Source organism: Gorilla gorilla, chromosome 5 (assembly GCF_029281585.2).
Source record: "Gorilla gorilla gorilla isolate KB3781 chromosome 5, NHGRI_mGorGor1-v2.1_pri, whole genome shotgun sequence".
Classification (NCBI taxonomy): Eukaryota; Metazoa; Chordata; class Mammalia; order Primates; family Hominidae; genus Gorilla; species Gorilla gorilla.
This window is the reverse complement of record NC_073229.2, coordinates 39,182,314-39,254,402: the sequence shown is the minus strand read 5'-3', so window position 1 is coordinate 39,254,402 and position 72,089 is coordinate 39,182,314. Positions and strand designations below refer to the sequence as shown.

General features: G+C 41.8%; 1 long non-coding RNA gene across 1 annotated transcript; it reads left to right on the top strand.

Annotated features, from left to right (window-relative positions):
* The first annotated feature begins 37,359 nt into the window (after positions 1-37,359).
* LOC109027255 (uncharacterized) lies at positions 37,360-63,258 on the top strand. Its single transcript, XR_002006376.3, has 4 exons — positions 37,360-37,716; positions 46,735-46,804; positions 58,996-59,086; positions 62,784-63,258. It is a non-coding gene; the product is annotated as an uncharacterized lncRNA (long non-coding RNA).
* The last annotated feature ends 8,831 nt before the right edge of the window (positions 63,259-72,089 follow it).

Below are 72,089 nucleotides of genomic sequence, written 5' to 3'. Positions count from 1 at the left end.
CAGAACTGATATTTATGGTTTCTTTAAATAAACATAAAAAGTAATCCTCCCAGTTTAAAAACTTGAGAAAGTTACTTTTGTCTTATCTGAGTTCCTTTCTCAGGAAACCAACCATCAGGACTCCCAGATAGTATCAAGGAGCTGAAACTCACCAGATCATTGCATCTTGACAATGGGACACCAGACTCCTCATGAGTCATGATGGATGAACTGACCACCTTCTTCCTGTTGACCAACTTCTCTTCCTAACCCCTCCCTAATTCCTGTCTTCCCTCACATGATTACATTTCTTCCCTGCTATATAAACTCCTAATTTTAGTCAGTCAGGAAGATGAACTTGAGACTGATCTCCCATCTCCTCTTCTGCAGCACCTGATTAAAGCCCTCCTCCCTGGCAATACTCATTGTCTTGCTGATTGGCTTTCTGTGCAGCAGCAGTAGGACCTAGACTGAGCCTCTGATGTTTCAGTAACACTACCTCTCGAGTTCTATTATACAGTGGCATGGTTTGTAAAACAATTAACATAATGAATATAAAATAGAAAGTTGAGAAAAACACAAAAGCACATTTTGATTTTAAATTTAAGAATATCTAATAGGTAAATTCTTATCTATCTTCTGATACTATTTAGGGCAAAAATTTTTTTTAAAAAGTCAACATTTCACTGATCTAAATTCCTTTGAGCTCTCTACAATGGTACTTGTGGTTTTGTAACACAAATTGTCACAACTACTTAAGCTCTTTGGAAGAAAACAATTTTAATTTCAATGTCATGGATAAATACAGATTTTATGTGGTTTTGTTCAACCTAGACTCAGGCTCAGAACCTTTGCTCCTTGGAAATACACTTGGAACTCTCCTGGAAAATGTTACCTTTCTCTTTTCTCTATAATATTGATATATCTGTCACATTCTAGCAGGGCCCATGATTAATCTTAATGTGCAGGTGTTCCTAACTGAGGCTGGATGTTTGAATTTGCTTCATTCTATGCAGTCTGTTTTAATTTTGATAAATTGCCATCAGGAATAATAACTCCTCAGGGTAGATCATTAGGAAGCTACAAAATCGATTATGTTTAGCTACAGAATATGTAAAACTATTCACCACCACTGAAACAATCATAGATGCCTTTTATGTTGCATGTACAAAGAATGCTTAGGTTCATTACAACTGGGTTTCAGAATAAATCAAAATAGAGTTGGAAATGCTTTTTTATAAATAAGTTAGCTTTCAGACTTGCCCTTTCTTTTCCTTAATAAATTTTTCTAATTCTGCCATGAAAATCAGTGACCATAGTTAGTAATCATGGAAAGTAAGAATAATATGCTTTCCATATAGACTGGGGAATATATTTCAGTATACATTTGCAATAATGAATTGGCAGACTCATGAGCCCCTGAAGCATAATAAAAGACCCAAGCTTACCTACTATCCCCCACCCAAGACTATTGCCTTAGTTGAGGCCCTGCTGGCTTCACTTTGCAGCTAATGTACCAGCCTCCTAACTGCATCCAGCTTCCTCACCTCTTGTGTAGTTCACATTGCTACTACCAGAGCAATCTTCAACACAAATATCATAATCATGACCCTGATTAGAATCCTTCCATAGCTCAAGAGCATCTTCTCTATAGGATGCAAACCCCTGTTTGTAATATTCAGGGAAAACATTTTTAATGGCCTTCCATGGCTATACTAGTTATGTTAAGTCAAGAGATGGTGAGGTAATAGACAACCTCCAATTCTCACTGGCAAAAGGCAATCACAATTTGTTTTCCACTCATTCAAAGTCTGCCATGTAAGGGGTATAGCTCATTGGTGGAGACTTTAGTTGAAACATCAGCCATCTTAACACAAATCATCCTCCATGACTGCTGCGGCAATAGAGAATCATGTCCTGGCATGTGAAGGCTTTGATCTAAAAATGGCACATTGCCTCAAGTCACAGTGCATCGGTCAGAATCTTTCCCATGGTCTTCCCCAGCTGCAATAGGGCAAGGAAATATATCTTCAATCTAGGGTGGGGAGGAGAATTGGAAATACTGGTCAGCACAATGTCTACCATGATGGCCTTCTATATAACATGTAAACTCCTCAGCATAGCATTCAATGAAAGTCCTTCATGACTAGTTCCTTGCCCACCTTACTAGCCTCCCTGTCTCCAGTTTCTTCTTGATCCACTCACAACAATTTGCTCTTCCCACACCAGCTCATACCTTTGCACCTGACCCTCATTATGCCTGGAACACTTTTGCTCCCCTTTTCCATCTGGCTATCTTGTATTCATACTTTAAGATTTATCTTAAATGCCACCTCTTCTAGGAAGCCTTGCTTGTGGCATCACTCCTTCAGGAGACCCTTTTCTGTGTATCCCAGTGCATCGTGGGCTCATTTCCGTATAGCTGCTGTCACATCTTATTGTCACTAAATGTCCATTTCCTCCATTAAACTGTGAAGTCATTGAGGGCAAAATTTCTGTCTTGTCTCTCTACTGCCCTACTTCAGTGGATTCTGATGTTTTTTGGCCTCTGCTTACCTTTGAAAATCTGACGAAAACTCTATATTCTAAACTATAAAGTCTAGACAAATTATTCTAAATTTTGCTAATAATTTCAAGAAGTTCTGAGACGCTCGATCGAAATCCATCTGTGGACCTTGGGAATCCAGGGACCTTTGGTTAAGAACCACTGTACTAGCTCCTGGATACATCAAAATAATTTTCATCTACCAAGTGCTTAATGTGTGGCAGATGCTGTTTTGATCACTTCACATGATTTACCCCATTTATTCCTTATAATCATCATATAAAGTAGATACTGTAATTATCCCCAGTTTACAGATGAGGAAACTGAGGAACAGCATTTAAGTAACTTGCACGAGGCTATTCCTGAGCTTGCTCTCTTAACCACAACACTACATTGCTTCCCAGTCTCACTATGATAATATACACAGTACTCTACCTAAAAGACACCGCATAAATGTCTGTGGAATGAACTATAGAATGATTGCAAGCAGTAATGCTATGTACCAGGAACTATGAATAGGGTTAAAATCATTCAGAAAATACAGAGGCTCAGCAATCAAGTTGAAACTGATTTTGCAAAAATTATAACCGAGGACATTAAGACAGAGAAATCTGACATGGCTGACTCCATTTTGTCTCTAGCCTCACAGGCTGGCTGTCTTTGCTCATTCCTGGGCATGGGCCAAGCTAACTTTGAGAGAAATTTATAGTTTAAATAATAGCCCTTCCCCAAAACCAAGCTGCTCTTGTAAAACTACTGAAAGGCCACCAATTTAGGATGAGAGGGGCTTGAATTCTAAATAATTACCAGCCATTATTCTAGAGCTCATAAGATTTGCAACTTCCCCAATTACTCTTGAAGATAACATCACTATTGTAGAACCTAAGATGGGCCTCTTGAGATGTCTTTTCAGGTTTTTACATTTCTTTGTTTCCTTTTTTTTTTTGAGGCAGAGTCTTGCCCTTGTCACCCAGGCGGGAGTGCAGTGGTGCGATCTCGGCTCACTGCAACCTCCGCCTCCCAGGTTCAAGTGATTCTCCTGCCTCAGCCTCCAGAGTAGCTGGGATTACAGGCGCCTGCCACCATGACCTGCTAATTTTTGTATTTTGAGTAGAGACGGGGTTCGCCATGTTGGCCAGGCTGATCTCGAACTCCTGACCTCAAGTGATCTGTCCGTCTCAGCCTCCCAAAGTGCTGGGATTACAGGCGTGAGCCACTGTGCCCGGGAGGTTTTTGCATTTCTTTTTTTTTTTTTTGAGACGAAGTCTTGCTCTGTCGCCCAGGCTGGAGTGCAGTGGCGCGATCTCGACTCACTGCAAGCTCCGCCTTCTGGGTTCACACCATTCTCCTGCCTCAGCCTCCTGAGTAGCTGGGACTACAGTAGGCGCCCACCACCATGCCCGGCTAATTTTTTTGTATTTATAGTAGAGACAGGGTTTCACCGTGTTAACCAGGATGGTCTCGATCTCCTGACCTTGTGATCTGCCCGCCTCGGCCTCCCAAAGTGCTGGGATTACAGGTGTGAGCCACCGTGCCCGACTGGTTTTTGTATTTCTGACAACCAGATGGCCCCAACTGGATCTGCCAACCAGTCCTGTGGCCCCTCCCCGCCCACTCAGGAACTGACTCAGCATAAGAGAACAGCTTTGACTCCCTATGATTTCATCCCTGAGCCAATCAATCAGCACTCCTGACTCACTGGCCCCTTACCCATCAAATTTTCCTTAAAAACTCCAATGCTGGAATTCTCAGGGAGACTGATCTGAATAATAATAAAACTCTGGTCTCCCATACAGCCGGCTCTGTGTGAATTAAGCCCTTTCTCTATTGCAATTCCTCTGTCTTGATGAATCGACTCTGTCTAGGCAGTGGGCAACGAGAACCAGTTGGGTGGTTACATAATGGTTTGTAAATGCTGTGAGCTTTCTCAGTGGAGTAGATAACACAAGGTATGCACTACTCCAACCTTCAGGTAGCTTTAAGGTTAAGGGGTGAAAAGGTAAAGAACTTTCATTGAATACTTACTACATGCCTGATAATTGAGTTTGGTACCTTCTCAACAGACCGCAACATAAAATAGTGCCAGTAGACCTTGTTATATAATTGAATTTTGAGCTCAATATTGACCCTGAATATCGAATGGGAAAAAATGGGAAGGACTGATTGGGAAAAAGAAAAATGTAATATTCTCCAAGACAGGCATTATTTAAACCACAGTTGGTAAAAATGTAACTGCTGTCTCTATGGACATCAACCATAGAATGGAAGTTTTACTGTTAGAATGGAGAAGGGTTAAGCAGTTAGGGGTGGGCGTTTCTTTTTATAAAGATAGGCCTTTCAAGTCTTTGGTGATAAGAAAGAGTTCTACAATTACAGTCCAATGGGAATAGGAGGAGCTTCACTCAAGTGTGCACATGCACACTTCTCCTTTGGTTTCAGAAAAGTGGGAAAGGAAGGCAGGAAAGAGAGAGAAAGAGATCACTATGTGCCAGTAATCACACTAAATTATTCTGAATAGAGTCTCTCAGGCTATCTAGCCTAGAGTTCCTGCTATGGTCGACAGTTCAAAGGTCAAATGCCTGGCACTTGGTTGGTGGAGGGGCCTGGCGGGAAGACTTTTCCTCCCTTAAGAAACTTACCGTTGGCTGGGCGCGGTGGCTCACACCTGTAATTCCAGCACTTTGGGAGGCTGAGGCAGGTGGATCACGAGGTCAGGAGTTCGAGACCAGCCTGGCCAACGTGGTGAAACCCTGTCTCTGCTAAAAATATAAAAATTAGCTGGGCATGGTGGTGCATGCCTGTAGTCCCAGCTACTGGGGAGGCTGAGGCAGAAGAATTGCTTGAACCCAGGGGGCAGAGGTTGCATGAGCCAAGATTTCGCCACTGTACTCCAGCCTGGGCAACAAAGTGAGACTCTATCTCAAAAAAAAAGAAATGTGTGGTCATACGTTTGTTGGCTGCATAAATGTCTTCTTTTTAGAAGTGTCTGTTCATATCCTTTGCCCATTTTTTGATGGGGTTGTTTTTTTCTTGTGAATTTGTTTGAGATACCATCTTACACCAGTTAGAATGGCAATTATTAAAAAGTCAGGAAACAGGCTGGGCGCAGTGGTTCACGCCGGTAATCCCAGCACTTTGGGAGGCCGAGGTGGGCAGATCACGAGGTCAGGAGATCAAGACCATCCTGGCCAACATGGTGAAACCCCGTCTCTATTAAAATACAAAAAATTAGCTGGGTGTGGTGGCATGCACCAGTAATCCCAGCTACTCGGGAGGCTGAGGCAGGGGATTTGATTGAACCTAGGAGGTGGAGGTTGCAGTGAGCTGAGATCACGCCACTGCACTCCAGCCTGGCGACAGAGCAAGACTCTACCTCAAAAAAAAAAAAAAAAAAAAAAAAAAAGAAAGGAAACAATAGATGCTGGTGAGGCTGTGGAGAAATAGGAATGCTTTTACACTGTTGGTGGGAGTGTAAATTAGTTCAACCATTAGGGAAAACAGTATGGCAATTCCTCAAGGATCTAGAACCAGAAATACCGTTTGACCCAGCATTCCCATTACTGGGTATATATTCAAAGGATTATAAATCATTCTACTATAAATACACATGCGGACATATGTTTACTGCAACACTATTTACAACAGCAAAGACTTGGAAACAACCCAAATGCTCATCAACGATAGGCTGGATAAAGAAAATATGGCACATATGTACCATGGAATACTATGCAGCTATAAAAATGAATGAGTTCATGTCCTTTTCAGGGACATGGATGAAGCTGGAAACCATCATTCTCAGCAAACTAACACAGGAACAGAAAACCAAACACCGCATGTTCTCACTTATCAGTGGGAACTGAACAATGAGAACACGTTGACACAGGGAGGGGAATATCACACACCAGGGCCTGTCGGGGGGTGGGGAACAAGGGGAGGGAGAGCATTAGGATAAATACCTAATACATGTGGGGCTTAAAACCTAGATGATGGGTTGATAGGTGCAGCAAACCATCATGGCACATGTATACCTATGTAACAAACCTGCACGTTCTGCACATGTATCCCGGAACTTAAAGTGAAATAAAATAAAACAGAAACATACGGTCTACTTAGAGAGACAAGACGGAATGTTATTGAAACCCCCATCGCAAAATTATAACTGAGACAGTGAAAGAGATCTGACGTATTCAACTCCATCTTGCCTTTAACCTCCAAGCTGTCCTTGTTCATTCCTGGGTGTAGGCGGAACCAACTTTGGGAGGAACTTAGTTTGTAGTTTATAGTTTAAAACAAAGACAATAATAGTCCTTTCCCAAAACAAACCCCCTTCCTGCCTGGGGGCTAGACTGCCTTTGTAGGACTAACAAATTAGCCAAAAGATTAGAAATTATGGTTTAGGAGTCATGCAGCTGGAGGCTACAAGATTCTGACCCTCCCCAAATTGCTCCTGGATATAACATCACTGTGGTAAAACCTAAGAACAGTGCTTGGGATATTTTGCAGACCTTGAGCTTGATGGATCAGCTGGCACCACTGAGATGGATAAATTGGCTCATCTGATCTTGTGGCCCCCACCCAGGAACTGACTCAGGGCAAGGTGACAGCTTCTCTGACCTAACCAATCAGCACTGCCAACTCACTGCCTCCCTCCCACCCCTGCCCCACCAAATTATACCTAAAAACCCTGATCCCCGAATGCACAAATGCTCAGGGAGACTAATTTGAGTAATAATAAAACTCCAGTCTCCCACGAAGTTGGTTCTGTGTGAATAACTCTTTCTTTATTGCAATTCCTCTGTCTTGATAAATTGGCTCTGTCTAGGTAGTGGGCAAGGAGAACCTGTCAGGCAGTTACATTACGGCATACTACATTAGCAATTCTAAGATTGTCCGCGAGCAATTTCAGTCATACTTAGGAAGACCTAAAAACAAGGAAAATAGATTTGGTGTCATTCATCCTACATGGTTTCTTTCTTTCTTTCTTTCTTTTTTTTTTGGTGATGGAGTCTCACTCTGTCACCCAGACTGGAGTGCAGTGGCACGATCTCCACTCACTGCAACCTCCGCTTCCCGGGTTCAAGGGATTCTCCTGCCTTAGCCTCCTGAGTAGCTGGAATTACAGGCGTGCACCACCACATTCAGCTAATTTTTGTATTTTTAGCAGAGACAAGATTTCACCATGTTGGCCAGGCTGGTCTTAAACTCCTGACCTCAGGTGATCCACCCACTTCAGCTTCTCAAAGTGTTGGGATTACAGGCATGAGCCACCATGCCCAGCCCTCCATGGTTTCTAAGGATAATCATATTGTATTCTGCAAATCCTGACTCAGGAAATACATCTCCAGATAAGCTTTTCTAGCCTGTGCAAAGAGGTGGCCCAGGTCTGCACAGGGCCAGTGTATAATCCTAAAGCTCTTGAAGATATGAATCTGCATGCCTGTTTGGAGGTGGGTGGAGGAAAGGGTATCCAAATCAACTTCAAGGATCAAGGGTAGGTGACATTGGTCATTGTCCGAGTTTCTGTTCTCACTGCTCAAGTTTGTGTCCTCAACAGTCAAAGTACTTGCAAATGTATCTCACGAATTGCTGTGACATTTTTCCTGTCAGTCTTTTTCATTGCCCTCACATTTATCTACGTCACTGGCTCTAGATATGTTGGTTTTTCAGTGTCAATATATTTGGATTAAGGAGGATGATTTAAAGAACAAATTAATATGGGATTTTTAAAGAAAAATATTTGGAACTAAATTTGGGGGAACATTTCTGGTTTCATTGTTTATAACATAGAAAAAATGTCTTATATTAGCAAGTAATTTAACAATATTTGGTTGAAAATGTTTTTAAAATGTTCTAATATTAGCTTGAATATTCTGTATAACTATGCTGTCTTTTTTTTTTTTTTTTTTTAGATGGAGTTTCACTCTGTCGCCCAGGCTGGAGTGCAGTGGCGTGATCTCAGCTCACTGTAACCTCTGCCTCCCGGGTTCAAGTGATCCTCTTGCCTCAGCCTCCTGAGTAGCTGGGATTACAGGTGCGTGCCTCCAAGCCCAGCTAATTTTTGTATTTTTAGTAGAGACGGGGTTTCACCATGTTGGTCAGGCTGGTCTCGAACTCCTCACCTCGTGATCTGCCCGCCTCGGCCTCCCAAAGTGCTGGGATTACAGGCATGAGCCATTGCACCCAGCCTACACTGTCTTAAATTATAATCTATTTGGAACTCTTACTTTGAAATACAGTCATTTTCTCTCGCAAATCATCTGAAGGGGACTAAATCAAGCCAGCTTTCCACTGAGTTACAGTCTCAGACTCTAATTTTACAGTCTGCATCTCAAGTTGTGTTGTAATTCATTAAAATTCTTTTTGCCCCTTTTCAGTTGGATGCATTTCAGCATTCTAAATTTTAGTCTCTTCCGGGTTCAGAAAAAATGTAGACAGTTAATAGAGTATATTTGTTTCTCATTTGTTTGTTAATTTGATTTTGTAATGATCTCTTTGTCCCTTCATTTCTGTAACCCATGGTGGCGCCTATCATAACCAGTCAACATGCAAATTTTCCTAGAGGCTGGCCCATCCAGTCCCATAGCAAAAGAATTCTGATCCTGCAAAATGATTTGCATTTGGATGAAGGATTCCCACCACATGTATGAATTTGCACCTGGATGCAAATCCAGGAAGAGTGGGCTTAGGGGTGGGCCCTGGGGAGAGGGAGTTGGAGTCTTTGGGGTGAAGGAAGGAGGTGTTACACTATGTGAAGACTGCAACTTTGTGCTCAGAACAGGAGTGAGAGTGAAGCATTGATTTTTGCCCTTCTGGAAGGTCTGCATAGGTGCGTAGCCATTAGATGTCAGCAGGTCAACTGCATATTGTCAGGGCAGTCGAATTTATGTCAGTAGTCTGGCCTTTGGCTTTCACAGATCTCTCTGGGTGGCCTGACTAGGAGAGGTTATCAGGTCCCCTGCCTGCTTGGTGGGGGTCAGTATTTAACTTCTTTAAACTCTGCTTGGGAATGTGTATCTTTCCTGCTTGTGGACCACATCGTTTTTGTTACTAGGCACCTGGGGAAGCCTTGAAGTATTCCTACTAGGGATGTGTATCCTTGGAGTTGCCCATGTGATGTTTATCTTTGCTTTCCTGGTGTTTGCTATCTGGAGAGGATTATCCAGGGAGTAGTTTGGCTTAGGTGTGAGGCTGATCCTCTCATTTCTTCTCACCCAGTGAAAACATTACAAACCAAATATAATCCCATGGGGAAGAGTAGACTCCAATGAGAAAATACAAGCAGTCAAGGACCAACAGTTGAGGATTAGTGGAAATGAGATACAGTATATTTTTCCCCCCAATTTTTTTAGAGAAGAAAGGACTGTAATTTAGACTGTAACTTACCATAGAATTTTACATTGTGTTTTAAGATGTGAACTGGAGACTCTTTTAGGAACTATTGCTTGCCCAAATTCAAAAGGGGAAAGAAAGCTAGAAATAACTTTGAATATATATCCAATTATAAGAATATGATTTTGCAGGTCTAGATAGAGAAAACATGATTTTAAAATTATAGATGATAGCACAATATGTGTTAATAATCTCATATAGAAATTAAATTAGATTGCTTATCATATTTTTTGCATTTTACTTAATGTAGTTTTACTAAATAGGGATTTTCAAGTGTAGTTCACTATTGCTAATGCAGTGATTATACTAAGGGTTACTCACTTAAAATAAAAATTTTGAGCTGATTAGGAATTTTATCCAATTACATTGGTCCATTAAAAAATACAATATCCATAGGTTGGCTAAACAGCAGATGCCTAAGTGCTGAAATTATTGCTAGAAATTTAAAAGCTATCTCCCTAGATTTCTCATTTGTCCTTTGGAACATGGTGTATCAAAGGATCTTATTCTGCAAGTTTTTGTAAGATTTTAACAGCTCTCCCTTTAAATCCTTTCTAAAAGAGTCATTTTCTCTTTCAAAGGGTGACTGATTTGGGCTTTGAATCCCTGTGAACCCTCTGGGTTACATTAAGGGGTCCTGGAATCTACATATCAAGTATTATCAAAGACAGAATAACGTATTGCAATATGTGTACTGCTCTTTTTCATGTGTAAGTAGCTTTGTAATGATGAATAAATACAAAATGTGCGGCTTTTGTGGTAACTTTTGGTGTTCTCAATCAACAGAGATGAAAACAAAACTACTATTTTTGGGTAAAAAACAGGCTCTCCTACTTGAAAAGCTTGGAAACTCCTAGAAACTATGAGTAGAAAGTGCCACCAATATGACAAGCTTCTGTTTCAACTACAGTGCCTTGTGTGCCTCTGAACTCCAAGTGGTCAAAGGAGTCATTCAGTTCTAAGAGTGAATCATGCTTATGTAACATACTGGTAGCAAAAGTGTACAGCATTAGGGTTTGTGAAAAAAGGGAGCACATTCAAGTCATCTACTAATATGGAGTCTTAGAGTTTTTGCATTTTTTTCTGTTTTGCTCTCAAATTACCACATTGGAGCTAAGCAGATGACAGCTGACTATAGAGGTCTATAAACTCACTTTCGTCTTGTGTTGAGCCAGCCAGGACCCACTGAATCATGATTAAGGAGAGAACTCAATGAAATGCCCCCAACTCCACCCCATTTCCCAAGCTGAGCTGCATTTCTCCCACTTGAGATCATTGCTGGGTCAGAAAAACAGGAGCAAGGGGAAGAGAGGCCAGCTAGTGGCAGACGTACCACAAAGTACCAAGGCAAAGTTACTAAGAGAAGGAGTCTTAGTTTGCAAAGGTTAGAATCACTAAGTAGCAGACAGCATACAATAGATACGAAAAGTCTGCCCCCATCACTCTGATACAAACAAGACCTAGAGTCTCACATTCAAATACAAGGGGTAGAGGAGGCATTTCTAATCATAGCCCCAAAGATGTCGACAACCAGGAAAATGTCTACTTGCATTCTGAGTAGGGAAATAAACCCATTCATTTTATATGCTCCATAGGAGTTTTTATTGTTTATAAATAATTACAGCTCTCTTTCATGTTGCAGCATTCTGGGTGGAAGAAGAGAAGGGAATTGGGCCTGTTAACCTTCGCATGTAACCAAGGAGCCGTTTATGACTGGCCAGGTGCAAATGCCATATCTAATCTTTCCCTGTGTCTGCTGTGCAGCAGCTGCAGCAGTTGGAGGGAGTTGGGGAGTTATTAAATATCAAGGAAATGTTTGTGCCAGGACTGTCCTACTTCTGGGTGGTAAGAGAAATGTACAAACTGTTTTCCATTTAGAAAGAGTGACAAATGTTAACAGGGAAAAAGTTATTCTTAGTGAGATCCCAACAATGGGGTTGAGGGCAAAGTGACCCATCTGAGTCCAGAGGAAAATTTGGGCCCCTTTACCAGTCTGTTGCCCCTATAGTTGCAAAAGCTTTTAAGTGTATTTTCTTTACTCCCTCTGGATCTCTGATTATGAGCAGGGCACTCAGATACTCAAAGCCAAAGTATATTCCCCTGAGAAACAAAAAACTTTCTTTAATTCCTATTAATGCCCAAGGACATTTGAAAGGTTAATAATATAATTTGTGTAAAGTAAAATGAGATCTTGAAGAGAAGGTATAATATAAAAGGGAGGTTTGTATGAGTTATTCTAATGATATGGCGTACTACAATTAACACTGGCTGTGAGAATATGAGTGTGAGCCTCAGCTCTAGGACTTTTTTTTTTTTTTTTTTTCTGAGACAGAGTCTCCCTCTGTCACTGTCACCCAGGCTGGAGCACAGTGGCACAATCTCGCCTCACTGCAAACTCCACCTCCCAGGTTCAGGCGATTCTTCTGCCTCAGCCTCCTGAGTATCTGGCACTACAGGCGTGCGCCACCACGCCTGGCTAATTTTTGTATTTTTAGTACAGATGGCTTTTCGCCATGTTGGCCAGGCTGGCCTTGAACTCCTGACATCAGGTGATCCACCCACCTCGGCCTCTCAAAGTGCTGGGATTATAGGCATGAGCCTATGGATATATTATGTAGTGGTGAACACTAGGCTTTTAGTGTATCTGTCATCTGAATAGTGTGCACTGTACCTAGTAGGTAGTAGTTCATCCCTCACCCCCACCCCGCCATATATTTTGATAAGACTGTAGATGGCATCTGCAACAGGTGGTAATTGCATTAGCTAAATGTGACAGAAACCTAGTGACAGAGGCTTCATCAAATAGGAGTTGTTGTTGTCACATCTCCAGGAGTTACATGACTGGAGGTGCACAACACAGGGCTGACGCTACAGCCCCACAGTGGCATCGTGCCCTGGACTACTTGTTTTTCCCTCTCCATCATTCTTTGAATTTGGTTTTCATTCTCATGGGTCTGGCCTCTTCAATAAACTGATCTGGAAGCCTACCCAGTGACTCTGCTTTCATCTCATTGGCCAGAACTGTATCACATGACCACCACTAGCTGCAAGGGATGCTGGGAGTTAAAGCACCTAAATTGGATCCATTGCTACAATCCAACTAAGTCAGGGATGTGTAAGGAAGAAAGTGAAAATGGATATCAGATATGCAATTAGCAGTGTCTGTAACAGGGCTCTTAACAGATTCACAGATTACACAGGCTGGAGAGGACAACAAGTACTTGGAATGATAGACTCAGCACTCTAAATGATCTTAGGAGAGTGAAATAATAAAATGAATTTAACATGCAGAATTCAATAGGGTTAAATTAAAGTCTTATCCCAAGTCTAAAATGGTAACTGGACACACACAGAATGGGGGAAATGTTTCTCAACAGCACCCTATAAAAATACTTATTCATTTTAATTTGCCACAAGAGTAATATCAACAAAGTAATATTTAACATTTCTTGCCTGGCGTGGTGGCTCACGCCTGTAATCCCAGCACTCTGGGAGGCCAAGGAGTGTGGATCACTTGAGGTTAGGAGTTCAAGACCAGCCTGGCCAACATAGTGAAATCCCATCTTTACTAAAAATACAAAAATTAGCTGGGCGCAGTGGCGTTCGCCTGTAGTCCCAGTTACTTGGGAGGCTGAGGTGGGAGAATTGCTTGAACCCAGGAGGCGGAGGTTGCAGTGAGCCGAGATTGTGCCACTGCACTTTAGCCTGGGCAACACAGCGAGACTGTCTCAAAAAAAAATTTCCTGAATGTTTACTGTTAGTTATTTCATGTAATTCTCCCAGTAATTCTCTGAGGTAGATATATTATTATGATCCCCATTTTTTTAGAAAACTGAAAATTATAAGTAGCTTGATCAAAGTCCTCCATCTAGAAAGCGGTTTGAACCTAATGGCAGAGTCCTTGCTATTTACCTCTATATTATGTTGTTTCCCAAGGAAAGGTGATCTATTGTCTAAAAAAGCTAAGTAAATCTTGGACTGCACTAATAGTATTACGACATTAATGTCCAGAAAGATGGTAGTCTCTCTTTTCTGGTCAGAATATCTGTGCAACATTGCTCTTTACTCTGGGGCCCACACTCAGACAGGAACCACTGTCTTCTTCCTACATCCACACGTTCTTTGCCTTAGTCTCAGAGGATAAGAAGGACGCTCAAAGCCAACTCTCTCAGCCTGCTCTTGGCCCCATCTCATGTTTCCTCAGGAACTCCATCAACTGACCCTTCAAGCTCCCATATCTTCAACTTATCACATTCTGCCTATTCTTTTTTCCTCAGCAATTAAATTTTTTTTTTTTTTTTTTTTTTGAGACAGACTTCCGCTCTGTCGCCCAGGCTGGAGTGCAGTGGTGCGATCTCGGCTCACTGCAAGCTCCGCCTCCCAGGTTCACGCCATTCTTCTGCCTCAGCCTCCTGAGTAGCTGGGACTACAGGCGCCCGCCACTACGCCCGGCTAAGTTTTTGTATTTTTAGTAGAGACGGGGGTTTCACCTTGTTAGCCAGGATGGTCTCGATCTCCTGACCTCGTGATCCGCCCGCCTCAGCCTCCCAAAGTGCTGGGATTACAGGCGTGAGCCATCGCACCCAGCCAGCAATTAAATTTATTCAGAAAGTTTCCACCCCAATAAATAACCCCCACGAAACTTCATTTGTGGAAATGTGCACTTTGTAAACTACTGCTTCTAATGAGTCCTTGTTAATCACACTTCTTAAAAGAATATTTAACCTAGGCTGTCTCCACCTCCTTACTTCCCATCCACACCTTCAGCTTCCAGGACAGGTGGCCTTGGGCTCTCTCCTGCCTCTTTACTTACGTGATGCTGTAGCATGACTCAACCATTTTGAGCTTCAATTTCCTTCCTCAACTGCAAGACAAGAAAGTTGAAAGAATCAATTGTTTTCATTTACTTTTTTTTTCAAGGCACCTGAGGAACGGTTTATGTTATGTGAATTAATCAGGGAAAGCTTACATAGTATTTTTTTTTTGAGACAGAGACTTGCTCTGTCGCCCAAGCTGGAGTACAGTGGCGCAATCTCGCTCGCTGCAACCTCTGCCTCCCAGGTTCAAGCGATTCTCTTGCCTCAGCTTCCCGAGTAGCTGGGATATAGATGTGCGCCACCACGCCCGGCTAATTTTTGTATTTTTAGTAGAGATGGGGTTTCACTATGTTGGCCAGCTGTTCACGAACTCCTGACCTCCTGTATTTCCCAGCATCTGCAAAATACAAGCCCCTCCTCAGTGGCAGCTATCTTTAAAAGTCAAAGAAGTTTACAGATTGTATTATTGTATTTTAAGGGCTGCTCATTTATCTGACATGGATCTAGAAAGCATTCATAAATCTGTTAAGTCTAGTTTTCACAAATGTGCTCTCCTACTACTAAATCAAGATAACTTTTAATTCCCAATGACACTGCGAACCTAAACTCTGTATAGTTTTATTGGCTTTCTACTGGTTTTCTCATTACATTATCCTTAACACAAGAAGGCTGACTGCTTCTGCTTTTTGATACTTAGGAAACAATTTTGGTGGCTATAACAGTATTTAACTTATCATGGAAACAGTGGTGTGTTGAGTGATAAAATGAATGAAAAGTGGCTGGTTCCATTTTGAATTATCAGCATATTCAAGTCCAACAGAGCTTAAAGGAAAAAAAAATTATCAGCATAGTAAGCATTACTGACAGGAAGGATCCAAGGAAAGAAAATCCACTGTCAGTCTGCATCTACCCTGGGATTGTCATTCTCCAGCACTACATCCTCTGAGAACGGGAAAAAAATCTGACTCACTTTGGCAAAACACTTTAGAAGCAAATAATTTCACAAAGGCATGGAAAGCCTTAAGCATCTATTGCAAATGTAATATAATTATATTTCTAAACTTCATCATCTAGAAGATATGAAGAACACTGGTGGTGTTGGAAAGTTCTGATACTTGGTAATTTTAACTCTTAGGCCACTTCTGTATGCAGTCATTGAAGCAAGCAATATTCTTCAAGGAAAAATCCTCAAATTTCTTAAAGGTAGAAGCGAAACAGTAATTAACTTAGTATCATGTTATGGCACAAAGGATAATTTCTTCACCAGATACTTATTTGACTTTTTGCAGCTTTTGGCTCCTGACCATTTACAGAACATGATTAGAATAAAAAATCACTAAAGAGAGGAGAGGAATGGAATGAGAGGTGGGGTCCAGGAGCCGTGGGGATAGAGAATGAGTAGCACTATGCAACTACATCGTTTTAGATCAATAGAATTACTCCAAATGTTAGAGAATTCAATTACATTTGTGGGTGTATTTTTAAATAGCACTTCAAACTTTTAAAAGCACATCCACATGCATTACGCCTTTGTGTGCAGTACTCACAAAATGTTTACATTCCCAGCTTAAAACTATAAGATAGGAAAGGTAACTGCTTTGCCCAATGTCTACTAATTCCTAGCGCAAAGATCTCTTCCCCATGCCACATACACACACTTACTTAGTTTTATCTCTGATCTTCGTTAGTTTCTATTCCTGAAGTGAGGAGAGAGAGAGAGAGAGCGCAAGAATGGGAGAGAGAAAAAGAAAGACATGCAATTGAACTTGCTATTAAAATTAAACGGAATAGGCCAGATGCGGTGACTCACACCTGTAATCCCAGCACTTTGGGAGGCTGAGGAGGGTGAATCACTTGAGGTCAGGAGTTCGAGACCAGCCTGGCCAACATGGCGAAACCCTGTTTCTACTAAAAATACAAAAATTAGCTGGACGTGGTGGTGCGTGCTTGTAATCCCAGCTGCTTGGGAGGCTGAGGCAGGAGAATCGCTTGAACCTGGGAGGCAGAGGTTGCAGTGAGCCAAGATCATGCCACTGTACTCCAGCCTGGGCAACAGAGTGAGGCTCTGTCTCAAAAATAAAAATAAAAATAAATAAATAAAATAACATGGAATAAGAAGTTAGCAACACTTGGACTTGGAAAACACTTTGGAAGCACATCCAGATGCTAGAAAGAGCCCTATGTTAAGCAAATAAAAACCCTGCATCACTGTGTTTTTCCAAAAATAGACTGCATTTGATATCAACTTCGAAAAGCTTATAGTGTTTACATAATGTAGAAAAAAACCCAAGCTTCATACTTAGCTTTTTAATGTACACTTAGAGCCTACACTTTTTGTATTTTACCAAATATTCTTCAAAGGAGTTATAGCTTAGGATTAAACAGAATTTTTTTTTTTTTTTTTGGAAGAACAAGCTTAAAGTGTGCCATAGGTAAAAGAACCACTTTAGGGGAATATTCTATTAAACATGTTTTCATGGAGGGATCATATAGCATGCAATTATTTTGCAGTTACCTTTCAGCCCCTTGCTATGTAATTATTCATTTAGTTATATGTGCTTTACAAATTCGCAGCCCCAAAGAGCTAAAAAAAAAAAAATTACACAGAAAATGGTGATTATCCTTAGAGTTACATGGTTTCTCAAAGTATTTAATTTGCCATTTAATTTGTTAGGTCTGAATTCATATCATGACCTCATGGTAATCATGTGCTTACAGAGGGACTTCCATGGATGTTGGGGCCTCAAAATATTGTGGGAAAGCACTTAGGAACAGGTGCAACTCCAAAATGGTGAGTGCTATGTGTTCACACACTCCTGGCTTATACAGGGATAGCAGTAAATATTGTTGGATGCATGCATGTGTATTCACATGCACACATAAACATACACCTGCAGGTGCCTTAGGTCTCCTAAAGGCTGGTCCACTTCCCAAGGGTGAGGAAACCTTTTACCCAGTCAATCAAAGGCCACTCCACTTACAAAGCCACCCACATGTGTTAGATTTATTTGATGGTCAAGGGAAGAGAAACATAAACATCTCAACTTCCTTTTAAAATCAAGAACAACAAACTAAAAATATTGCCATTAAATACAAGAAGTAAAAGCACTCAGTTTGGGAGGGACAGCAGGAAGCACACAGAGGACTACCTCAGATCTTTAAACACCAGAGGACTCTGCCTTTAATCTGCCTTGAATGTACAGGTATTATAAAAGGATACGGATGGCTTCTAGAGCGGGGCAGAATAATCTGCTACTTGAGTCCAAATTGTGGTGTCTTGAAGCCAGCTCCTACTGGCGTATGAGAGCTAATTGTTAAATACCCAGCAATTTTGCAAACAGGTTGTTAAGCTGTTGCAATCTTGAAATCAGCCATGATGGGAGTGTTTACACCACAGATATTGGCAAACACTACAAGTCAGGTCTCCCTCCAACCCCCACCCCAGAGAGCCAATTTACCAGCACACCAACAAATTCAAATATTATTAAGGAACACTTTAATGAAAAAGCCCAATTTTCTGATAATTCTTATGGGACAGAGTCTCTCTACTCACCAACTCTTAGACTTTAAACCTTCCCCTGAGTGACTCCAAGTCTAATTTCTATTTTTTGCTTCTTTCTTTAGGCTCTTCCAATCCCCTTGGAGCCTATCACAACTAAACACTAATTTGAAAGATGCCCATATTTGAATATTAATGGTTAAGAGGGCAAGATTTGAATTTGAATCTAGATTAGACACGTCCGGGTTTGAATCCAGCAGCCTGCATTCACCAGATGTGTAATTTAAACAGCATGCACTCCACATGCTTTTTTTTTTTTTTTTTTTTCTGAAAAGGGCATCATAATACTACCTACTGGAGTTCTTGTGGGAATAATAGTAATATTTCCTTTACAGGGTTGTTGTAGGGATTAGATGAGTTATTACATGTAATGCACTTGGAACTCTGGCTACAGAAAGCTATATGAATGGTAACTACGTGATGTGATAGATATGTTAATTAGCTTGATTGTGGCAATCATTTTACAATGTATATGTATATAAAAACATCATGGACTGGGTGCGGTGGCTCATGCCTGTAATCCTAGCACTTTGGGAGGCTGAGGCCGGTGGATCACCTGAGATAAGGAGTTCAAGACCAGCCTAGCCAACATGGTGAAACCCCATCTCTACTAAAAATACAAAACTTAGCTGGGAGTGGTGGCGGGCACCCGTAATCCCAGCTACTTGGGAAGCTGAGGCAGGAGAATCGCTTGAACCCAGGAAGCAGAAGTTGCGGTGATCCAAGATCGCACCATTGCACTCTGGCCTGAACGACAAGAGTGAAACTGCATCTCAAAAAGCCAAAACAAAACAAAACATCATGTCATATACCTTAAATATACAACAGTTTTATTTGTCAATCGTATCTTAATAACTTTGGGAAAAAGGAGAAAGTCCTATCCATGTACTTATAATTGAATGTATTAATATGATTGGCAAGATTAAGATACCATGTGTACCTAGGACATTGTAGACACTCAGCAAATGGTAATTGTTTCTATTCCTCTTCTTGCAGTTCTGCTGTTATACAGAATTAATATTTGGGCTCAAACACATTTTCTGCAGGAGCTGGAAGGCTGATGTCTCCTGGGCCATAGCCCGGCCACTTGTCACACCTGATGCCATTTTTGGAAGTAGACCTTTAGCTCTGAAAATGAACAAGCCCAAAGTGGCTGGGCCAGGAGACCCACACTGCGGAAGGAGATAGGGCAAGGAGAGCAGCATGCTCTTCCCTTTCTTTGAACTTACAGAACTTATTGCCTGGAACTCTGGGTCTGTAATAACTGTTTCTGACTTTACTCTGTATTCTCTTTTACAGGGGATTGTATTTGAACCTTGGGTACCACGGTGATAACGTTATTCTCTTTTTGTGCTTTTGTGGCTGGGCTGGGATGGGTGGAAGTTAGAGGGCTTCTGCACCACCTCTCCTCAGCTGCTTCACTTCCCTCTCCCTGGGGTAGTCGTCTTGCTTTCCATAACACTCTGGCGGCAGAGAATCTGTGGGACCCATTCCATGGGCAAGCCAAGGCCAACAGCAAAAGCAAAGGGGAGATGTCTCCCTGGCTCGTGGCCCACTGACAGTGCCGATATGACATTCCAACTCCTTGGCCTTTGTGGACTGAGTCCTCTGGGGACTTTAGGCAAAGCCTCTTCCCCCAAAGCTTAATCTTATTAACAGAGGAGCTCTTAGCTCTGAAAAAGACAGTATGTCTCAGCAGGTGTACAGATTGACGTTAGGTTCTGCAAGTGAAAACATAGTCAAGAATAAAGCTATGTTACCTGTAAGGGTAAGAGGCTTGATTGTACGTTTTGGATACAGTGACCCTTAATACAGTACATGGTTTTAATCTGGTTCCTCTAAAATCTCTAAAATCATGCTGAAACTATGCCTATCGATAATAACCCTGTTGAATTGTGATGCTATGATTACAGAATTTATGCAGAAATAGCACTAGCCCTTTAAATATCCATGCACCATAAGAGGCAGGAACAACAGGATAAATCTCCATTCTCTAGAATCCCACGTTGGTTGTATATGGTGTTTTTGTGTGTTTGTTTGTTTTTTGTTCATAATCTCTTTAAAATGCCTTTTTAAAATATCAGTCCAAATAATGTCAATCTACTGTGATGATCAATTGAAAAGGAGAAAGAAGAAGGAGGAGAAACAAGAGGAAAATAATCATAGCTAACGGCCAGGGGAGGCGTGCATGTGTGAGGATCCATGCTATTAAGTGGTTTAAATGCGCCACTTCGTGTAGTGTACATAACTATCTAAGAAGCACACATTATCAGCCCGGTGTGACACAAGAGGAAGATGAGTCCCAGAGAAGGGGATCAACTTGTCCAAGGTCACACAGATAATCAGTGGTATAGGCAGGACTCAAACATAGGCCAACTGACCCAAGAGCTTTAGGCTTAACCATTGGGATTTTTATTTTTAAGCATTTTGGATTTGGGGATTGAAATAAATGAACACATGAAACAAACTGGCATAATTAAATATATTAGAACATATAAACCAATTTTCTTTTCTTTTTGCTTTTTGTTTTTTTGTTTTGTTTTAGAGACAAGGTCTTGCTCTGTCATCCAGGATGAAGTGCAGTAGGTGCCATCATGGCTCATTGCAGCCTGCAGCTTCAAACTCCTGGATCGAGAGATACAGCTTCAGCCTCCCAAGTAGCTGTGACTACAGGCACACGCCACCATACTTTGCTAATTAAAAAAAAATTTTAATATCTTTGTATATTTTTCTGTTCACTTTTTTTTTTTTTGAGACTGAGTGTCACTCTGTTGCCCAGGCTGCAGTGCAGTGGCGGAATCTCAGCTCATTGCCACCTCGGCCCCCCGGGTTTAAGTGATTCTCCTGCCTCAGCCTCCCAAGTAGCTGGGACTACAGGCGTACACCACCATGCCTGGCTAATTTTTGTATTTTTAGTAGAGACGGGGTCTCACCATGTTAGCCAGGCTACTCTTGAACTCCTGACCTCGGGTGATCCACTTGCCTTGGCCTCCCAAAGAGCTGGGATTACAGGCGTGAACCACTGCACCCAGCCTACTTTGGATATCTTTCTATACAGTCTCACTAGGTTGCCCAGGCTGGCCTCAAGTGATCCTCCTGCCTTGGCCACTCAAAAGTGCTAGAATTAGTCATGCTGTAGCATGACTCAACTATTTTGAGCTTCAGTTTCCTTCCTCAACTGCAAAACAAGAAAGTTGAAAGAATCAATTGCTTTTACCTAATTTTTTTTTCAAGGCACCTGAGGAAGGGTTTATGTCATGTGAATTAATCAGGGAAAGCCAACATAGTATTTTTTTTTTTTTTCTTCTTTTTGAGATGGAGACTCTCTCTGTCGCCCAGGCTGCAGTGCAGTGGCACGAACTCGGCTCACTGCAACCTCCACCTCCTGGGTTCAAGCGATTCTCCAGCCTCTGCCTCCCAAGTAGCTGGGATTATAGGCGTGAGCCACCATGCCTGGTTAATTTTCATATTTTTAGTAGTGACAGCGTTTCACCATGTTGGCCAGGCTGGTCATGAACTCCTGATCTCAAATGATCCACCCACCTTGGCCTCCCAAAGTGCTGGGATTACAGGTGTGAGCCACCATGCTGGGCCCATAGTATTTCTTTTTAAATGTGAAGTTGGGGAATCTGCTAGTAACTAAAAAGGTTACTTTTAAGAAGAAACATTCAATCTTAAGTTTAATGAAATTCATTACATACAGTTATCTATTCCCCTTCCCACCCCCTAATCTTGTCTAGGCTTTTCTTTAACTTGCTTCCTTATTGGGTAATAGTTGGAACAGAGACAATCAAAGTCACTTTGTGATTTCACTTTGGAAGTATTTTGATTTTCTAAGGCAAAGGTGAGGGTATTTAATATAATTAGTTTCCTGTGTAATCCTATTTATTGTATTGCATATGCATATAAAAGTATTATTGAAAAGTAATCCACAGACTTCTTAAGAGTGCTAGAGAGTGTATGGCAAAAAAAAAAAAAAAAAAAAAAGTCTTTAGGAAGAGAATGTTTTCCTTCCTCGGTACTGAAGAGGGGAGATTTTTAGCAAAGGAATTAAGAGCCACTCTCCTCACTGGACTCTCTCTCAAAGTGCAAAAGGAAAAGAAAATGTATACCTTTTTCTTCTGAATAAATATCTAAAATTAACGGAAATTTATTATGGATATAGAGTTTTGATTGACTTTCTTTCACAAAGCATGTTATCCATTTTTCCACCTCCCTGCTTTTTTAAAAAAATTATTTGCTATATAGTTTTTAGGTCAATGTTTATAGTTGAAAAATAACATTCTCTCCCTTATGGGGAAGCATGTGATTTCAAGATAATCTACAATGAAAGAAAAACTTTTATGTTCTCATGTTGGAGAGTTGGATGTCTCTAAACTTTTTTGTCTAACAGGAAGATGACTTTAGTAGAGACGGGTTTTCTCCATGTTTGTCAGGCTGGTTTCCAACTCCTGACCTCAGGTGATCTGCCTGCCTCGGCCTCCCAAAGTTCTGGGATTATAGGCATGAGCCACTGCGTCTGCAGGAAGGTGACTTTACATTGCCTCATTCCTGTAATGAATACTGTGGAGACCTGCCACTTGCCAGGCCGGCTGAAGGCACTGGGGCCAGTGAGATAAATGTCATACCCCATCTTCAAAGAACTCCCAAATTCACAGAGGAGGACACGAGGTGAACAAAACATTATGACACAGGCGGGCAGTGAGTGCTGTAAGACAAGAAGAAGCTGTGGGAGAGTGTACCTACTACATGTGGCTAGACTGTCCCCACATATGGGTCAATCACAGCTATATAGGTTTTCTCTATTAAAATTATTTTCTTTTTATTGATTAGTACAGAATTTTATTTTATTTTTTTTGAGATGGAGTTTTACTCTTGTCGCCCAGGCTGAAGCGCAATGGCATGATCTTGGCTCATGGCAACATTTACCTCCCTGGATCAAGTGATTCTCCTGCCTCAGCCTCCCAAGTAGCTGGGATTACAGGAGCCCACCACCACGCCTGGCTAATTTTTGTGTTTTTAGTAGAGAAGGGGTTTCGCCATGTTAGCCAGGCTGGTCTTGAACTCCTGACCTCAGGTGATCCATCCGTCTCGGCCTTCCAAAGTGCTGGGATTACAGGCGTGAGCCACTGTGCCAGATCATTGATTAGTAAAGAATTTTAACAGTAAAGATAAGAATAGATAAATTTAAGGGCTCATTTTCATTTCTTCATCCTCATGCTATAACATACAAGTGTATTTGAATTTCCAAGCACAAATTCACATGTGCAAAAAAATAACACATGACATTATTTCATCAGTGGTTCTTAATCTTGGGTATATGGTAGAATATGGCACCTGGGAGAGTTTTCAAAAAATACCAAAGCTTGAGCTACTTCTTGGTGAGCAAGGACCTTAGAAAACTCTCGAGCAAAAATGGGATGCCCTCGAGGAGGGTGAGACGCTGTCAGAGTCTCTCCTGCCCCAAGGACCCAGACTGATCACCAACGTTCATGGCACAAATTGGCTATAGGGGCTTCCCAGCTGAATACTCCCTATGAGCATTGGGAGATGGGCACCGAGCCTGCCATATGATGAAGCAGAAGTGGCCTCCCTAGAAAAGCTCCTCACCCCTCAGAAATGATTTCCTACCTTGAGAATTGATACTTGAAATTTCACAGTTAGATGGCCACACCTTTTCCAGAAGCTTTATTTTCTTCAAAAATAGAAGTGCCTCTAAGGAGTTACAGTAAAACTTACTGGTGATTTGTATCATTTGGGCTCATCTCCTCATAGCAGGTTTTGAAAGGGGTTAGCAAGGTAAGTTTATGAGACTATTGGATTCTACTATTGAGTGTAGGAAAAGGTGCAAGAAGAGAAGCCTGTATTTGGCACTTCTGAGCATGGGTCTGCAGCTCACCCTAAAAGTGGAGTTGGTCCCTTATTTGAATATCACTTAATACTCTTTGTAATGCTGTCATTATAGGGATGATGCTCTTTCTTCTAGTTTTAACCTCTCTGCTGTTTAGAAACTTTTTCATGTCAAAGTTCACATTGTTCATTCATATCAAAAGAACCAAATGAGATACAAACAGAAAAATACAATCCATATGGCAGAAGTGGGAAAAATCACGGAAATCCCTTACAAAGTGAGTAGCACAGGTCAGGGTGGCATTCCTCGTATGCTTTCATACAAGATGGTGTATATCATTCTTGCTTAGAAACATAAGCACCTGTCCTGAGAGAGGCTGGTCACGGATGGTTCTGTAGAGCACTTAGCACATTCTGAGTGCTCCGTAAATGTTGAGGCTATGAGGTAATCTTCTGAGGGTGTCTCCTCAGAGGAAGGTGCTATGCAAATACTGGTATTGTTATTCTTTTTAGCACAAATTTATAATTGACTTTCTGTTAAACATCGCAGCAAGTTAAATTAATTCAATATGATTACAGTCATTAAACAAATGCCTGGTAATGACTGCCTTCTTATTTTAGCAATTCCTCAAACCACTGGGGTAATACCATATAAGGCTTTTGCTCCATTGTCAGATTAATTGGGTTGTACAACCTGCGTTTCACGATAGAGCATGCACACTGCCTTACAGCAACTGGACCATGATTTAAGGCTAGTGCTGAACTAATTTACCTTCGAGTTTTCCTTCTTGCTCTTGCCATTCCTTTAGGTACAATTGACTAGTTCATTACAGCATACAAGTAGCTTAAGGCCATTTCTACCTGTTAAAAAAGAAGTGTGTTTTTCAAACCAAAATGTGGGCAGGAATTCTCCCGCAATCATTCTCACAACGCTGAAACCAGCCAAAGCGAGAGGGGCAGCGATGGCTTTAACTTATGCTCACATTGGGGTGATCACCCTAAGAATTACCTGCCATCTTAGCAAGCAGGACAGAAATAGTTAAGTCCTAAAGGCTATGAGTTAAAAACTCTGCTTGAGAGAAAAGCAATGTAAGATGTCCCTGCCAGGTGTGGATGGAGAAAAACTGCACTCCTTAAGCCTCTCTTTCCATTGAAGGTCATCTGTCTGGTGCCACCTTAGAAACTGGTCTGATTCTGCAGAGGACATTGAGTGATAACACCCCGCAAGTCAGCTGACTGCTGTGTCAGAGCTGCTGCTTTCTGCATTATCGCAACTGCCAGCTCCAGCTCCTGCAGTTTCCCAGTCGCAATGCAGCAAAGCAGAAGCAGACAACTAGGCACAAAGCAACAGAGTTTTAAAGTTTTCTTCTCCTGCTACTACTTAGCATGTCTTACATGAGGAGTATTTACCTTTGTTTAGCCAGGAGCAGAGATGCATCCTGAATGTACACGATGGCTTCTAACTTGGCAGCGTGAATTTTCAGCTGAGCAGGTACTGCTCGGAGACTTCTAACCAAACCGCCTCTGATGGAGCACGGCTGGTCTCCCACCATGTGTGTGAATAGTTTGGGGGCTTCTTATGCCACGCTGCTCTACCTGCAGGAATAAAGGCTAGGACAAAGGAGAGGATGCTTGCCATGGTTTGTCTGGCTGGGGCCTGTGCGAGCGACTCACCGCACTGATGCTGTGTGACTCCCCAGCTCACATTTAAGGCTGGTCACGGGGCTGGCGCAGATCCCCACTCCTCAGTTAGAGCACGGTTTAAAGGAGAAACCAGACTCCCTGACCTAAATCACTCCCAGTCCTCTCTGGATGCGGGACAGCTGTCGACTAGCAGTGACACAACCAGCCATCAAGTGGAGAATCGTTGCGACTGCAGTCTGTGTGCAGGTGGAGCCCGGGAGAATGACAGTCTAATTTCGGTCATCCAACGGCTTTTTCTTATTTTCCTAAATAATCGTGCTCGCTAAGTATACAGTTGTCTGGATTAGCCTGCCTGCCATGCAGTCCTCATCAACTCTGGCTGGAAATCAGGGTGCCAGGCAAGCCGCCTTTAGCCCTGGCTCCTTTCTGCGTGATGCTATGCAGCTAGGATGGGTCATGCTGACAACAAAGAAGGAAGCAGAAAGCATCACTTTCTCTTCTCTTGTGATGTTAGCGGAACATAACTCTTCTTCGCAGTGATGCCCTTGTGTGTGTGTGTGTGTGTGTGTGTGTGTGTGTGTGTGTGTATGTGTGTTTTAATTCATCTAATCGAAGAGCCTAACAAATATCATCATGGATGTGATTTTTAATGATTTGGAAAAAACAAAAAAAGACAGCCTGTGGAGACAGCGATTCGAAACAGCGGCACATTTAGGTTATTGCCAATTTGAAATACTTGGTTTGTGAAGCTGAGCCCTAAGGGACAAGCTCGGTAACTGAGGAAGAGATCGTAGATAAAGAAATAAAAATGACAAGCGTAATGGAGGCTCTGCGAAGGGACTGTCAGAGCATCAGTTCATGGATGGCAATTTCACCAGGCTGAGATTGAATAATTCATAGATTGAAATTACCCTGCTTTCACCTTTCTATTTAAGCCGGCATGATCTGAATCTCTAATAAATTTTCAAGATAAAGTAAAATGCCAATTTGAATCTGAAGAGCTTTTAAAACCAGATGCTGCATCCCTGAATCTTTCGGTATCTTTCACAATTATCCTATGAGAACAGCACTTCATCACGAAGCACCATTACCAGGGAAAATTACTGTGATTACAATAGCAACAATAGAATACCATCAAATGATCTCTAATTTACCTAATTTGCTAAGACTGACTGTGTGGTTTTGATATCCATTGTGTGTCACCATGCCCGGCACCCGTGAAGCTATCTCGCACTGGAACAAAAGTGGCATCGTGTGTGTGTGTGTATGTGTGTATGTGCACGCACACACTGCTACCTTAACTGTGAATGCCTAGCAAAGAACATTCTCCTAGGTTACAATATTTCTTTCCTTTGGTTCACATTTTTGCTTTTTCCAATGCCTCTACCCTAAATGTGTTTGGGGAAATGGAGAGCCTGTCATGGGTTGGGAGACTGTTTTTTTGATACAGAAGAGCATTGACTTGTTAATTTATATACCCTCTTTATTTTAATGTATACAAGCATGTGTTTACTAAAAGGGAGGGAGGATGCTGTTCTGGGAGAGTAATTTTAAAATGCAGCCGAGATGTAGCATATGTGTTTGTTTCTTCTTTGAAACCCCTGTCTGTCTCTTTCAGGTTAGAAATCCTTTCAGGGAAGTTTAGTCCTGGTGTGATGTGTCAAAAACCTCTCAGATTGCAAAGAAGCTCAGGAGATACAATCAGTAATAACTCTGTACAGCTTTTATTAAAAGCATGCATGTTCAATTCAGTGATTAAATGAAGCTTCGGTACAACTTCGGCTATGATTGTGTCTGGTCACTCTGGAGTAGAAGTCCGTACTAAAGAGAACTTTTTGGAACAGGCTGCACGGTTCATCTCAGGGTAATTGTGCCATCCTGAGAAGGTGGCATGGATCATCAATCCTCCCTGGAGAACAGACTGTAATCATTAATAGGCACAATGGCTTCTGGAATTTTACTTTCAATAGTATGAAGGTAGTATGTGGGTTTCTGCTAGTCAAGTGATGTAAGTGTGATTATCGAAGGTAGGGCTTCGGAGGTATGACCACCATCTGGGAGGAAGGTAGGTTTTGAAACACACCTTTCTAACGTTCTGGGGTTTTTGCTTGAGATTCTTAGCTCTGATATGTTCCTCAATCCATTATCACAGCTTTACCCCTTCCCTTATCCTGTGACCCAACAAATACCTTTGTCAGAGCAGGTAAGTTGTGTTTCTCATCATTTGTATAATTGAATATGTTTTTCATTGTGTGCTTTCAGCAAGAACATGCTTTTTTATGTTATCTTTTCTTTCTGCTTATTGTTACTTTCTGCTTGTTATTCTCACTACCCTTGAGATAACTCACAACTTTTTTCCTTTGTGTTTTTCTAAGTACAAATGAAAACGTGGTATTTTAAAAAGTGATTTAAATATAGTTTTTGTTCCCTTTATCTAACTAAATACACTCAAGGTTTTAATGCTTTTCAAAAAGAAGGGAAAAACAGTTTTACTTAGTGAATAATTTGTTTAAAAATAGTAAGCAATTCAGTATATATCAATTATGTTACTATATTGTTTTCTTTAGATAGCTCAGCTTTCTAATACTGAACCCATTGTTTTTATCTTTCAAGAAAGAGGCTTGACTTAGTGACAAAGGACTTTTCAAAAGCCCACACTGCCTATGTGCTGGCGTGTTATTATTATTATTATTATTAAAACATAGTCTGGATATTCTGCAAAGGGTTTTTAATTTCTAGCATTTTAAAGCTGTTTAGTAGTTGAAGTTTGAACAGAGTAATCATTGTTTGAGCAGATCGGTTTACATGTCTGATGTTTAAGTAATACAGGAATCCTAAGATCATCTAAGAATACTTTCAAATCAGACTTTTGTCACTTTCTTGGGTCTCATTAGAAACTAATTATATTCACTTGATAAAAATGGGTAATTTGAAGCTTATCATTTGATCATTCAGGTATTTATACTTTACAGTCTTGGAAAATGTCTTGTTTCTTTAGGATGCAAGTGCCAGACTATCAGTCTTTTATATAAAATATGAGCAACAGTTTACTATTGCATGTTATACTTTATATTGAAATTCACTTGTTTTGCCATAAAAAAGATAAGATCCATTATATAGAGCTGCTAACTTTAAAAATCCTAACTCCATTGTTTCTTTGAAATCAGTTTTTCTTTTCAACTTTATTTGAGTAATTGAACATAAATAAACATAACACTTTAAAATACATTCATCAGATAAGTTTTAATCCATTACTGGCAATGTTTTTGCTATTTATAGATACATCTTACTTATAATGCTCTGGATAAGCATGACATAGGTGAAAAAGACATAGAGTCACTTTACATTTGTAGGTAATTTGAAAATAAAGAATCAACTATGAAAGTATGAGTTAATTTAGGTGAAATCTTAGACAATCATGGGTTAACAGTATTTTGCAAGGTTTTTTATTTTATTTTCTTTTTTGGTGGGAATGAGAAAAATAGGTTAAAAATTATCTCCTCCTCTTTACTTCTGAAAACTCTCAATCACTCCAGAACATCAGCTGCAGTTACAAAGAATGATTTAAAATTTAAACACACAGGAACATATGCATAGGGTCCACACAAATGTGTTATGCTTTAAGATAGAATGAGTAACAGTGCCACCTAACAAGTGCAGTCACTTCTGGATATTAGTGTATTTTCTATTTTACCTCATTGCTAGCAGGGAACGAAAATCTAAACTAAACTAAAATTCTTCATAGACAATATATTAATATTTCATGGCTATTTATTAACTAGTTAACAAATGCTGTAGTGAAAAAATGCATTTTTGCACATAACCAAACAGGATATTCCTAGTTGACAATCACAGTTGGATTTCTCTAGTTAACATATTCCACAAGAACAACAGCATAGTATATTTTCCCCTAAGTTTTAAGCGTAGTAATAAAACACGCCTTTACCAAGTACCAATATTTGTGTTATACTAGTCTGCCAAGAGAAAAAGGCAGGCAAGACAAAAGAAATAGGTAAAGATAAAAGAAAGCACTCTGTATTCAGTGAGGCTTTTTATTTTTAATGGCATAATCAAAAAAGGTCGGTTATGTTGTGTCTGGGTGCCGTCTTTTTAAAGAACCTCTTCTCTCTAGTAGATTTTTTCCCAACATTTTATTATACATTTTTGTGAACATACAAAAAAGCTAAAAAATTGTGAGCACCCATACACAAACCACCTCGACTCTATGAATAACAGTGTACTGTGCTTGTTTTGTCACGTATCTATCCAACTATCCACCCCTCTATTCACCCATCACTCCATCTTATTGTTTTGATGCACTTATAAGTAAGTTGCAGGCATCAGCACACTTCACTCCTAAGGATGTGCCTGCTGAAGTGTTTCACTAGAATTCAACATTTGTTTACAGTGCTTATCTTTACGTAAGATTTGTATGTGTATGATGATGACCTGATTTTGGAAAAATGCACTGTTGTATTTTATATGACATAAACTATCTCTTTAACATGATGAATAGCTGGATGCAAACTCTCATGATTCTATATTTTAACTTGAAATCCTCATTTGTGACAAAGGGAAACCGCTATGGTAGGGATAAATGGGCCTTCCCCATCTTCAGTTGCTATGTGTCCCCCACCTCAGCCTTCACCCACCATGCCCAGGGACCACTGGTAAGTCAACATCAGTTTTGGGATGGAGGAGGTGTCCAGGCATACAAAAGTAATTCCCAGCGTCTATTTTTGTTCTTGGACCACCTTTTCTTTCTCTCTCCTGCAGGTGCATGAGAAGTAACCCATTGGCCTCTTGACCAATCACCAGCTTTCCTTCTACTTGGATTGTTCTCTGCCTCTTGTCTTTCCTCCCCAACTCTTCCCGTTTAGCTTTCTCTTTTCCACTTTCTCCCTACTCCTACCTTTTCTTTTCAGAAACAAAGGAACAAATCTCTTCATTTTTCAAGTCATTCTCCTGCACTCAATTTCATGGATGCAAAGATGAGGGATTTAAATAATCACAAGAACTCTTAAAGGGATTAGTTTCTCTTGGTCTTAATTAAAACATAAATGAGTTGAGAATTGTCCTCTCAAGACCGCTTCAGTAATTCATCTCTTGGATCCAGTCATGTGAATGAGATTTACTCATTCATCTTTTTTTTTTTTTTTTGAGACTGAGTCACGCTCTGTCACCAGGCTGGAGTGCAATGGCATAATCTCGGTCCACTGCAGCCTCTGCCTCCTGGGTTCAGGCGATCCTCCTGCCTCAGCCTCCTGAGTACCTGAGAGTACAGGCGTGCGCCACCACGCCCAGCTAATTTTTGTATTTTTAGTAGAACTAGGGTTTCACCATGTTGGCCAGGATTGTCTCAATCTCTTAACCTTGTGATCTGCCTGCCTCGGCCTCTCAAAGTGTTGGGATTACAGGCGTAAGCCACCACGCCTGGCCGTACTCATTCATCTTTTAACTGAACCCTACACCAAACTTCTCTAAGATTTGAGTTTGTTTAGTTCCGAAGAATGGGGGCATTTGCTATGCTTCCAAAATCTACTAAGTTTCATAGACTGCAGCTTCCTGTCATTAGCCATGTTCCGTGGTGCTTCCATTCAGGAGCATCACAAGGCCTTATGCCCTTGGTCCTCGGCCCCCAGGGTGCAGAAATTTCCAAAGCCTTCTTCCCTAGGTTTTGGTCCACTTACACAAGGCAGTCGCCTTCCAGGTGGCTCCTCTCTCAGGCCATTTTTCTTTATTCGGTTCACCACGCCTAAAGTTTTCACTGGATAGATAACAGTGAGTCTAACCTTAGCTGGAATTCTACCAGTTTGCCTATTTTTATAAAGTAGTAATTGGATATGACAGACTGGTTAAGAGTTTAAGCTCTGTAGTAAGACAAACCTGAATTGTAGTCTCAGTTTTGCAACTTAACTAGTAGCATTACTCCAGGCAAGTCACGGAATCAAATTTTAAGCTTCACTTCTTCAGAAGGTTGTTATGAGTATTAGATCACACACACACACACACACACACACACACACACACACACACGTATATATATATGAATATATGACCAAGTTTTGGAAAAATGCACTATTCTGTGTGTTTGTATGTGTGTGTGTATATATATGTATATATACAGTATACTAATATGTAACAAGTATATATATACATATATCACAGTGTCTAGCACATATATATATATCACAGTATCTAGCACCTGATTGGTACTTGTTATGTGTTAGTGTCATTAAAAATAATAATAATCATCATCATCTCAACAGAAGGTGCCATCATCCCAGAGCTCAGTTGGCTCTCCATCAATTAGGGTCATCTCATAGATCCTGGCAGACTACGCTCTCTTTCTATGTCCAAATTTGCTTATCCTAACGGACGTCCCATTAAAGTTCACGTTTTTCAAGGTCTGAAAATATCCCCAGCTTTCAGCTAATTGTGGGGTCCAGTGAGTGACTACATTTGATAATTTTCTCAATTAGATTTCCAAATGAAAATTCAGGAGACAAAAAGATAAAGAGATTTTAGAAGTACAGGGAAGTAGTATGGCTGAGACTGTCCAGGTGTTTTACACACAATAAATTATTGACGTGTAAATGTCATTTAGTCCAGCATAACATAATACGGAGGTCAATATAATGGAATCTGAAGCCAGACAGTCGGTATTCTAATCCTGATTTTGTTACTTACTATCTGTGTGACCTTGGATGAATTTTTGACCCTTCTTTGTTTCTCAGTTTTCTTATACATATACAGTAAGGATAATGAATGATACCTTTCCCATAGGATAGTACTGAGGATTAACTTAGTTAATATCTGCAAAACACCTAGAAGAGTGTCTGGCACATAGTGGTGCGATGGAAGCATTTGTTAAATAACAAAGTAAAATGAAAGATGGACAAAGTAATCTTTGAGTAAAGATTACTTGAGTAAAGTCATCCAGAGAGGTTATCAACTTGTTCTTAATCACACAGCAAATTAGTAAAAGATCCATCATTCAGGCCGGGCATGGTGGCTCATGCCTGCAATCCCAGAAGTTTGGTAGGCCAAGGTGGGCGAATCACCTGAGGTCAGGAGTTCAAGACCAGCCTGGCCAACATGGTGAAACTCCGTCTCTACGAAAAAATATAAAAAAATTAGCCAGGCGTGGTGGTGGGTGCCTGTAATCCCAGCTACTCAGGAGGCTGAGCAGGGAGGATTGCTTGAACCCGGGAGGTGGAAGTTGCAGTGAGCCGAGATCACACCACTGCACTCCAGGCTGGGCGACACAGCGAGACTCTGTCTCGGAAAAAAAAAAAAAGATCCACCATTCAACACAGATATCCAAACATTAGGCCTATTACTGAAAATTACACATTGCTCAAAAGCTAATTTTGGCCAAAACAAAATATATATATTTGTATCATTGATTATATCACTAAAGGAGAAACAAAAAGTATTTTAAAAATACTACAGTACTGTTATCCTGATAAATATCTAAGTTTTTGTCTTATACCTTTTGTATGTTGTATTTTTCTTTCCACGTTGTTATTTTATTCTCTTTTCAAGTTAATTTCTTATTCCCAACCAAAGTCTGTTGGGACAGGTCGGTACTTCATTTACATGAGGTAAACACTCCAAGAAAAGGACCAATGCCACACACACACACACACACACACACACACCACACATGAGCATCATTGTACTTACTGTGCCAGGGAGTATTATTACAAAAGTAATTCAAGTATATGAAGAAATCGGGAAAGTTGGAAAAGTGCACAGAGGCGTAATAAGGAAAATAAACCTCAATCATAATCCCTCTACTCTTGAGACAAGCACTGATTGTCTGTGACAGAGTATTGTGTGTGTGTGTGTAAATAAATTCTGAGATTGGTCTTAAATTGCATACCCTGCTTTGCAACCTACTTTTAAAACATGAGAATATCAAGATCCGGTTTTCAAATCACTAAAATGGTTGTTTTTTAAAAACATTGAGCCCTTTAGTCGCTATATATTATTCCAGTGTATAATCTCCTCAATGGGACATTTAAGGTTTTTCTAGATTTATCATGAATGTAATCAAAAGATTTATTAAAAATTGAATGCAGCAGAATACATTGAGAATAAACTGTGCCTGCTTTCTAGGCTGTAGCTTCATTATAAAAACAAGAGAAGTCTTTCTTTCCTTCCCTAGAGCCCAGTGGTGGGGCTTTGGGTTACAGCAATCTGGGTTTCTCTTAGTCCTGGGGGCAAGTTAACAGTTCCTTGTTTTCAAAAGTGTGCTCAAGAAGGTGAGTCCACTGGAAGTCCAATATACTGGGGAGTCCTACCTAGACAGGAAAGGGCTGGGGGCTGTGAACTTCTAGAAGTAAAGGGCACAGTATTTCAAGACTGGGAAAGAAGGCTGGATTCCTAAGAGGCTGGTGGTGGCATCCTGAAGCTGGCAGAACCCTGGAAGAGCAACTGTGGAGATGGTGGGAACTACCCTGTGTCTCTGTGGCTGATTTATTTTCTTTCCTTCTTCTTTCTTTCTCTCTTTCCTATCTTTCTTTCTCTCTTTCTTTCTCTTTCTTTCCTTCCTTCCTTCTTCTTTCTCCTTCTTTCCTTCCTTCCTTCCTCTCTCTCTCTTTCTTTCTTTCTCTCTCTCTCTTTCTTTTTTTTTTTAATAGACAGGGTCTCTCTCTCACCCAGGCTGGAGTGCGGTGGTGCCATCACAGCCCACTACAGTCTCGAACTCCTGGGCACAAGTCAGCCTCTTCCCTGAGCTTCTTGAGTAGCTGGAACTACAGGCATGCACCACCACACCTGGCTAATTTTTAAAACTTTTTTTTGCCCAGGCTGGTCTCAAACGTCTGGCCTCAAGCTATCCTCCTCCGTCAGTCTCCCAAATTTCTGGGATTATAGGCATAAGCTGTAGCACCCAGCCTTTGTGGTTGACTTCTACCTAAGGGTCGTGGCGTCATCAGCAGTGGTGCTGGCCATCACCATATGCATGGAAGCCTCATTAGGGAAACTAGGAACCACCTTTCCTAAATTCCAGTACTGTACATGCTCAAGGATTCTCCACAATTCCAAAGGATCGATAAAAGAGGAAAACTAGAACTAAGAAAAAAGAAAGAAAAAAGATTGAGCTTCCCACCAATGCTGGCTGATGGTCACAAACCAGAATTGATTTGTTTAGAAAGGTTATATGGTATCAAAGCATCAGGAGGAATTCATGCCTGTTACCTAAATAACACTCTTCTTGAATGTGTAACTTAGTGTACCTGATTATGTACTTAAGATGAGTTTATTTTAATTCCTGGAACTAAAGTGAACTAAAAAAGAGTCTGAATAGTTTAAGGCTTTTTGGTATATATTGCTATATATCGTGTCTTATTTATAAGCTTTTGTATTTTTCAAGTCCACTGATTGTTCTATTTATCCCTGACAAAAGGTTATTACAGAAAAGAGGAAAGCAAAATTAGCTAAGCTAATTGATCATTAAATATAATCAAACATTAAGTATAAATTTCCGTTTATAATCTACCCCATTCCAGAAGACTTCAATTACTGGATTGCTTCATTGATAAGCCCAAGAGATAATCATTAAGTATTTAAACAAACAATATAAATTTCCACATGAGAAAGTGACATATACTTTATTAGTTATGCAGGCTGCCAAGAAATTATCTAAAAGCCTAGAAACAGAGAGGCACCAGAATAAGAAAAAGTCAATCTGATCAGGCTTCTCTAAACCTGCTTAACATCTCTTAGTGGCTTCTCAATAGCTTTAGGGCAAAACCCAACTCCTTGGCAAACTTTCCAGCTGTGTGACCTTGGGTAAGTTACTGGACTTCTCTGCGCTTCCATTTCCTCTTCTGTAAGCAGCAATAATAGGACATACTTCATGGGGTTGCTGGGAGAATTAAGGGAGTTAATACATGGAATGTACTAGAACAACACCTGGTACCCCTTACAGTATATACAAATCACAAGCACACAGCATGGCACCCAACGTGAGCCTCCCACCTGACTCTCCAGAGTCACACCTCCCTGGCCTCCTTACCTTAGGCCCCATTAGAATGAAATAAATACTTGCCATACTTTAAACTTCCCATACTCTTATTTTTTCCTGCCTTTGTACATGCTGCTTTTCTTTTTTTATTTTTCTTTCCTTTTTTTTTTTTTTTTTTTTTTGAGACAGAGTCTCTCTGTGTCACCTAGGCTGGAGTGAAGTGGTGAAATCTAGGCTCACTGCAACCTCCATCTCCTGGGTTCAAGTGATTCTTGTGCCTCAGTCTCCCAAGTAGCTGGGATTACAGGCGGCTGCCACCATGCCTGGCTAATTTTTTTTTTTTTTTTTTTTCAATGGAGACGAGGTTTCATCATGTTGGCCAGGCTGGTCTCAAACTCCTGACTTCAGGTGATCCGCCTGCCTCAGCTTCCCAAAGTGCTGGGATTACAAGCGTGAGCCACCATGCCCGACCAGTACATGCTGCTTTTCTGATTGGAATGACCTTTACCACCTTCTCTTCTTGGCGAATTCTCCTATTCTCTGACCAGAGAATGCTGTGTTGTTAGCCCTCTCCCTGCAAAACCCTTCAGTCCAAGCTGGGCACCCCTCCTGGGTTCACTTATGAGATTGAGCTGAGTTTATTTTAATTGCTCATTACACTGCTGTCCCCCCACCCCCAGGTGAGCTCCCTGAGGTCAGGGAACATGCCATATTTACTGCTGTATCTCCAGGGCCCAGCCCAGTGTGGCCCATCAGAGGCACTCAATAATCATTTACTGAATGACAGTATTTGTCATAGGATAAGTGAGGGGAAAACAGGACCTTTTAGATTTGTAGAGTGTTTCCAAGCATTTCTATCCACATCTCACTTGATTTATATGGAACGAACAAGCAGGGATTGTTACCAGTTTTCCAGATGTGGAAACTGTGGCTCAGGGAGGTGAAAGGCTTTGCCCAAGATGCTGTAACGTGCAAAAGGCAGAGGTAAGACTGAAGCCTTGACATCCCCCCTGGCAGGGAGTGCTTTTTTTTTTTTTTTTTTTTTTTTTTTGCATTACCCAGCTCCATCTTTGTAAACCAGTCTTTGGAAGACACTATGCATGCTTTTGACAAAGGGCTCATCACTCCCAGTAGGAGTTACAAAGTTAGAGATGGCAGTGTAAAACCTGGAAACAAAGGAGCTGGTTGGAAACGGGCAGTAGGCTGGTGAGGGAAAGGAGGAAAGGAGACCAGGGCTTTGGAGAAGTTATTTGAGGAGGTAGAAAATGGGCTTCAGGTGATGCGCCTTCCCCCTGGGGTTCAGTACATGGGAAACGCACCACCCTTTTTTACAGAGGGCTTTAGACCAGCACAAGTGTTCCTCGTTTTCTTTCCTTTGTACCTGTGTCTTTATTTATTTATTTATTTATTTATTTATTTATTTATTTATTTATTTTTGAGACAAGATCTTGCTCCCAGGCTGGAGTGCAGTGGTGTGATCTCAGCTCACTGCAGCCTTGACCTCTCGAGCTCAAGAAATCATCCTGCCTCAGCTTCCAAAGTAGCTGGGACTATAGGTACATCCTTCACACCTGGCTAATTGTACATTTTTGTGTGTAGAGGTAGGGCTTCACCACGTTGGCCAGGCTGGTCTTGAACTCCTGAGCTCAAGTGATCTGCCTGCCTTGGCCTCCCAAAGTGCTGGGACTATAGGCTTGAGCTACTGTGCCCAGCCGTGCCTGCCTCTTTAGACACATCAAAATCCGCCTCTGTGATTTTTGCTTATGGCCATATAGAGGCAATGTGAGGTTCACCAACCACAAGGGAAGTAGCTCCCTGCCTTCATGAGGCTCTGATACACTATAAACCTTCCATTCAGAACCTGTGATGGAGTCGAGTGTGTAGCCCCAGCTACTTGGAAGGTCAACGGAGGAGGATCACTTGAGCCCAGGAGTTTGAGACCAGCTTGAGCAATGCGGTGAGACCCCATCTCTAAAAAAGAAGAAGCTGTGATGGATATTCCACTAGATATCTTTCTTTGCTAAATCATCATATTTGGCTTTTAGAAGATTGGTGGAACAGAGAGGGCCCACTTTTGACCATAGTTGTGTTTATGCTCAAGAAGAATGAACGCTCTTTAGAATTTCATGCCCCAGATACCATTGAGAAAGGGGCTGTGACAGAAGATGCTTCATTTCATTATCCTTCCTTGGAGTCTCATAATTGAATAATCTTTTATTAAAAGTTTTGTAAGGCCAGGTGTGGTGGCTCATGCCTGTAATGCCAGCACTTTGGGAGGCCGAGGCAGGAGGATCACCTGAGGTCAGGAGTTTGAGACCAGCCTGGTCAACATGGTGAAACCCCATCTCTACTAAAAATACAAAAATTAGCCAGGGGTGCTGGTGAGCTCCTGTAATCCCAGCTACTCGGGAGGCTGAGGCAGGAGAATTGCTCAAGCTTGGGAGGCAGAGGTTGTAGTGAGCTGAGATTGCACCACTGTACTCCAGCCTGGGTGACAGAGCAAGACCCTGTCTCAAAAAAAAAAAAAAAAAAAAAGTTTTGTAAAGTTGAGCTGAAGGGTTCTCCAACTCCACCTTTAACATTCAGTCCCTTCTGCTTTGCAAACTAGGATCATCATCTTTTTAAAATATATTATCTTCCAATTGTCAAGCTGCTGTTACATGTGTTATCTCATTTGTTTCTCACAACCCTGAACTTGGACCATACAGAGCTAAACCACTAAGAGCTGTCCTGATGGTGAGCAAGTAGATCAGACATGCAGGGCCTCCTGACTGCAGATGGGTGTTTTTCCTCACCTCTCTGAAGATATTCCTGTCAGGATGAGTTGAATTCCCAATCTGAGGCTAGTCCGCCAAGGTAATTAACAGAAGCATGGATTAGCTATCCCTAGAACTAAAGTCTTCTGAAATCATATTTTGAAGATGAGCTGTTGAGGAAGGAGAGGGACTGAGTGAATGAAATTGTATACCAGCCTCACTGAAAGGCAAGGTCCTGCTTTGAATTTTTGTACCAGGAGTGTCACCTGTTTTGGCAGAGTAACCTTAAATGTTCATGAATTGGGCCCGGCGCAGTGGCTTTTGCCTATAATCCCAGCACTTCGGGAGGCCGAGGTGGGCGGATCACCTGAGATCAGGAGTTTGAGACCAGCCTGGCCAACATGGTGAAACCCCATCTCTACTAAAAATACAAAAAAAAAAAAAAAAAAAATTAGCCAGGCATGGTGGTGCATGCCTGTAATCCCAGCTACTTGGGAGGCTGAGACAAGAGAATCACTTGAACCTGGGAGGCAGAGGTTGCAGTAAGCCGAGATTGAGGCACTGCACTTCAGCCTGGGCAATAGAGTGACTGTGTCTCAAAAAAAAAAAAAAAAAAGTTCATGAATTGTAGTCTCAAAATGCTGGGGCTTTGTGATAAAGTCGGTTGACAGGAAGAAGGCAGCAGTGAGATACTGGGTAAGGCGCATGGAATATGGAGTGGAACAGAGCCGACAGTCAGGTCCTAGCTTTGCCGCAGACTTGCTGTGTGACCTGGAGAGTTGTTTATTCTCCCTGGGGCTTAGTTTTTTACATTTTTAAAATGTAGTTAATCACAACTCCCTTGTAATGTTGTGAGGGTTAGCAATAGCATGTATTTCCAACACAGAACACCAGCTCATAAGTAGATGCTCAATAAAAATCTGTTGAATGGAGCTGGGTGTGGTGTCTCACACCTGTCATCCCAATACTTCGGGAGGCCAAGGAGGAAGACTCACTTGAGGCCAGGTGTTAGAGACCAGCCTAGGGAACATAGTAAGAGCCCATCTCTAAAAAATTTAAAAGAAAAATAGCCAGGCTTGGTGGCAGGTACCTGTAGTTTCAGCTACTCAGGAGGCTGAGATGGGAGAATCGCTTCAACCCAAGAGTTTACAGTTACAGTGAGCTGTGATTACACACTACACTCCAGCCTGGGTGACACAGGGAGATCCTGCCTCAAAAAAAAAAAAAAAATCTGTTGAATGGATGAAATGAATTAGGGATAACTTATGGTGCACTTCACATAGAGCCTGGTGCAAGGTGAAAACAAGAGCTTTTACTTACCAAAACTCTACAGAGGCAATAGACGCTAATAGGATTCCCTAAACGATCGTGGGAATGTAATAAAAATAAGTATGTGTGAGGGTCGGGCGCGGTGGCTCGCACCTGTAATCCCAGCACTTTGGGAGGCCAAGGCGGTCGGATCACGAGGTCAGGAGTTCGAGACCAGCCTGGCCAACATGGTGAAACCCCGAGACTCCGTCTCAAAAAAAAAAAAAAAAAAGTATATGTGAAAGAGATCATTTGTTTGGCTATTGTGAAACCAATCCCAGTTCTCATTCTAGTTGTGAAAAAGTCTAGAAGGTAAGAAAGTCTTTTAGATCTTCTTTAAACGTGGTGAAGAAAAGGGATTTTTACCAGTCTTTCTCATGCTTTCTGGCTAACAAGTCCAGGCTGGCTGGACTCTTTGGTGGGTTTGTAAAGTTCAGGCCACTAGTACACCAAAATTGCACCACATTTGCAAACCTTGTGTGAGTTCACAATGCGGCATTGTCTTTCCTCCCCTGGGGCATGAAGGATTGTCTGGAAAAGGTTAGCTGTTGCCATTAGGGAACCTGGTGTAGCCAAAACCGAGGTGAAGCAGAAAGAAACCATGGGCTCTCAACAGGTTTGCCAAGTGATTTGCAAGTGTATTTACTTAAAAATAAGCAGAACACACAACCTTTTATAATATTATGGCTAGAGAAGTTTTGTGACTCTCCTGTAAAATGCTCCCATCATATTCAAGTCATTGATCAATGTTTGGCTTTATCCAAATGCGTTTCAATAAACTAAACAAATCTTGATTTCCTGATGTTTTACTTAAACTTCATTTTTCAAGTACTTTATTTTTTCATGACATACTTGAAACCAATTTTGAATAAGAGAAACAGCATTATGCTTAGAACCACTAAACCAAAGTGCCTTTGGAAGTTTTCCAATGAAGTGGATAGAGGGGGAGAAGGGCTGAAGGATGGAGGCGTGGCCATCTTGTATTTTTTGGTATTTCACAGTGCTTTGAGAGGTCGGGAACATATTGCTTTGAAGTAGTGAATCAAATGATTATAGATCTAATGAAATCATCTGGTCAGTCTTCAGGATTCAGGAAACCGAATGTCTAAATCTTCTAAAACCTATTCTTTCACAACTGGAAGCTCTTCAAAGATAGAGGCATCACTGTCTACACTGTCTGCCACAGTAGGCTGACCTCAGGGTAAATACTTTTTCTCTTGTGTCCAACTGAAACTTCTCTTGTCTTCCAAATGAGATATGAAAAATAAATGATCCGTCTTCTTGTGGCAGACAAATAGACTGATGGACCCAAAATCCATTCCTAATTGCTTTTTTCTTTCATGCCTCTACTATAGAAACTGGGAAAGTTAAGTCCTCACTTTCCCAGGCTTCACTGTAGCAGGAAGTGATGATGTGAGACCTTAGACTGATGTTCAGTGGATGACTACCTACTGGGAGGGGTAGTGAGGAAGGGCCTGAATAAGCCTTTTGTTTTCCTGATGAAACAGGACCAATATGTCTGGCAATGCTGCTCTTCCTTTCCTCCTGTCTCAAATGCAGACATGGTACCTGAAGCTATGGCAACATCTTGGAATCATGAGAGAAAGGCCAAGGGAATGAGAGACATTGGCCTTCATCTTTCAGCTACTGAACCACTGCCAGCAACCAGTAACCTCCAACCTTCTAAGACAAATCTACCTTTATTCCTTTAGGCCACTATCTTCTGATTTTCTATTATTTGCAGTTGACCTCAATCACATCTGAAGTACATCACCTAAAGATTTCACGTGACTGGAGAGACATAAATCCATTCAACTTCCCAAGGCAGGCTGTGTTCTCTCACTGTACATTTATAAATTCCTCTTAGCCCCAATCAAATCAGGCTCATGAAGGGATTGGTTGCTTTGTTGCTTTTCTCCATTTATCCCTGGTCAGCTTCCTCTCAGCCTCCCATTCCTAAGTCTGCTCCATTCTTTTTTTTTGAGACAGAGTCTTTGACTCCAGAAGCTTCTTCATAACCACATCTTCATTTATACAGAAGTTTTGTGGGTTGTGTGTGTGTGTGTGTGTGTGTGTTTGAGACAGTGTCTCACTCTGTCACCCAGGCTGGAGTGCAATGGCATGATCGCGGCTCACTGCAGCCTCGACCTGGTCAAAATGCCCAGCTAATTTCTTAAATTTTTTGTAGAGAGGGGGGTCCCACTGTGTTGCCCAGGCTGGTCTCAAACTCCTGGACTCAAACAATCTTCCCACCTCAGCCTCCCAAGGTGTTGGGATTACAGGTGTGAGCCACTGTGCCTGGCCAACAAATTTTTTTTTAAAATAAGACTCAATTTATCTTCAATCAGAATAAGCAAAATTATCCCTAGAAATTAAGTAGTTCCTAAATAAAATGATGATTGAATTAAATTATCTTTAAGGTATCTTCTAGCTTCAAATTTATTATAATGAATGTTTCAGACTTCTGCTTGATGAAAGCACATCTCTCCAAATGATCAAGTGGGCTGCATGTGGTGGCTCACACCTGTAATCCTAGCACTTTGGGAAGCTGAGGCGGGCAGATTGCTTGAGTCCAGGAGTTTAAGACCAGCCTGAGCAACATGGCAAAACCCTATCTCTTCAAAAAATTTAAAAATTAGCCTAGTGTGGTGGTGCACATATGTAGTCCAGTTACGTGGGAGACTTAGGTGGGAGGACCACTTCAGCCCAAGAGTTCAAGGCTGCAGTGAGCTATGATGGCACCACTGCACCCCAGCCTAGGTGACAGGGCAAGACTCTGTTTCTAAAAAAAAAAGAAAAAAGAAAGAAGAAAAGAAAGGGAAAAAACAGTACATTGGCAGTGGGGAAGCCTGGCACACATTATCTTAAGCAGTTGAACTGAACACCACCTGTAATGGGGCATATTGGAGGGGCATTCTATCAAGTCAGCCTCTGGTACACTTGAAAAGTGTGTCAGCTCATGGAAGCCAAGAAAAAGTTGAGGAACAGTTTCTAACAAAAGAAAAAGTGAAGAGCTGTAATCGCTAAATGCAATGTGTAATTCTGGACTGCATCCTTTTGCTATAGGGCATGTTATAACCACAACTGGAGAAACTTGAATAGGCTCTGAGGATTCGAGGGTAACACAATCAATGTTAACGTTCTGACTTGGATGGTTGTATTGTGGTCTAGTAGGAGAATGTTCCTTCATAGGAGGAAAAATCTACACTGAAGTATTCTGGGTGATGGGATATCTGGTCACCAGCATATCCTCAAACGGTTCAGAAAAGTGCTTTGTACTGTAGCTCATTACTTTGAAAGTTAAAGATGAAGCATTGTTTATAATGAGACTGAAACCAAACCCAATAAATCCTAAGAGCAAAACCAACTTTTTCCCATTATCAAAAAGCTGACAGCAAAATATTGGTTGTAGAGTTTGTACAAGTATAATCTCAGCTTTGTTACCGGATGCAAGTATATACATAGCCTACTTGACAGACACTTACTAGACATCTAGTTAGTGCAAGACAAGCTACAAAAAGGATTTTTAAAAAATGAGTCATGGCTGGGTACAGTGGCTCATGCCTATAATCCCAGCACTTTGGGAGGCTGAGGCAGTAAGATCGCTTGAGGCCAAGAGTCCAAGGTTGTAGTAAGCTATGATCATGCCACTGCACACCAGCCTGGCTGACTGCAAAGAGCTTGCAACCTCGTTACCTGTGCATGACCTTGACCTTAATCCCTCCATGTGATTCTAGTGGACAAAGCATTTGTTTAAACTTTTCCCTAAAACAACCAACTACAGGAAGGAAAGGAAATTCACTCAGGGTCCAGAGTTGCCTTAATAGTTCAAAGGAGAGCAGACACATTCATAGCAAATTGTAGATTCCTAGAATTTGATTTTCGTGGCATACATCTGTATATGCATGATATATCTTACATCTTTATAATATCTACCATATTGGGGGGGGGGTGTGTGTGTGTGCGTGTGTGTGTGGAGAGAGAGAGAGACTTGATAAAATCCCTCTGGTGACTCTTATCTCTTACCTTCACTGTGGAATGATGATACATACATTGGAATTAGACTTTGCTAAATCAGGAACTGTTTATTTTATTTTATTCTATTTTTTTGAGACAGGGTCTCACTCTGTTGCCCCCGCTGGAGTACAGTGGCATGATCTTGGCTCACTGCAACCTTCACCTCCCGGGTTCAAGCAATTCTTGTGCCTCAACCTCCCAGGTAGCTGGAACCACAGGTGTGCACCATCATGCCCAGCTAATTTTTGTATTTTTAGTAGAGAGGAAATTTCACTATGTTGACCAGGCTGGTCTCAGACTCCTGGTCTCGAGTGATCCACCTACCTTGGCCTCTAGTACACCAAATAACAGGCGTGAGCCACTGTGCCCAGCCAGAACTGTTTATCTTTAATAGCAATGGTCACTTCAAAAATTCCAGCTGTCCAACGGTGCCATTGAGCCAGGTGAATTACACTTCAAAGAAGAATATGCGCTTCCTCAAATAGCGTCTTGCTACTTAGCAACTCGGCAAGGCACGTCCATTGCTCATTCAACTGAGCTTTTGTTTACACTTGTGAAAGCCAAGTCCAGATGCTAGCAGATCCCTAATCAAAAATGTCCAAAAGCCCCATGTACATTTATTCCCTCACCAAAGTCATATATTAGGCATAGCAATATAATTCTTATTAATATTAAATTAGTGTGCATAAAACAGAAACCCCTAAGGAGGTTTTCAGCTTAAATGTGCGGGAAGAAATCATTTTTCATTTTTGAGTTTAGACTTTAATAAGACCTGTATGTAACTTAGTTATGGTTGCATAACCCAGATCTTGAGGGACAATCATTAATGTGATTGGCTAAAGCAAGTCTTCCTTTCATTTTGGTAAAACCACATTCTTATTTGTGTGTTTATTTTGTACTCTATGTCAGTGGTCATGAGTTCTTTAACTTTATTTATTTGTTTAACAAATGTCTCTAAAGGCTTACTGCCTGGCGTTAAATGAGGTGCTGAGATCCATCAGTTGATACGATTGCCAGGGTCCCTACCCTGAAAGAGCATCCCTCTGTCCTGCATATAATAACCTTGATGTTGGACTGCAAGACCATATGCAAATATGGGGCAACTTGGGAGTTTCCCCAAAACAAATTATGGTATGAAATAGTGAAAATTTTATTGAAGATCATTGAAGTTAAGACTGATAAACACTTGCCCTAGGTGGGTTACAACCATCTTTTCTTTTCTTTTTTTTTGATGAAGTCTTGTTCTGTTGCCAGGCTGGAGTGCAGTGGCGTGATCTCGGCTCACTGCAACCTCCGCCTCGCAGGTTCAAGTGATTCTCTTGCCTCAGCCTCCTGAGTAGCTGGGATTACAGGCACGTGCCACCACACCCAGCTAATTTTTTGTATTTTAGTAGAGACGGGTTTCACCATGTTGGCCAGGCTGGTCTCGATCTCCTGAGCTCATAATCTGCCCGACTCGGCCTCCCAAAGCGTTGGGATTACAGGCGTGAGCCAACGCGCCTGGCCCATCTTTTCTAGAAAAACAGAGTGGATAGCCTTTTGAGAGCTTTTGAAATTCTGTTTTGTTGTTGTTGTTAAATGTACATGCGACATAAAAATTTTGCTTGTGCTTCACGCATAACGATCACCCTTGTTGACCAATTATCTGGTTTGTTTTCTCCAGAAGTTGGGGTGGATTTTCCCCATTCCATCCACATTCTTCCATTTGGTTTCCTTGACACTGAAGGGAAATGTCTATCAGACACTTGATTCAGACAGAATTCAAGTGAGACTGAGGTTAGAGAGCGTAGTAAGAAAGGGAAGTGAATTACCTGGTCCATGTGGTGGGGTTTGGCTTCATGTGAATATGTACAAACTAATAGAACCAGGAGGGAACCATCTATATCAGTTCTGGGAGGCAGCAAATTTAAGGGAGAGAACCTAGGATTTGCCATCACACTGGCCAATTACATGTGGTCTTGGGCATGTTAGTGGAACTCTGTGAATCTTACCTGTGAAATGTGGGTAGTGCTACCTATCATATAGTGTTGATATGAGAATTAAAATGAGAGGCTGGGTGTGGTCACTCATACCTGAAATCTCAGCACTTTGGGAGGCCGAGGCAGGTGGATCACTTGGGGTCAGGGGTTCAAGACCAGCCTGGCCAACATGGTGAAACCCTGTCTCTACTAAAAATACAAAAATTAGCTGGGTGTGATGGCAGGTGCCTGTAATCCCAGCTACTTGAAAGGCTGAGGCAGGAGAATCACTTGAACCCAGGAGGTGGAGGTTGCAGTGAGCCGAGATCGTGCTACTGTACTCCAGCCTAGGAGATAGAGTGAGACTCCATCTCAAAAAAAAAAAAGAAAAAAAAAGGAGGTAACTTGAATTAGTGCTGCAGGTTTGTGTATAAAGGGCCTTACCATGCACAGAATAACTTGAGATGACTTCTATGTGTCAGTCTACCTAAGGTGGGTGTGTTCTGAATTACTCCATTTTCTTACATGTTAACATAGTTACTAATGGTTACTCAGTTGTTGCATTAGTAAGGACAAGCTAGGTTATACTGCAGTAACAAGCAGCCCCCAAATCTCAGTGGCTTTCCAAGAAACAAACAAAAAAATTCACAGTTATTATTATTTTTTTAGTTAAGCAAAGTCCATAGCAGCCCCACATGACTCTTCAAGGAAGCTCTCCTCCTTAGGATGGTTCAGCAAAGCCCTTCTTTATCAAAAAAGGCTTCCATGATGCTGAGGCAGAAGAGAGAGTTGTGTAACTGAGCACTGCAATTAGGTGCTTTGACTCAGATATGAAATGCCATTTCCACTCACATTTCACTGGTAAAAGCAAAACATATGGCCGGGCCTAAACTCAGGGAGCTGACGAAACGTTATCCCTTGTGTTTCCAAAAACAGAACTGGAAATATCGACAAACAGCACTGAAGGCTCCTGGTCTACCACAGTAGGTGATCTCTAGTGAAGAAGGTGAGGCAAGGACTAAAAGTTATTAGAATTCTAAAATTTTCAAGCTGCATAAATACTTTAGTGATCACTCCAGTTATTTCTGAAACTGATACTCTGTTTTAAAATTACAAAGTTGCTGCTTATGTATTACAACTAGTATCCTTTCTATCCCATTTTTCATCTTTTCTGCACTTTTGTGACTCAGAAAAGTGGCAATGAATTGCACCAAGCACATAGTAAGTGCTTACAACTCATTTGCTGGTTGATTAACACCATCACAAAGAGCCCACATTTGTAAAGGCAACTGACTGATACATTGTGTTTCATGTCCAAAGTCACAAGGCAGTAAGAGAGCCAGAAAGAGACTTTCATGCTTACTGCCATTAGCCACAAGAGTACTTTTATTACTTCCTTGAGAAAAGTTGGCCCCAGAAGAGTTATTCATGTTTGTTGGCAGTTTCCAAAGGTGATTACCGCTTTTAGCCTTGGACTATACTCATGCACAGAATATGAGAGGCAGTAATGGTGCAAAACACTGTCAGACACCATTAAAGAAAATATCCCAACTGCAGGACACTTCACAGTGTCTGCCCAAAGAGAGAAAGCACAAAGCTGCCACTCATCTTTCAAAACTCAGCTCACATGTTACCTTCTCTGTAAAGTTATTGCTAATCCCCAATGACAATTAATGGTTTCTATAGCTTTATGTTCTTGTGCTTAATAGTCAAATTTATATTAATAACATGTCTATCTTCTTTACTGGATTTTGATCTCCCTGAAGATGCAGATCTGGTATTATGCAGACTTCTTACCCCTAACACCTAACTGAGAGACTTCTTAGGGAAAAGGACAAAATAAATCTTTGCTGAATTGAATAGAAGCCCTGCATTCACTTTAAAAACTCAAACTATAGTATTTGTCTCACCTCTTTGCTGTGTTTTAAAATTACAAACCAATATCTGTATGCAAAGAAGGAAGATGGACAGGCTGTGTTTGTAGTCTCAGTCCAATGCACGTATCCTGCCAAAAGAGAAAATTTGATTCCGTTTTGGAGCTGAGGCCTCAGGTCCAATTTAATTTGATCCCCATATGACCAGGCTGATTAATTGTCAGGTCTAGCCTTTCTTCACAGTAAACCTCAATCCCTCGTAATTTGCCATGAAACTGGTGGGAGTTGGCTGTTTCAGGCATGAATAGCGTAGGTCTTGTTCAAACCTCCCCAGGCCTTATTTAGGCAAGGTGGGAACGGGCTGGCTGCCGTGCAGAGGAGCAGGTGTAATGAGGATTAGGTCACATGGTGGGAAGGGGGCTCAGTGGGCAGGCAGCTGGTGAAATCCCAGGTGTGTGTGAGTTGGCAGGGGCACAAAGAGAGGAGAGCTGCAAACAGCTCAAAGTCCCTGGGCTGTGCAGCTGCTTGTTTGGCACTTGCCTAGGACCCACCTGTAGTGTTGATGGGCACAACCCACTCCTAGGAGCAAGGAAACATGAAAGATCTTCTGTAAGCTGCAGGGGCCCCACCCCTTCCAGGGAAGGCTGGAGGGCCCAAGCATGCCCACGGGCTACTGGGCAACCAGCTCCCTGCACTTTGCAATGCTTAAGACAGGGCAGGGCTCGTTATTCTTTTTCACAAGACAGTCCTTGGAGGACTAAGACAAAAATACATATTATCTTTCTATTCAGAGGCCTATTCCCAAGTATACCTAGAAAATAAGTGAAAAAACAAAAACAAAACCCTGAGCTGGAGAGTATGTCAACAGGCAGAGATACTCAGGGAAAAAACAAAAAACAGGCTCAAGGCCAAGAGGCAAAAATAAATGATGATCCCTTCTCCTGGGCGGTGGGTGGGGAGCTCATGTAAACAAACTCAGCATAACAAGCCCTTCTTAATCTGTTTCTGTCCCTCTGTTAATCACTTCTGTGGTTTTTGCAAGACAGAATCTAGTCTCAGTGCTGGGGCTAGTGTTACAGATTTAGTGGCTGTGAATTATGGAACTTCTCTTGATCTCCAAGGACAAAAGGAAACTGCTGGCCACAAATCCAAACAACTGTTGTTCATGCAGGTGAAACAGCAATCTCCTTCAAGTGTACAGGCTGGAAAAGAGTCCAGATCTCTTATCTTCACACTAAGGCCAACCTCCAGAAAAATTATGAAGCAGGTTAAAGCCATTCCTGACTATTTACTGCTCTAATGTGGCTTCTCCCATCTCTGCTTTTAAGTACAAATAGAACCTGCTGATTTGCTTACACGTGGCATCAATCCCCCTGTTCTTCCCACTAACAGAGTCCCAGTCTGGGGGCAAGAGAACAATGACAATGTGCACAGTTAACACATCCTCACCTATCCAGACTCTGTGCATCTGGGCATGGCTATGTGACTTTTACTCTCAGGGAGACATAAGCAGAGGATTCTGGGAAATATTTCTTGATACAGTCACCACCCTGGATTTTCCCTTTTTTTTCTAGCTGGAATGCAGATGAGGTATCTAAAATACATCTTCCAGCCGACCATGGTGGCTCACGCCTGTACTCCCAGCACTTTGGGAAGCCGAGGTGGGCGGATCACCTGAGGTCAGGAGTTTGAGACCAGCCTGGCCAACATGGTGAAACCCTGTCTCTACTAAAAATACAAAAATTAGCCAGGCGTGGTGTCACGCTCCTGCAATCCCAGCTACTCGGGAGGCTGAGGCAGAAGAATCGCATGAACCTGGGAGACAGAGGTTGCAGTGAGCTGAGATCAGGCCACTGCATGCCAGCCTGGGTGGTACAGCAAGACTCCTTCTTAAAAAACAAACAAATAAAATAAAATAAAATACATCTTGCTTCCAGAGATGAAAGCCGTATGCTCAAGATGGCAAAGCAGGGGAGCATAAAGAGCCTGGATGCTCATTGGCATTGCTGGTACTATGGTGCCAGCCCTGACTGCCTAACCCTGGATCTTTTGCTATGGAGGATAACCCTGTAGCTCTCAAACCCGAGTAGGTACATGAATCACCTGGGGGTCTCATAAAAACACAGATTCATGGGCCCTTCCTGAGAGTGTCTGATTCCGAAGGTCTGGGGTGGGGTCCTGAGCCTTGTATTCCTAACTAATTTCCAGAGGACGCTGCTGCCACTGGTTGGAGACCACGCTTTGGGAACCACTTGCATAACTGAATAGCCACTTGTTGAAGCCACTGTTACTTGGGTTTTCATACACTCACGGTGGAATTCTGTTCCAAAGGATACACTGCCCTCTAAACCCTCAAGAGCTATACACCCCCAGAAAGGGGCTGAAAACTCATTTAACCACAAGGCATGAATACGCAATGAGGCTTACAATCTATTTGGATTCTGATCAGAAAGGAATCATTAAGTCAAAGAAAAGAATTTCTGCTTTTAACTTGGAGGCATCGTTGGAGCCGAATGGAGAAGACGTGCAGAGCAGGGAAGCTTAGCCGGAACTTCTTCTTCTTTTTTTTTTTTTTTGAGACGGAGTCTTGCTCTGTTGCCCAGGCTGGAGTGCAGTGGTGCGATCTCGGCTCACTGCAAGCTCCGCCTCCCGGGTTCACGCTATTCTCCTGCCTCAGCCTCCCGAGTAGCTGGGACCACAGGCGCCTGTCACCACGGCCGGCTAATTTTTTGTATTTTTAGTAGAGACAGGGTTTCGCCGTGTTAGCCAGGATAGGATGGTTTCGATCTCCTAACCTCGTGATCTGCCCGCCTCGGCCTCCCAAAGTGCTGGGATTACAGGCGTGAGCCACCGCACCTGGCCACTTTAGCCAGAACTTCTGATCTCATACCAGAGACGCATCACCTCTTCAACAACTAACCAGGGGATTTCTCCTGGCTCTCTTTCCCTCTTCCTAACAATGGAAACTGGGGCAAATTCTTTAACCCCTCTGAACCTCAGTTTTCTCATTTGTAAAATTGGAATGATAAGACTTATCACACGGGCTTGCTGTAAGGCATAAGGGATGTCAGGGAGTGAGGCAACTTGAGCATCCATCACTGGGAGAGTAAAATGCGTGGGTGAATGTCACAGAGTGTTACTTAGTGATCAGCTGCAAAAGTGTAGATGCACAAATAGCAAAACGGATGGAAGCTAAAAACACAGTGCTTATTGAAAAAAGATGTAGAATCGATCATTTTATGAAATAATTAAAAAATGGATGCATACCAAAAAAAGTACAGTATGCACAATATTCACAAAGATATATTAAAATACATTAGAATGGTTATCTATGAGACAAAGAGAATGAAAGCAGGGTATGGATAGATACCTTTTTTTGAAAAAAAAATGAATGAGTGTCCATCAGATTGACAAAAATCAAAGTGTCTGACAACATCAAATTTAAATGAAAACATGGAGGAGAAGGAGCTGCTGTATTCTGTTGATAGGAGAGTAATTTGGTACAAGCCTGTGTTACAGACCACCAATGTTCCCACTACCCAATTCCCTTCTTCTAGAAAGTGAAGCCCTGATTCTTTAACTGGCCACATGGCTGCTTGATACGAGCACCATTCTGGATTGGAATAACTCCAATTCCCAGCCTCCTCTGAAGCTAGGTGTGGGCATGTGAATATGCCACTTGTGGCCATTCACTAGTGAATATGCCACATGTGAATATGCCAACTTGTGGCCAATGGTCTATGATTAGAAGTGTCATTTGAAATTTCCAGGGAGTATCCTTAAATGGAGGGATCTCAGTAAATGGCTGGGAGCAAAGGTGGATGTCAGAGAGAAATGGAAATGATCCACAATGTCTAAAATCTCCCCTTTAGCTGACCCATCCCAAAATAGGGCAGCAAGTGACCCAAAATGTTTACACTTTCCTTAAAGAAAGAAAAATGACAGCCCTGGAATACATAAAATGATCACACAGTATATAACTTGGCGTTAGAATCAATACACCCTAAGAGGAGAAAACTGTCCAAAGGGGACAGCCATAAACAAATTTAAAGTGGAGAGATCTGAAGCTTAAGCATGGTGGTAAAAGAGGTTGTTATAATTACTTCCTAAACCTCAGCTTTAGCCTGGAGATATGTTATAGCCTGGAGTGGGTGATCACTTAAAGAAAAAGATTATGGGCCATGCATGGTGGCTTATGCTTCTAATCCCAGTACTTTGGAAGGCCGAGGCAGGTGGATCACCTGAGGTCAGGAGTTCGAGACCAGCCTGGCCAACGTGGTGAAACTGTCTCTACTAAAAACACAAAAATTTGCCAGGCATGGTGGCAGGTGCCTGTAATCCCAGCTACTCAGGAGGCTGAGGCAGGGGAATCACTTGAACCCGGGAGGCGGAGGTTGTGGTGAGCCGAGATTGCGCCATTGACCTCCAACCTGGGCAACAAGAGCAAAACTCCCTCTCAACAAAAAAACAAACAAACAAACAAAAAAGAAAAAGATTATGAATTCAATTTGTTAATATTTTTCTTTCCTAAAAAAGAAGATATTATGGTTTTTAGTCAGCTGACTTGTTTCAATAACAGTTTGTCTACCACTAAAAACCAGAGCCCCACATCTGTTCCTAATAAAAATCTATAATCAGCAATGCCCATTGCCTTTCAAAACTTATTTTCTTCATCCCTAAACTATGCACAGACCTGGCCAAAGCTTATTTCTGTTGTCACCAAGATATAATGGCATTGCATTTATTCCAGGATAAATAAATCAGCAGTGATTCCAAGTAGAATCTGTGTCAGCCACTGAAGCTATTGAAAATTTGAGCCTTAACTACAGATTGACATTTTCATGTGTTAAAATGCTGAAGTATGCCCGTTTTCTGTTTTTCAGTTTATAACATTCAAACCTTTGTGATACTTTGTTTCAGGTCACAAGGCTTTAAAGACATTTGATAATAAAAACAGTTCACATTTTCAGTAAAAACAGATTCTGGAAGCAGCAACCTTAAGACACCAACCCTTTCCACAAGAAACATTTATTTCTAAAAGTTATGGACTTTGAATTGAGCCTGGAAGCAGCAGACCAGGCCACTACCTAGTAAAGGGCTTTAACTGGAACTGGCCTGCAGCCTGCAGGTTCCTGGAGAAGGGGTTTAGAAGTGGTCTGCCATCTCAATGACAGGCTGTCTTGTTGCCGTGTGAGAACCAGCCGGAGCTGTTTAGGAACAGCCTTTATGAAAGCACAGTATATAATTCTGGGTGAAAGTTTAGGAACACTTTTCCTGGCAGTGACAAACCCTGCATATTTTTCTTTTTCTTCCTCTGAGAACAGTTGATCCTTAATGTTTTTTCAGCTTTGAGCCATTTTCAAAGAGAAGTACACATTGGAAGCTTCAGCAAACTTGTTTGTCCTAAAGCTACGGCAAAGCAGGATAAGTGTGCAAAGCAATGTGCAAAGGACCAGGAGATCAGTATGCACGGTGCACAGTGAGGCAGGTTGTAGGGAGGAGCGGCCTCAAGACCTCTTACCCTTAGAAACAGCTATGTGTAGCTCACTGCTCAGGAATTAGAACAGGAACTACTCTCTTTCATGATTCTAAGGTGGGCACCAAACATTGGTCACTTCCCACAACATTATCTCCTACTTGTATTGCTTACATCTAATAGGCATCTTCAATCTACAACCAAATCATTAAAGGATGCTGAACACAACACATTCCCTTTTGAAGGCGGGACATTATTTTGTTAACATTCATATTTTTCCAATCAGAGAGTGTCACAAATGGAAGGTTTATGATGAGGGTGTGGGGAGGGGACTAAGATGGATGGAAGGAATATGGAAAGGTCATAATTTGAGATCTTAAGAGTAAAGCAGGGTGGGGCATGGTGGCTCATGCCTGTAATCCCAGCACTTTGGGAGGCCAAGGTGAGCAGATTACCTGAGGTCGGGAGTTCGAGACCAGCCTGGCCAACATATAGTGAAACCCTGTCTCTGCTAAAAAGATACAAAAATTAGCTGGGTGTGGTGGTGCACGCCTGTAGTCCTAGCTACTTGGGAAGCTGAGGCAGGAGAATTGCTTGAACCCAGGAGGCAGAGGTTGTAGTGAGCCAAGATCGCTCCATTGCACTCCAGCCTGGGCAACAGAGTGAGACTCCATCTCAAAAAGAAAAAAAAAAAAAAAAAGAAGTAAAGCAGGATGACTTTAGGCTTTAGGATAATTTTTTTCTCTACGAGGAAACTCTTAATTTGTGATATACAAGAAAAATATTGATTTTCCAAGAAGGAAGTGACCTTAACTCCGGTAGGGGTGGGCTGGTTTATGCTCCATCAGTGAGCTTATGAGTAAAGAAAGAAAGAAGTGGGTTTATATACAGAAATCTATAGCAGATTTTCCTAGAAAGCCTTGAGAGAATTGGTGTTGTGTTTCTAGAAGGCAATTCTTACTCTCTCAAGGAGTAAGTAAGGGGTGAATAAGAATTGCCCCCTGATAAACAATGATTGAACTTAGGAGCCAGAAACCAAGAATGGACTAGCATATGAAGGGATCCTCTAAACAGAATGAGAATGAATTGCAAGGTGTCCTATAAGGTCACAGACTAGGAACTTCTGGCACATGGACGACAACTCCAGAAACATCTGTGTCGGGTGCAGGAGTCAAAGGGTATTATTTTGCATGAACCCCTAGAAGGAGAAGGGGAAGAGGGGAGCAAGAAGAGAATGCAAGTTCTCTACTCTCCCACCAGCTTGAGGGTTTGCCTATAAACTGTGTAATTGGAAAGTGCAGGCCCAGGCCCAAAAGTAGTTATGGTCACCTAAAGACTTTGTGAGTCCAAGTGAAACGAGAAAAGTTCCCTTGTCCCCATCTCCGGGCGTGTGATGGGGCTGCGGCCCCGGTGCTCCGCTGCTCAAAACCCCTAGGGGAGCAGGCAGACAGGCAGGTCGTGGGGAGCATGGGCTCTGACCCCATAGCAGTGTCTAGGGGTGAATGTTTACAGCTCTTGAAGCCCCAGTGGGCGTGTGTTACAGGGTGCTCTTTTAGATTTGCCATCTGTAGGCGGCTTGTGTTAATCAGCTTAATTACACCCTCTGCCTTACAGCAAGGAAAGAGGGTTTGCTGTATCCCGGGGTTCTTGCCTTGGTGTACCAGAAAAATCGGATCACACGTGAGCTTGGAGAACGAGTGCAAGGTTTTTGTTTGTTTGTTTGTTTGTTTTTGAGACGGAGTGTCTCGCTTTGTGGCCAGGCTGGAGTGCAGTGGTGCGATCTCGGCTCACTGCAACCTCCGCCTCCCGCGTTCAAGCGATTCTCCTGCCTCAGCCTCCTGAGTAGCTGGGTCTACAGGCACGCGCCACCACGCCCAGCTAATTTGTGTATTTTTAGGAGAGACGGGGTTTCACTACGTTGGCCAGGAAGGTCTCGATTTCTTGACCTCGTGATCCGCCCGCCTCGGCCTCCCAAAGTGCTGGGATTATAGGCGTGAGTCACCGCGCCCGGCTGAGGGCAAGGTTTTGTTGAGTGGTGGAAGTAGCTCTCTGCAGATGGATGGGGAGCCAGAAGGGGTGTGGAGTGAGAAGGTGGTTTTCCCTGGGAGTCGGGCCGCACAGCTCTCCCCTGATTGCCCTCGGCTGAACTTTGCGTCGTCCCGCGGTAGATGACCTACGGGCGTCTGCTGGTGTTTGTCAGTGTGCTCTTCTGCCGGTGTCTTCTGCTGGTGTGTTCCTCTCAACGTCCAGCTGCTTGTGTTTGTCTCCTCTAGGGTTTCGGGGTTTTTACAGGCACAGGATAGGGGGTATGGCGGGCCAGGGTGGTGTTGGAAAATGCAATATTTAGGCGGGAAAACAGAAATGCCTGTTCTCACATAGGTCCGTGAGTATAGGCCCGAGGGTGGAGCCCTAGCCAGGGACCCCGCCTTTCTCTACCCAGCATTTCCCTGCCCTGCTCCGGTATCACTAGCAGAAACAGCTGGCTGCTTTCCTCCCCTCGCGCCTCTAGAGCCCATGAAGGAGCTCTGGTGCTGGGCAGAGACTCCCAGTGGTTCAGGGGCTAGGCATAGTGGGGACCTTTCTCAGGGGCACTGACTGACAAGTGCCTTAGCGAGTTTGGCATGGAAGAACATGAACAGAAAGCTGGGGCGGGGGGGATGCGTAGAGTTCCTGCAATTATGCGGGGTGGAGGGGGGCTGAGAGTTATTATGATTTATATTTCATTAAATATGATTTCATCTGTATCCAAAGGAAGGCGAGGCTTCAAACATTCAGTTTATGCATACAAAAAACCAAGGAACACAGTTTGCATCTCCAGCCAGGTCAATGGCCAATGATAAGAGGATGCAGAAGACTCAGTTTCTCAGGAGCACAACCAGAGTCTGGGCAGCACCTCTGATCTTCTGCAGGGTGCCGTGAGAACCATGTGGCCCTTGGGAAAGCATGAGCTGGGTGCCCTTGGCTGAGGATAGTCAAGAATGGCCATAGGCTAGGCATGGTGGCTCATGCCTAGAATCCCAGCACTTTGGGAGGCCAAGGTGGGAAGATCACTCGAGGTCAAAAGTTTGAGACCAGACGGGGCAACATGGTGAAAACCTGTCTCTACTAAAAATACAAAGTTAGCTGGGCGTGGTGGTGGCACCTGTAGTCCCAGCTACTCGGGAGGCTTAAGTGGAAGAATTACTTGAACCTGGGAGGCAGAGGTTGCAGTGAGCTGAGATTGTGCCACTGCACTCCAGCGTGGGTGACAGAGTGAGACTCCATCTCAAAAAAATAAAAAATAAAAAATAAAAAAATAAAGCCACAAATGGGCCTCACTTTATTCTTTGTTCAGGCATTCATTGTTCACCCCATGTTCATTGAACACCTACTATGTGCTGGCCTCACACCATTCTAAGTGCTGCAGATACACGAATGAACAAATAGGATGTCAATCCCTTCCCTTGTGGTGCTTTCATTTTTAAAGGCCAACAGGTAGGCTGGGTGTGGTGGCTTATACCTGTAATCCAAGCACTTCGGGAGGCCGAGGCCGGTGGATCACTTGAGGTCAGGAGTTCGAGACCAGCCTGGCCAACATGGTGAAACCTTGTCTCTACTAAAAATACAAAAATTAGCTGGGTGTGGTGGCAGGCACCTGTAATCTCAGCTACTCGGGAGGCTGAGGCAGGAGAATTGCTTGATCCCTGGAGGCAGAGGTTGTAGTGAGCCAATATCGCGCCAGGGCACTCCAGCTGGGCAACAGAGTGAGACTCCATCTCAAAAAAAAAAAACCCAACAGATAATGATATACACTTTCAAACTACATAGTGTTAAAAAAAACTTTTAGAGAGAGTTTGTCTCTCAAATAAATTTAAGAGTTTATTTGAGCAAAGAAGGATTCCTAAGTTAGGCAGCCCTCAGAGCCAGAAGTCCAGACAGCTCAGCCCAGCAGCAGGAGCTGAACTCAGAAGCAGAGCAGAGCAATCACCTGGTTGGCTACAGCTAGGTGTTTGCCTTATTTGGACATGGTGTGATGAGTTGGCTGCTTGTGATTGGCTGAAACTTGGCTATTTGTTACTATATATATATATATATATATATATAATATATACTGTTCACTTATGTTTCAGCTGGTTTACATACTAAGTTAGTTGGGGGGGGCGGTTGTTACATAGGAACACAAAGTACGAAGATAGGCTCCGGTAAATGGCCTCCTGTTTATCTTGCTTGAACAATAGTACATTAGACAGTTATGAGTGCTAAGAATAAATCTAAAGCACAGAAGAGGATGGAAAGAGTGTTAGGGGAGGATGGGAGTTATATGTGTAATTTTAGATGGGATGGTCAGGGAAGATGTCACTTGGGAGGGTGGCAGTTGAGTGAAGACTGGAAGATGCCATGGAAAGAGCTCTGCAGAGATGTGCAGAACAGCATTTCAGGCAGGGGGCACAGCACGTGCAAAGACCGGAGGCAGGGGCTTGCTGGCCATGCTGGAGGGACCGTGAGGAGGCCACTGAAGCTGGAATGGGGTCAGAAAGAAGGAGGAGGCATGAGGCCTGAGAGGTGCCAAAAGACCCTATCATGCAGAGACAGCACCATTTTAATCACTGGTTTTTACTAAGATGTGAAAGGATGAGAAGGTGTCTAGCAGAGAAGTAAAATGATCTCGTTTGAGGAGGCTTCCTTCTTGGAAGGGAGAGATTTTGCCATTCAATCAGAACTACTCTTTCCCCTGCGAAGAGAGGCTCATTAGGAAAAAGTCATGATGTGGCAAGATCCTTTGCTTTTGGGGAACTTGAATTTTTAGAGCATCTGAACACTTCTCCTACCTTCTCCCCCAGTAGAAAACCACCTGCAATGGAAGTTCCCTGAAGACAGAACAGGTTTTGAATGGTGCTCTATACGGAGTCTTGAATGCTGGGAGGAACCATGTTGACCAAGTCAACCAAAACGCGAGGAGAAGCCAGTGGAAACAAAGTCAACAAGCTGTTCTGGGGTTTTGCCTCAATATCACCCTTCCAACTTCAGACCCGAGCAGCACAGAGGGCACCACTAAGAGGATACAGACAATCACTCTTGCTAAGTATTGGACCAAATAGCTGGAGGCCCACACCTGGCATCTGAGGAGACCGTGATGAGAAGGAACAAGGGGGCACTTGAATAAGTGCAGTCCAGCCTGAGACTCAAGCTACAAGACTCAAGTTGCGTTTTTTCTTTAAATGTGAATGACATCTCTGGGCCCCCTCTAAATCACCCTATGAGGTCAGGGAAAACCTCTTGTAAATCAATGGATTTATTCTTTAGGCCTCTAATCAGGGTTTTCTGTAGAATTTTGCGGGACCCACAGTTTGACCTAGGATTGTCAGCTCCACTGGGCAGGAAAGAGGGGCCGGTGGGGATACCCTGAGTCCTTCCACCCTATTCTTCCTCCATAGTGACAGGCTGCGGTCCAGCAAACTGCAGGAGACCCTCTGTAAAGACCTTTGGACTCTTGCCTTCAAATAGAAGCCCATGACAGTAGAGAATATTTGCATTTTAAAAATTTCTTTTTTAAGGCTGGGCATGGTGGCTCATGCCTGTAATACCAGCACTTTGGAAAGCAGGGGAATCACTTGAGGCCAGGAGTTCATGACCAGCCTGAGCAACATAGAAAAGAGAGAGAGAGAAAAAAAAAAAAAACCCAGCCAAGAAAAAAAATTCATTTTTATTAGAAAAGCAAACCATTTGGGGATGTTGTATGGCTGATACAAAAATAAACAACAAAAAAATTAGACTGTTAGAATTTAACTAATGTCTGTTACCAGAAAGGTTGAAAATTGTCTTTATTGAAGGGGGAGTTGAAGGTTAAAAGGTAACTTTCACCTACAGGTTGAGATTTGCATGCAGAATTTCCAGAATGCTGAATATCAGCACGGATCACTGCAAAGAAGTTGGAACTCATCTCACATGAACTTCTCAGGTGAAAAGGGACTTGACAACTGAGACTTTTCTAATAAGTGACAAAAATTATGTGGGTAATAATTTGACCTTTTTTTGTGTTAAAGTCTCTATTGAAATAGAATGCGCAAATTAATGCTCTTAGGAGACCTGCTTAGAGGAAAAACAGAATGGGGATCATGAACCCTATTAACTCACATGCCTCAAGCCTCTAATGAAAAATTCCTGAGCGAAGGGGGATGAGTAGGATTCTCCGACTGTAGGGAAACTTTGTGAAGCTCTCAGGCATGTGGTTTATAAAGTTGCATAACACAGTCCTCAACTGATTTTTTTTTTTTTTTTTTTTTTTTGAGACGGAGTCTCACTCTGTCGCCCAGGCTGGAGTGCAATGGTGCAATCTTGGCTCACTGCAAGCTCCGCCTCCTGGGTTCAAGTAATTCTCCTGCCTCAGCCTCCTGAGTAGCTGGGACTACAGGCACCCGCCACCATGCCCAGCTAAGTTTTGTATTTTTAGTAGAGACGGGGGTTTCACCATGTTGGACAGGATGGTCTCGATCTCTTGACCTAGTGATCCGCCTGCCTTGGCCTCCCAAAGTGCTGGGATTACAGATGTGAGCCACCGTGCCCGGCCTCAACTGATTTTATAACTGAGATTTATGTCTCTAACAAAATAAGATACACAGCAAAAGAATGACTCTGCCAGCCCCTTCTGGAGAGGGAATGATAAGTCCTCGAAAGATATTGTTTATTTTTCCGAGTTATCTATTTTTTTCTGTAAATTCTGCACTCCGCCCCAGATTGGAACTCAAAATCTATTGTTCCATCAAATCAGTTTCCCCACAGAATGAAGAATGCGGTACCCACTGTACTTAAAATTCATTGTTATCTGTTAAGAACCCAATTCAATGAGAATCACGGAGATTAAGAGGGTCTAGGTAGTTAAGGTGGAAACAATGTGTAGAAAAGAGATCTACACACTGATTATTTTCTAATAAAACTGTTCATTCTATCAGAAAGTGGAGGGAATTAAATATAAACAGACACATTTGTTTAAACCCAGCTTCATTACTATTCTATAGGTTGCTTGAAACCTATTCTGACATCAGTTATTAAATAAATTGTGATATTTTCACAGATAGGAAACAGCTGAGCTGAAGTTATCCATATCTGCAGGATTATTCTGTATTTAATTTTAATGTTCAAAGCTTGAGGAAATTATATGGCTATAGAACATAGTCACAGGTTTCATGAGCTAGAAAGGCTAGCCAACAAAATGACTATCTGTCTGAAGCATAACAGAGTTTTAAAAAATTAAAATAGAAAATAACAATGATGACCACAATTTATTGTGTACCTACTATGTGACTTTGTATGTAGCATACCTGTGTATCTTTACATATCTTTATACATACGGACTTTATGTGGAGTTTATTTCTAATACTTCCAATGATCCTGCAAAGGGGTGTTACTATTCCCATGTTACAGATGAGGAAATGGAAACTTAGGGAAGTTATCCAAGGTTAAATCAAGATTTATCCAAGGTTTAAAAAAGTGTAGAGTCAAGATTCAAACCTGAATATTTCTGGGCCTGGTGGCTCACTTTGGAAGTCCGAGGCAGACAGATCACTTGAGGTCAGGAGTTTGAGACCAGCCTGGCCAACATAGTGAAACCTCATCTCTACTAAAAATACAAAAATTAGCCATGTGTGGTGGTGCACTCTTGTAATCCCAGCTACTTGGGAGACTGAGGTAGGAGAATCGCTTGAACTCGGGAGACGGAGGTTGCAGTGAGCCGAGATCGTGCCACTGCTTACCAACCTGGGAAACAGAGCGAAACTCTGTCTCAAAAAAAAAAAAAAAAAGATTCAAACCTAAATCTAGCTCCTAACCCTGGGTACTTTCCACCAATGGACTCTCTCAATAATACAAAAATTAGGTAGATATCAAGTGGAAATTCAAAGACCCTAGTTTTCATAAATAAAATCTCAAATCCACAATTAACAGACATAAATTCATTTCAAATGTATTTGTGTGCATGCATCTTCTAATCAACTTCTAATCAACTTTCTTGATTGAATTCAAATTTAATAGACTTTAAAATAAAAATGGAATCGGTTTTATTTCCTTTGCATTCATGGAGCACCTGCTATGGTTCGGGCACTGCTTCAGACACCAGGCACGTGAAGGCCACCCTGGTTTCAGTGTCTGTCATTAACTCTTTAACAGCTGCAATTGTGGGCACTATAGCAGATTTCCAAATATATTAATTTAAAAGGACTGATAATACAGCTATAAAGTCTTATTAGTTGGTTCAGCTTACCTCTTCTAAATGCACATGACAATTAACCAATAATGCACAAAAGCATTTTATATTGCATCTTTGTTTTTATACTTCTGTTATAAATTAAAAGTGGAAAGAATGTTGGATTTGAGGCCAGCTCTGCGGTATACCTGCATTGTGACTCTGAGCTTCTCTGAGCCTCAGTTTTTTCATGTGTAGACATGGGGATGCTAGGCAGGCATGGTGGCATTCACCTCTAGTCCCAGCTACTCGGGAGGCTGAGGCAGGAGGATGCCTTGAGCCCAGGAGTTTGAGGCTACAGGAAGCCATGATTGCACCACTGCACTCCTGCCTAGGCAAGAGAGTGCAACCCCATCTAAAAAAAATTTTTTTTTTTTTTTTTTTTTTTTTAATGAGGATGATGCTAACCATCTTACAGAGCTACTATTTGGACTCTTTAGCACAGTGTTCAAGAACCTCCATAATCTCCTTTCCAGTCCCATCTATGGCTCTTTCTGTTACTCTAAATAGCCTGGGATCCCACCTGTTTGAACAATTTGCTTTTTCCAGCAGACTAAATACTTCCCACACCTCCATAGCTCTATTTGGCTCCCTATCCAGGGCTGCCAGCTCTCCGGATTGCCCACGGAAATCTCCTGTTTGGAAACCTCCCTGACAGTTCCAGTGTGAACTAAGTACTCCCTCCTCAGCACTTCCCCAGCACCCAGCCCATATTTCCAGTATACAGTTTCACTTTTCCTTCAATTATTGATTATCACCAGAACCATGTCTTAGTCATCTCTGTTTCCCTCACAGTACTCAATGGTGCTCATGTAGAATGGCCTTGATCAATGCTGAACTAGTGAAGGAATCTGTTCTCACTTAGCCTGGAGAAAGGGCTGGGGCCACAGGCCCTCTTCCTCTACCGACTCCATTCAATAATTAGTTCAGTTGTCAAGAAGACACATATAAAAAGCAATTTCAGAGCATTTTCCAGTGAGGATGTGATTCTCCGCCATGTAATAAAATCCCTTGCAAGACTCCAATAAAGAAATGATTTTGAGGGAAGATAAGCGGCGATCTGTTTGGATGGTGCACTCCTCTCCTGAAAAGGCTTTTGAGTATACACATCCCCAAATATACATGAATATGAGTTCAGTTAGCTCCCCATATACATATACCTGTGAGTTTATAAAATATGTATAATGCCCTACTATATTAACATATATTGTAAAGTATATAGAACTATACATATATAGAAGCTATAATTTTTTAATGAAGAGTTTTAATATTTTCTTTCTGCACCCCAGGAAACGGCCTTGCACAAAGAAAACCTAATCTTGGCTGACCAGCTATACTTTCTGGTAGAAGAAAGGAAATCATATTTTCCTTTCCCTGGATTATTCCCTAGTGTTGACTATTTCCTCCCTCTCTTCAGGTTCTCTGACAAGATCACCAACATTCTTCAAACGTCAGTGAAATAAAACAGGAGGAGGGTTTCGAGCTCTGGATCCTCAGCCTGGAAATGTCACAATTTAATCCCAAAGGTTTGCTGTGAAGTTGTAAGCATGACAGTGTGAATCTCGACAGATTATTCTTGAATTCTTTGTTTGTTTTCGTTGTGACCCGACTCTCATAAAATTTATGTCTTCTTCCAAACCCCCAGGGTGTGTGGTCATATGACTTAAATAGAGAAAAACATTGTCAAAACAGTATTGAGGAGTTATCACTTTTACATTGTTTTAATTAAAGAAAAAGCCTTTCTATCCAGGTCTAACACCATCATTTTTAGGGGCATGTTAAAGTATCTAATCTAATACTGTAGTTATTATTAGTAGTAGTATTTAGTATTTTTAGTATTATTATAGTTTTATCTGTATCTTAAAGAAAAAGTCAATAAATATGAAAACAGAGTTTGTTTTGAGAATGTATGCAAGTGCCCTCCATGTTAAACTCATTTCAATTTTGTGTGCATGCACACGTGCACACACACACACACACACACACACACACGGAGAAGATCAGTGAATATCCTATTCACAAAAGTTACAAGGATTATCTCAGGGTGGTGGGATGAAGATTATTTTTGTTTTGTTCTTTGTGTATGTTTGTAATTTCTCGAGCATTCTATAATGGCCAGATTTTTGTTGTTGTTGTTTAACAACAGTATGCATACCAACAATTATAAATCATTTACCTAGATTATTATATTGTAAGCTTCCAAATAGAAATTTTTAAAATACCTTTTGGAGTCATTGGCATCTAGAAGAAAACTATATATTATTTCTAAGTTCTATGCTGCATTTTAATTGTAACACAATTTTTTTTTAGACGGAATCTCACTTTGTCCCCCAGGCTGGAGTACAGTGGCGCGATCTTGTCTCACAGCAACCTCCGCCTCCCTGGTTCAAACAATTCTCCCTGCCTCAGCCTCCCCAGTAGCTGGGATTACAGGGGTTTGACCATGTTGGCCAGGCTGGTCTCGAACTCCTGACCTTAGGTGACCCACCCACTTCAGTCTCCCAAAGTGCTGGGATTACAGGCGTGAGCCACCGCGCCTGGCATAACACAGTTTTTAATGTATTTTGGTTTCATGTAAGAAAATTGCATTTTAGGCTGGACGCGTTGGCTCACGCCTGTAATCCCAGCAATTTGGGAGGCTGAAGCGGGCGGATCACTTGAAGTCAGGAGTTTGAGACCAGCCTGGCCAACATGGCGAAACCCTGTCTCTACTAAAAATAGAAAAAATGAGCAGGGCATGATGGTGGGTGCCTGTAATCCCAGCTACTCGGTAGGCTGAGGCAGAATTGTTTGACTCCAGGAGGCAGAGGTTGCAGTGAGCAGAGATGCCGCCACTGCACTCCAGCCTGGGCAAGAGAGTGAGACTCAGTCTCAAGAAAAAAAAAAGAAAAAGAAAAATTGCATATTGCATTTTAAATCAAATGCTTTATAAAAGACCTCCACTTACCTAGATTTTAGACACATTTTGTCTTTTAGACACAAAGAGTGGCAGAGGGTGGTTGCAGAGGAGCTTGCAAAATAAAGGAACCAAGGTAGAGCTGATGAGAGGCAGAAAGGAAGATCCTAAATTGGGAGGTGTGTCTGTCTGGACAAGATTAAGATTCGAGGAAACCCCAATTGAAACATATGATATTCCCTGTAAGGAAAACCGTGGCTGAGTGCCTCTGTGGACAGCATAAGCCTGCCTAAAATGTCTTCTATTGGGCCGGGCTTGGTGGCTCATGCCTATAATCCCAGCACTTTGGGAGGCCGAGGTGGGCGGATCATGAGGTCAGGGGTTTGAGACCAGCCTGGCCAACGTGGTGAAACCCCGTCTCTACCAAAAATATAAAAAGTGGCTGGGAGTGGTGGCAGGTGCCTGTAATCCCAGCTACTTGGGAAGCTGAGGCAGGAGCATCATTTGAACCTAGGAGGCAGAGGTTGCAGTGAGCCGAGATTGCACCACTGCACTCCAGCCTGGGTGACAGAGCAAGACTCCATCTCACACACACACACAAAAAAAGTCTTCCATTGAATGCAAGCAATGAAAACAGGGTTCTTTTTAATCAAGTGAAAAAGACTTACTTTCAAGAAGTGAGTTTGCTAGGCCTGGAAACTTAATGATTGAATTAAAGAAAATACTTCTCCACACAGATCTGGCTGCAAGACCTGTGAGAACACTTGGTTAATGCGGTCAACCTTCCTTGGCATCGTGGTATGTGTAACACAGGATTAATAAACTGAGGCCCTCAGGAGGTCTGTGAACACCCTGAAATTCTATATAAGTTTTACATCTATGTGCACATTTGCATTTTTATGATAACATGCATTTTTTTCCAATGGCTTTTATCAAGCTCTCAAAGGGGCCAATGACCCAAAAAGGTTGAAAATTAATATAATAGAAAAAGCATGAGCTTTGGATTCAGAGAGAATTGAATTCAAATTTGTAATTTACTAACGCGGGAACTTGAATGAGTTGCATTTTTAGAATTACAATACATCCTTATATATAATCGTATATTTTAAAATAATATTTAAGTACCTAGTACAGTGTCTACCACATACTAGGTACTTTGTGAGTGTAACTTTTTTATATATATCTCATCCTATAAATAGTCTGGAATCCCAGATCTCCCAATTTTTTTCTGGCAGAGCCTGAATTTTGTTCAAGTGACTACTACCTTCTCATGTGCCTTGGTGGGTCTAAACTACGTAAATATTCTCTTTCCCTTTGTTACTGACCCTTAGGCAATCTCTACCATTGGGACCACGTTATGGACTTCCCCTGTATTTGCCATATATTAACAATGATTCACATACACATTTCATTGTATCTTGCTTAACACATTGCAAAGCCCTCTTACCACTGTAAAACAGTACATGTCCTTGAGAAGTATGGTAGCAGAGCCATAAAACGCATCTCCCTAGCCCAACGCTTCTCATCTCTGGAATGCATGCCAGCTGCTTTAGGAGTTGCTCTCAGTTGCTGTCTATGATCTTGACTAATATCAGGGGACTTCCTGATGTTCCCCCTGTGACAGAGCATTCTGTTGGCTTGCAAAGACAAATAGTTGAGGACTCACAACAATCATTTTACACATCAAATCCTCAACTTGGCCTGTCAACTCTGAGAATAGACTCCACTTCTCATTTACTTGGCATCTGCTCATCAAGCTTCCTCGAGAGCAGGAGCAGCCTTTCCATGGGCATGACAGCCAACTCTGTCCACTAGTTACAGGTAGATGACTCATGGAAGCAAGGTCTGCATGCCTTTTATAAAAACAAAAATACAGATTTTTAAAAAGTAAATACATCAGCCATGCAGAAGTCGAATTCAGGCATGCACCAGAAAAACAACATACTGACTTAGCTTTTGAAATATCAGTTCTAGGGTTTATGGGATCGCTGGTTAACATTTTCCTTATTTTTTTTTTAGATGCAGTCTCGCTCTGTCACCCAGGCTGAAGTGCAGTGACGCAATCTCAGCTCACTGCAACCTCTGCCTCCTGGGTTTAAGCAATTCTCTGCCTCAGCCTCCTGAGTAGCTGGTATTACAGGTTGCGTGCCACCATGCCCAGCTAATTTTTTTTTTTTTTTTTTAGTAGAGACAGGGTTTTACCATCTTGGCCAGGCTGGTCTTGAACTCCTGACCTTGTGATCCACCCACCTCAGCCTCCCAAAGTGCTGGGATTACAGGTGTGAGCCACTGCTCTCGGCCCTCACATTTTACTTTCAATCCAAGAGTCTAATTTGTGGGTTCAGGACATCTAGGCCTTAGCTAATCATGTAATTTTAACTACGGAGTCTTCTTTCTGGGGATCGAGGTGAACTGACCTGTTGAGTTCTTATTTCATTCAACATCCATATAAATCTGAGCCCCCCTACCGCATACTGTAATGGGGTAGGTTTAGCATTTCCCCAGTATCTGTAAGAATTCTCAGGAACCTCCTGGTGTTCTTTGTCTCTCACCCTGACTTCTGTGTCCAGTAAACTCTGCCTCTTCCTTCCTGCAGCTGCTCTATTCTCCATCCCCCATTTCCAAGGACCAGTCTCTAGGCTTTATTCCCGAGGTTGCACTAACACAAGCTCTTATGAATAGTTACCTTTCCCTAAAGTCTTGGGACCAAAGCGGTCACATCATGGTATAGAATAGGCAGCAACTTGAAAACAAATGAAGACATCTCTGTGCAAAAGTGCCTAGCCTATCTGTAACCCTCCAGGCATTTCTTCCTGGTTTCCCTCTCTTTGGCAAGTTGACAAGCCTCCTCTTTCTTTGAACCCAGAGAATCCTCTTCCTACCTACCTCTCTTCTTTCCATTCCAAGGCTCCTTGACTTCCTCACCCACTGGAGAAGACTAAAATGTGTTCTGCTAATTTGTTATATGAAATAATTTAGTTATTTTTGTTGTGACTTCTTTGTTCCATAGGGATCAGAGAAGCCAGATGTTTTCCTAACAAAATAGTATCTCATGCCTTGCCCAATGGTCCCCTCTCCCCTGCTTGTTAATTCAGAGCAGTATTTTTTGTATGTGTTTAAAATAACCACTTTGTTTCCTTCCCACTAAACAAGAAATACACTTATGGACCATAAGTGTATCCATATCCATCCAGAATTTTCCTTTTTTAAGACTTGGTTCTAAATTATTACAGTCTTTTTCTATGTGAATCCTCCTGGGGAACTCCTAAAGAAATAATCCCAAGACAATCAAACAAATAAAAGCTATGTTCAGGAAGATATTCATTGCAGAGTTATTATAATAGTAAAAATTTGAAAACAAGCTGGAAGTCCAGTAATGGTTAAGTAAATGATTATATAGCTACTCAGTAGAGTATTCTATAGTCATTAGAAGGATAGTCAAAAAGACATAAAGCAATAAGGAGAATAACTATGATATAGCACATTTCAAAAACAGGATGTAAACTTATATAGATGATGGTAGCAAACTATGTTTCCAAATGCATGTTTAGGAAGCATTTGGAAAGAAGTGTCGGAAAGTGCAAAGGGAGGTAGTGTCAGAGTAATAAGGACTACGATTTTTTGTTTGTTTTTCTCTATATAGCAAATTCTCCATAATAAAATCATACTCATTCTATTAGGTGTAAATGTAGAAATTAAGTTAATTATTATTATTATTTTTTGAGATGGAGTCTCGCTCTGTCTCCCAGGCTGGAGTGCAATTGTGCGATCTTGGCTCACTGCAACCTCCGCCTCCTGGGTTCAAATGATTCTCATACCTCAGCCTCCCGAGTAGCTGAGATTACAGGCATGCGCCATATCTAATTTTTTTTGTATTTTTAGTAAAGATGTGGTTTTGCCACGTTGCCCAGGCTGGTCTTGAACTCCTGGCCTCAAGTGATCTGCCCACCTTAGCCTCCCAGAGTACTGGGATTACAGGTGCGAGCCACCACACCTGGCCTAATTTTTAAAATAAATATAATTTTAGCATTTGGGATCATCCTGAAAAATATAAAGTTTTAAGTCAAAGAACAGAGATAAACAGTTACGTGTAAGCCTAGCATTTCATATAAATCTCTATGAGATGTCTAAATTCTGTGTGATAAATTCACCTTCTGTTTTTTTAACTTTTAATTTTAGTGGGTACATAATAGGTGTATACATTTATGGGTTACATGAGATATTTTGATTCAGGTATGCAATTCATAATAATCATGTCAGGGTAAATGGGGTATCCAACACCTCAAGTATTTATCCTTTGTGTTACAAACAATCCAATTGTACTCTTTCAGTTATTTTAAAATATACATTAAATTATTTTTTACTATAGTCACTCTGTTGTGCTAGCAAATACTAGGTCTTATTCATTCTATTTTTTGTAGCATAAAATTCACCTTTTATTAATTTCAGTGGTACCCTTCTTATTGGTCAGCAGATCTCTCTGGAATGTGGTCAAGAAACTGGTAAAAGTAAAAAGAAAAGGATACTAGCAAGCAAAATAAACGTGAAAGCCTACACACTTTACTCACAGCCTCTTACTAAAAGCCAGTGAGGCTCATTCTTGCCACAATTCTAAGCTAGAATTTCTAGGCCACAGTATGTGAGAAGCAGGAAACTGAAAACTGGATGGGGTTGCAAAAAGTGACATTTGCAGCCGAGTGCGGTGGCTCACTTCTGTAATCCCAGCACTTTGGGAGGCTGAGGAAGGCGGATCATGAGGTCAAGAGATCGAGACCATCCTGGCCAACATGGTGAAACCCCGTCTCTACTAAAAATACAAAAATTAGCTGGGCATGGTGGTGCGCACCTGTAGTCCCTGTTATTCAGGAGCCTGAGGCAGGAGAATTGCTTGAACCCGGGAGGCGGAAGTTGCAGTGAGCCGAGATCACGCCACTGCACTCCAGAAAAGAGAAAAAAAAGTGACATTTGCCAGCCTCACAGTGAAGTCCAGAGGTAGGGAAAACCACCCCAAGCGGACCAAAACATTTTGAATATGAGTTAATATTGGATGCCAGGCATAATTATATTCCAGCATTTTCCATGGCAGTTGGCTCTCATAATGACATCAGATGCCTCAATGGCAAGACTTAACCTAGTTGGGTCACTGTCTAGTCAGAGAAACATGTGGAATACACATTTTAGAAATAATTTCACTTAATCTGGTTTCTTTTCAAAATGTATGTTTGGTGCTTGTTTTGCCTTAAAACACACACACACAAGCAAACAAACAAAAAGAAACTACAAACTACAAGGGATTGCTCACTCCTCCATTATAGGCAATGCAAGAGTTATACTTGAGCTTTTCTGGAAAAAGTGGCAATTTATACAAGCAATCTTCTCACATACTCCTCATTTTGCTCTGTTGCTAATAAAGCACTCTGAGAACAATATTTCAATCTCAAAGCTTGCAGCATGTCCTTTGGCCTCATTTTGCAGACCCTCCTCCACCCACGCTGGTTTTCCTTTTACACCCGGTGTCCCCACTCGCTTATCGCACGCTTGAGCTATACCAGTCTCTGGGGAATTAAAATGGAGATATGTAAATGTCAGTTGCTATTATAGCTAACGAGAAACTCTTCCGCCTGGATCTCTGAGCGCTGCAAGCCCTGAGAGATGCCAGCGTATCACAACAGTCCCGGCTGTTTGGAAAGTTTTCAGGTTGTTTGCTTTAATGGATTTGCTCCAAGTGAGGCGCATGTTTTTCAAAAACGAATGCCAAAGATAACAAAAAATGCAAAGGAGAGGAGAAAGGGAGACTTATCCTGAGTATAGGAGTGAACTAGGATAAGACTTACTAAACAGCAGAATGTTCAAGGGCACTTGAATCTCTCCCACATTTAGAATGACCCAGAAAGACTGAGGTTAAAAACAGTGTACATAGTCACTTTAGAAAACAGTGATTTGGGACCCAGAATATGTTTTACATCTTCTTCTTGTCACTTGGGGCATAGGTCACTGTGTTATTCTGTTACTTAAGCTGTTTACAGCTATATTTGAGTGGTCTTTGTTGACAAAGTTGTTTCCAAGTAATTTTCTAAAAACATTCTGATTACTGTTCCCTGTCATTAGCTACCGTAATTTGTTTTCTGGGTTGATGGTCAGCACGATAATTGCATTTAGAACACTGAATGGGTTTCCATGATCGTTTGGTGCATTTGTGTTAAACTTATTGCCGTTTCTTGAACCCACTTTAGATTTAAAAGAGTATGCCATTTACATATCTAAAGAAAATAATGGAAAATGATTATGTTTGTGTTATTATAATTTAGCATTTATGTAGCACTTATATTTCTAAAGGCATTTCAATCATTTATGAATTACCCAACACTGTACCCTTGAGCTCTAAGCCATTTGGATTCACTCTGATTTCTAGATAAGCCACGAGGCTGGGGAAGGGTAGTTGGCTGATGAGAGGTTCCTCCTTTCCTGTTAGGATTCCCACCCTTTTTCCAGGACACCCCACCCAACTGGGATCTGCACAGGCTGGCTTCATTACTTTGTTTGAAGTTTTGTGTTTGATGTTCTTTGAAAGTGTGTATAAAATACATTCCAAAGTCACATATAGATTATTTTTGGATTATCTGATGTTTTGGATATTTCCGATCATTATTCACTTCCATTCATTCATTTACCCCTTCATTAAACCCTGAATTGAGCACTCCCTTCTATTTCGGGCCATGAGTTAGGCTCTGGGGAGAGGAGAACTACAGTCTTACCATGCAGATAATTAAGAACACAATGGAAAATATGGTCAGATGAGATGTGTCATGCCTTCCGAAGAAACCAGTGGAATTGTTTCTTTTTGGAAGGTCAGGGGCAGTGTATTTTGAGCTGGAACTTGAAACTCCAGTTTTGTGTTTATGCATTGGGTGGGAGATGGGGAGGGGAGGCTGAAGAAGAGATGGAGATAAACAGCATTATTCCAGGGAGACAAAACAACCTGGAAAATGGAAACTTGGAAAACAGTCACTTATTTGCCCTGGTTGGAGGTTTTTTTTGGTAAGGAATGATGGTAAATGAGGCTGGAAAACTGTTTTGGAGGAAGGTTCTAGATGACCTGGAGCTGTCTGCTTAACAGAGTGAACTTCTCTGTTAAGCAATGACTCCACAATTGGACTACAAGTGATTGGAAGCAGCCAGAAGTATTGAGAAAGCAATAGATATCACTGCATACACTGTATGGGATAAAGTTTGCGAGATTAATTATGTGGATGTGAAACCCAGTGACCAGATAACCAGGAGAACCAAAGCAAGGCCTAATACATGTATTAGGAAGGAAAATTGAGAATTAGGCAGTGATAAATTATATTAAAGAATGGTGAAACCAACAAGAGTGACTGGGGAGAGTTTTCTGATTTTCTACCAATAGATAAATCATTTCTTAAAGATCATGGTCTTCACTCACTCATGTATTCATTTACTTGTGGGCGATTAAAAGGTTCAATACTCTGTGAATGTCCAATCTTACTCATAGATTCCTCTGCCTCCATACCCTTCTGACTAGTGTCAGAACCTAATCTGACTGTTTCTAGAAGGCTTGTTTTTGAGACACTGGAAGTATTTGTTATTGTGCTGAGTATATCAGCAAGGCCACCAAAGGTCAGTGTGTGGCTTTTACATGGATTTTTGCTAAATGGCACCCCCTCCCACCATTAAAGGATGAATTCCACACACTCCCTCCCCCACCACATTCACATGTTGAAGTCCTACTGCCCAGTATCTTAGAATATGACCTTATTTGGAGATAGGTTCCTTACAGAGGTAATCAAGTTAAAATGAGGTCATTAG